Source organism: Nicotiana tabacum, chromosome 9 (assembly GCF_000715075.1).
Source record: "Nicotiana tabacum cultivar K326 chromosome 9, ASM71507v2, whole genome shotgun sequence".
Taxonomy (NCBI): domain Eukaryota; kingdom Viridiplantae; phylum Streptophyta; class Magnoliopsida; order Solanales; family Solanaceae; genus Nicotiana; species Nicotiana tabacum.
The window spans coordinates 123,168,065-123,240,153 of NC_134088.1; the positions used below are offsets into that span (position 1 = coordinate 123,168,065).

The window sequence follows — 72,089 nt, forward strand, 5'->3', positions numbered from 1 at the left end:
CACTTCCTAGCTTGAGTCAACCGTATTCATTTTAATAGGAGATGCACTCCCTAATATGAGTCATTATTCCAAGGAGATGCAATTCCTAGTTCGAGTCCTTCAATCTCACAGCCATTCCAATGATACCCATGGGACACGCACCTCCTAAGTCCAAGTTATATCAATTTTATACCTAAGATAAGAACATCCTTTTCGGAGCCTTTAGTTTCATTTTTGCATCTTTCAAATAAAATAAGCTGATCTGCAACTTTACCCAATAACTCGCAAAAATTTCTCAGTGCCAAACTGGGGCAGAAAATTTTGTTCGTTTTGTTTGTCTTTGATGGCTTTGCAGGCCCTGTCGTAGAGCACATGTTGTGATGATTAGAGCTTGTAGTTTCAGTTTCTCGTCAGAAGAAAGAAATCTTTCGATCACAAGATAGTTGGAGTTAATTTTGATAATGTGTCACCGACCCAGCATCTCAAGATTCATCTTCTCAATTTCGAATCAGGAAGGCGAGTGACCGAGAATAAGCCATAATCGTTTCTTCAAAGAGTATCAAGATCCAGTCTAAGGCCAACACAAGTGAGCGGGTCAAGAATCAAGATTTGACTTCACAAGACACATAGATTAGGAATTTTGTAACTCTTAGTTTGCAGACATATATAGTTCTCTTCTCTTTTCCTTTTGATGTAAGCAGCAAGTAACATTAACAACAATAACAACAGCAGTAACAACAGTCTTAAATCTAGTGTCCGGAAGTCCCAGCTACCAAAATTTTCCAGAATTACACTGTCACGACCCCAAATTCCCTCCGTAGGATGTCGTGATGACACCTAGTCTCTAAGACTAGGTAAGCCTATTAATGCGAAATAATAATAAATATCTGAAATAAATAAACTACAATTCAAACAATTTCAACTCCCAAAACCCGGTAGAAATAAGTCACAAGCTTCTAAGAATTTATTCTCAATGTATCTATATGTCAAGGTCTAAATAAAATATAAGGAAGCAACATAAAATGATAGAAGGGGACTCCGGAGTCTGCGGACGCTTGCAGATATACCTCGAAGTCTCCGTGCGCAGGTAACTCGCTGACGTCTAGGCTGGTAAAAATGTACCTGGATCTGCACAAAAAGATGTGCAGAAGCGTAGTATGAGTATACCACAGCGGTACCCAGTAAGTGCCAAGCCTAACCTCGGTAGAGTAGTGACGAGGTCAGGTGAGGCCCTATTGGAATATAATAATGGCATGGTAAAATATTTATCAATGTAGTAAAATAAAATGACATTGGAAATGAATCAAATAGTATGTCACATTTAATGACACCAAATAATTGCAAATAATATCTCGTGGAATCAAAACAGAATTTCCTTCAACTTTATGAAAATCACAACAATTAATCGAAAGCAACTATGGCCATAAATCAATATCAACAAGGTCACTACCGAGGTACCGCCTCGTAGTCCCAAGTTATAAATAATTTCACAATATCTCATTTTCTGATATCACCGCGGGAGCCTTCACAATTTATTTAAACAAAATATTTTTTTCCGAAATAGCATCCCGCGTTTTAACCACCCTTATCACATCGCATGACTTCTAGTAGTCACCCCTACTAGCCACGCGTATCAAGCCACCATTATCTCACTGCATGCGTTTCAACACCCAGACCTTATACCACCGCATGCGTATCAATATCATAATTTGCACCTCAAGTGCTCAAATAATTTAACTTGCCAAAATAATTCAACAACAGTATTTTTCACAATAAAGAGCTCACGGCTCATGCCAAAATAAATCATCAATAATATTTTTCTACAATAAAGAGCTCACGGCTCATGTCAAAATAATTCAACAATAATATTTTTCCACAATAAAAAGCTCACGGCTCATGTCAAAATAATTCAACAATAATATTTTTCCACAATAAAGAGCTCACTGCTCCATCACAATGAGTACGAAAATCTTACAAAAATATTCAGGAGTAAATAATTCAGGAAAATAATATTTCGAAATCTTTAATATGTTGCTTCAATATCAAGTTTAAAAATATCAAATACTTCATATTAATAATATTTAATTTAAAGAAAATCAACCTTCAAATAATACACAGTATAAAAGAAACCAAGTTTCAATTAAACAAAAAAAATAATTAGCAGGAAAAGGTCAAGCAAATTTAAAAAATATAAACATTAAATCAATAATGAAGAATATAATAAAATAAAATAATTTAATTAATGCGCAACAATGATCTACACAATTTAAAATATAATCTTTCACATTTAGCCTGTGTACACACTCGTCACCTCGTGTACACGACTTTTCACACATTACAATTATCAATCCTAGGAAAGTATTATGCTTTTTCCTTGATTTTCCGACTCCGATCGACTTGTATCTAGTCATAATTAATTTGATACAGTCAACAAAAATTATAGTAATCAATTTCATAAGAAAATATTACATTTTCATTAAAATCCGAAATTAGCTCAAAATTTGCCCGTGGGACCCACATCTCGGAATCCGGCGAAACTTATAAAATCCGACAACGCATTCAATTAGGAGTCCACCCATACCAATTTTACCAAAATCCGATAACAACTCGACCTCCAAATCTTAAATTTTCGTTTTTGGAAGATTTTGCAAAAATCTTGATTTTTCTTCCATAAATTCACGGATTCATGATGTAAATGAGTATGGAATCATGAAATATAATCAATATAGGATAAGGAACACTTACCCCAATATTTTCCCGTGAAAATCGCCCAAAAATTGCCCAAGAACCGTGCTCCAAAAATCCAAAATGAAATAAATGAAATGACCATTTTTACTCCTTAAGTTTCTGCCAATCCGTCACTAAAAGTCCATTTTTCGTCACTAAAAGTCCACCAGAAACTGCTCTACCAGCCTTCCTTCAATCGATCATAACTTTATGTACAAATGTTCAAATGATAAATGGTGTAACTTTCTGGAAACTACAATCAAACGATTACAATTTTCATGTTTTGAACATTTTTCAATTCCTTATGAATTTCGAGATATAAGCTTCCAAAGTCAGCTCCACACATTAGAAATTTCTGTCTGGCAAAATTGCTCTACCAGCCTTCATTCAATCTATCATAACTTTCTATACAAATGTCCCAATGATGAATGGTTTAACTTTCTGGAAACTAGAATCAAAGGGCTACAACTTTTATGTTTTGAAAGTTTTCTGATTCCTTATATATTACGCGATATAAGCTTCCAAATTTGGCTCCACGCACCAGAAATTTCTGCAACAGAAATTTCCAGCAGCCTTCTTTGTCCGAAATCCATTCCGTTTACCTTCCGAAATCCACCCGAGACCCTCGGGACCCTAACCAATTATACCAACATATCCCAAAATATAATATGAACTTAGTAAAGGCTTCAAACCACATCAAACAACATCAAAACGACGAATCGCACCTCACATCAAAATCTATGAACTTTGAACTTTCAAATTCTATATCTTGTGCCGAAACACATCAAATCAATTCGGAATGACTTAAAATTTTGCACGCAAGTCATAAATGATATAACAGACCTATTCCAATTTCCAGAATCGGATTCCGACCTCAATATCAAAAAGTCAACCCCCCGGTCAAACTTTCCAAAAATTTAACTTTTAGCATTTCAAGCCTAATTCCACTACGGTCTTCCAAATAAAATTTCGATCATGCTCCTAAGTCCAAAATTACCATACAGAGCTGTTGGAATCATCAAAATTTTATTCTAGGGTCGTTTGCACATAATTTGACATCCGGTCACTATTTGAACTTAAACTTTTAATTTTTCATCAAAATTTTATATCTCGGGTTAGGGACCTCGGAATTTAATTCCGGGCATACGTCTAAGTCCCAAATCACGATACGGACCTACCAAAACTATAAAAATACTGATCCGGGTCCGTTTGCCTAAAATGTTGACCAAAGTCAACTCAGTTGAGTTTTAAAGCTCTAATTCACATTTTAATTCATTTTTCACCTGAAAACTTTCCGGAAAATGTTACGGACTGCGCACGCAAGTTGAGGAATGATAAATAGTGCTTTTTGAGGTCTTAGAATACAAAATTAATTATTAAATTTAAAGATGACATTTTGGGTCATCACATACACTAACTTGATTCCTCTAAACAAGGATATGTAGGCAACCTCGGAAGCAAGGTTCGGTCACCAGTTTTCAAAAAATGCTTTCATTGGAGTGATATGTGAGTAAAAATTAGCCATGGCATTCACTTTTCTTTGCACGAAAAGTGTTTATGTTCTCGAGCAAAGAGTGACAGCTGTGAATATCTAATTTTTGTACTATTTTAACACCTCCTAAAGTCATTAGTGTTTTGTTACTTTAATTATTTTTCTCAATTTTTGTGTCTTTGATTGTATATTTCCTATCATAAAAATAACAAAAAATAGTTCTTTCTTTATTTGTGCATTTTAGGAATTAACTAACTATTTCAATTGGTGAATTATTCTAGTTAATTGATCATTTGAATAAGTTAATTAATTTATTTATTTGTGTAAATTTAGTTTAATAAGTAGGATTAAGGATGAAATTGAGCCAAATTTGAAAGAGAAAGTGGCCAAAAGTGCAAGATAAGATCATAAACTATCATGACTAAGCGAATAGCTATTTCAAAACTAATGAATAACTAATTATCAGTGATTAATAACTATGAACGACTAAGCTAACATAGATTAAATACAACTAATAATAAAAATACAAATAATATAAATAATAATAATAAATAAATAAAATGATAAATTATGCTAGACATAAACTAAATACAATACAATTAGAGAAAATAGACAAAGGAAATGAGAATAGGGATATAACAAACGAGGGCGTTCGGGGTGGTCGCCGGAATTTGGCCGGATTTTTAGTTGCCGAATTTTCGGGATGGAATTGACATCAATAGGTAGTTCTTGATGAGCTCTATCCGTTGATGTAGGTATTGTGGGGTGGTAGTGGCCGGAACTTCAAGGTTTTGGGCAAAAAAGTGGAGGCTAAAGTTTCATAGATCTAAAATTCAAGGAGTTTGAGGGGGTTTTGAAGGATTTGGTTTGGAGATATGGAAAGAGGAGGTTGTGAAGATTACATGGTGTGAATTTGGGGGTGTTTGGAGGTTGGCCGGCGCCGGTGAGCGATTTCCGACGGCGGTGGCGGCGGCAGAGAGAGAGAGAGAGAGAGAGAGAGAGAGAGAGAGAGAGAGAGAGAGAGAGAGAGAGAGAGAGAGAGAGAGAGAGAGAGAGAGAGAAGAGAGAAAGAGTTATGGGGGAAATGAGGAAAGTTTTCAGATTTTTGAGGCTTTAAATACCTCTTGAGAGATCAAATATGGACCATTAGATCAAGGGGTGATCAATGGGTGAGATTTGATCTTGGGTCACTTAATGAAACGACATAGTTATGAGGCAAAACTACGTCGTTTCAGACCCTTTCCATGGCAGCAATTTCAAGTGCTTAGTGAATTTGTTTTTATTGGATTTGAGTATTTGAATTTCGTGTTGATAAAAGCTGAAATTAAAGAAGGAATAGTACAAGTTTGGTTGTTTTTACTGTGCAAAGACTTTGGAGTACAAAACTCAAAAGTCATTGTGTGGTGACAAATACAATACTTTTTGACAGCTTTTGAACAGTGTTTAGCACACAAAGTCAGACTTTTGGTGAACCAAAATTTGTCCAAAAAAATCTGACTTTATTTGCCTATTTAAAGGGCTGCTCTTCTCCTATAAAAAGGGGCACACACTCTATCTTACAAAGATACATTTTGGAGATTTGCTTAAAGACATATATTTGAGAAAACTCAGCAGCTTAATAGAGCTTTGCGAGTATTATTTGAGTGCAAAAACTTTGAGAAAAATAGAAAGAACCCTTAGGCAATTTGTGAAGTTGATAGCTACCAGTTTCAAGCATCTTTGTGAAATTTTTTAGGTTGTCTTAACACTTGAGTTGTTGTTGTTTCTACTGTATTTGCTACAGAATTTTTTAATGTTGCATTGCTGTATTTTATTATTCTACAAACCAGGTAACTTTCAAATTCTTATATTGCAGATTCTTGATGATAATAAGAAGGATTTGATCCCGGTTTGGTTGATGAAACATGTTAGATCTGATTTTGTTTCAAGATGAATGTTATATTAGTGTTATCATCATGTAAATCTATTAAAAATTAGTTAAATTATCATTTTTTTTCTTTATATATGTGATTGAAATTGCAGTCTGTTAAGTTTACTTAATTTAAGGAAAAGATAAAGACCCCACTTTTAACCATGTTTGTTTAGTTTGGGATCTTTTCTGTGAGTTATCTTCATGGTTCATGTATAATTATGTAAGAAATACTTCTAGCTTCAAATGTGTAGATTAGTAGAAATATTATGTTAGTCCTTTAAAAATAGTTGGTTAAGAAGATAAAAGATAATAATTAGCATGTAAGTTTCTTTTATGAAAAATAATTTTAGTTTGGACATCAATGTAAGAAGTAATTTGGGCTTAGAAGAATACTTGTTATTTTGTATTGTCTTGGTCATCGAGGCTCTTAAGCAACATGGGCCAAATAAGCTAAAATCTGTAGGCCCAATGGCAATAGAAAGTAAGATGGGCATTTTCTTTAAGATCAGTAAATTGTCTTTTGTTAAATAAAATAAGTGGCCCAATACCATAAAAGTTTAACATAAGCTTACCCGGGTTTAATGTCTTGCATTAGTTAGAAATTATTTTTAATAATAATATTATTTTTTTCTGGTCGAACAAGTAATAAATAAAAAAGAAGCGCTTTATAATTAATTTAGACGCTAGGCAATTAGTAGGCGTGCTTTAACTTCATGGAATCGCTTGCGTAACGTAATGTTTAACATTCAATAATTTAATTCAATAATATTATACCATACTCGTTAGTTTTAGTTAATTTTTAATTTAATAAATCCATTGCTAAACTCGCGGATTCGTTTGCATAGCGAGATAGTTAACTTTTAATAAATTTCAAAATTATTTTCTTCGAATGTTGTAATTTTCTCCAAAAGTAATAACGTACTAATAATCCTCGTCATGACGGCGGATTCGCTTGCGTAGCGCGGTTATGACAAAAATCACTAAGATTCATCTCGGTCACACATTCGTTTGCGTGGTTCGGTTAGGACAATTTTATTCAGATCTTTTCTTTAATAATTTTAATAATTAAAAGTGGATAGGTAAAATATGAAAGTCCAAATAAAACATAGTTTATCCAAAATAAATTCAAGGCAAGTTTAAGTCAATAAAGCGACCGTGCTAGAACTACGGGACTCGAGGAATTCCTTACACCTTCTCCCCGGTTAACAGAATTTCTTACTCGGACTTTATTTTCGCAGACCAATTAATAATAGAGTCAAACCTTCCTTTGATTAGGGATTCAAATAAAAGGTGACTTGGAACACCGAAAAATCAATTCCAAGTGGCGACTCTGTAAATAAAATAATCCCTATTCAAATTTGTCACTTCAATTGGAAATACTCTTTAACCCACAATTCATAAAATAACATACATTATCTTTTTGGGGTAGAAAAAGGGTGTGACAAAATTCACGGGGGAAATTAGAAAAATGGCATGCTTCCAATCCCCTTTCTAACTTTTTTTTTTTTTTGATATTCCCATCTTTTTCTGAGTCTTTTCAAGGATATCCGATAAAATTTTTATATACAATGATCGTATAAATATTTTTTAAAAGTATTTTAATTTGTTATAACAAGTAACTTAACTATCTATTTCCTAAATTAGTAGTTCTATTTACTATATGAATAATTACCACTAATAATCTTTAAAACAATCTCATAGTGAAATAAATCTTTGAAATCCCATTTAAATTTTCTCATTTGTCATTTTATTGTTCAAATAAAATACTTTTCTTTCCCAAAAAAAAAAAAAAAACGGTGGGCGAGGGGGATGTTGTCTATAGGAAGAGTACAATATCGAATATATAATTGATTGGCCCTATACATTCCATTTGAACAAACAACCAAAATGTGAATTAAATTACTATGTTTCTATACCCTTTTGTTTTTTCCCTCTCCTATCATTGACACTCTTCTTTTTCTTTTTCATGCTCCAACACTAGCTGTTTGTCCATATCTAGTTTAGAGTACAAGAAATAATACTGTCTCTTTGTGGGTCACAAACCAACAATGTAGTTTTTTTTTTTTTTTTTTTTTGGTTTTCGACCTGATATTCGGTACCCCATTAAAGGAGAAAGCGCTAGCTCTCTTTCAGGAATTTTTTTTTATTCTTAGAACTCGTCGAAGCCTCTAACTAAGGGTAGAGAGATTTTACCATCCACAACCGTCGGGGGTAGCTATGTAATTTATTGTTCCTCAACTTGTTTTCCAGGTGCCTTAACAAATGAAGTTTATTAGGGGGATATGGTACTGGTAAAGTTATAATATGTAGATTGAACAAAAATTTAGACTATATATATGATAATGTAAGGTAGGATAAAGTTATAGAGTTGGAGTTTTGTGCGCTGAAAGTGTCTTAAATTTTGAGGCCATTAACCTACAAATCATGTAATTTTTTCATAGCAAGTTTGATATGATAACTTAAAAGTATAGTATTAATATCTTTGCTAGTCGGTTGTTGTACTGCTAGTGAAAAATATAATCTTTTCTACTATCAATATACTTAAATATAAGCCAACTCCATAGTCTATACTTCTATACTGCAAATGCGCGAGCACTTGCAATTTTGGTAGAAATGACAACATGTACCCACTATAAAGGACTGCTACTATTTATAAATTAGCCAATACGTCCTGAATTTCAGTCTTTCAGTTTAAATTTTTGGGACAAAAATATCCTGAACTTAATATTTTTAATTTAAAATTTCAGGATAAAATAAGTACTGGCTAATTTCTAAATAGCATCCCTGAAAATGACTATTTACTATTATCAAACATAGTTGAGCCTATTGGCCAATGGGCCCAATTAGCTAGGCAGAGCTTGTGGCTAGCAGCCCATGATAGGTTGGTGACATCAAATTCTGAGGCCCAAATTCCAGCTGCTTTTTGCCCATAAATTGAAGAATTAACCCAAATAAGCGCCACCCTATCACTTAAACTAAAAATAGCCGGTGAATATATAATATATACATAATTTATGAATTGCATGTGTGTAATTGTGTATAATCAATGTATAATCTATGTATATGGCTAGAAAAAGGAAATAATTAATATGACCGGCTATTTGTATAAAGATCCTCATAAATTCTGCATTTGCAGCCGTACCCTATATTTGTGCCACCTTTTAACATGTGCCCTATTTTTAAAAATTATTGATTTGGTAGCCAACTGACAAAAAATCCGTAATAATATGACAATTACACCCCTGACAAAAGATATAAAACCTGCTTCACGTATTAATCACGTGAGATCTCCTCCTCTCCTCTCACCTTGAGGCTAAAACTTCATGCTAATGTAGCATGAAGCTGTTTCATGTTGAAGCTAAAACTTCATGCTAATATAGCATGAAGTTGTTTCATAGTTAAGCTAAAACTTCATGCTAATGCATGCTGAAGTTATTTATCCTGCAGTCTACAGTTTTGTCACGAGTTTTATCTGAAACTTCAGTCTAAACATGCTGAAGTTATTTAGTTCATTTTGCTAAAATTTCAAACTAAACATGCTTAAGTTTTTCAGTTCATTTGCTAAAACTTCAAACTAAACATGCTTAAGTTATTTAGTTCATTTGCTAAAACTTCAGACTAAACATGCTTAAGTTTTTATCTTGCAGTATGTAATTTTCTAATGAGTTTTTGCTAATGTATGCTGAAGTTATTTAGTTCATTTGCTAAAATTTCAGATTAAACATGCTGAAGTTATTTAGTTCATTTGCTAAAATTTCAGACTAAACATGCTTAAGTTTTTAGTTCATTTGCTAAAATTTCAGACTAAACATGCTTAAGTTATTTAGTTCATTTGCTAAAATTTTAGACTAAACATGCTTAAATTTTTGTCTTGCAGTATGTAGTTTTCTAATGAGTTTTTGCTAATGCATGCTGAATTTATTTAGTTCATTTGCTAAAATTTCATACCAAAACATACTGAAATTTTGTCATGCAGTCTACAGTTTTGTCATGAGTTTTATCCGAAACATCAGTCTAAACAAGCTGAAGTTTTTTAGTTCATTTGCTAAAACTTCAGACTAAACATGCTTAAGTTTTTGTCTTGCAGTATGTAATTTTCCAATTAGTTTTTTCTAATGCATGCTGAAGTTATTTAGTTCATTTGCTAAAATTTAATACCAAAACATGCTGAAGTTTTATCCTGCAGTCTACAGTTTTGTCAATAATCTTTTATTAAAGAAGGGCAAAATCGTCTTTTTAAAATACTTTTAACAAAAAAAATGAGTACGGATGCAAACAGAAAAAATAAAACGGGTATAAGTTAAAAAGGGGCGACCAAATAGGGCGCCCCATGCAATTGTTACTAAATTCTTCCCAAATCCTCCTTTATGGCTAGCCTCCTCTTTAAATGTTTTTTAAAAAATAACCTTTTTAGGTTTTTTTACACGCTTGATCCTTTTGAACTATTATTTTAAAAAATAGCATCATTTATTGTTTATTTCATAAAGAGCACTTTTTTTTTCATTATTAGCATATTATAAAAATTAAGCTCAATATTTAATAAGTTAATTGACTCACTAATTACATGAAGTACATTTTTTGTCCATCTCCATTCTCCCTTTCCAATATTCATCTTCTTCACTCCATTTTTGAAAATCTGATGCATATGTGAATGCTACCTAAATTCAAGATGTATTGATTTATATGTCTTTTATACTTTTTATATCAAGTATCGCTTTAATTCAAAATGTATTTTTATGTATATAATTGTTGTATATTTATTTGTGAAGTGCCATCTTATTTTAAGATGTATTTTTAATATATATTTCAAATATATTTTATATGTCAAGTGCCATTTTAATTCAGGATGTATTTTTTATGTATATTTGTATGCCATCTTAATTAAATTTAAGATATATTTTTTTATGTATATTTCACATATCTAAGTGTCATCTTAATTGAAGATGTATTTTTATGTATATTTTTTATATATTTTATATGTGTTAATTCAATGTATATTTTTTATATATACTTTTTGTATATATTAACATATATTATTATCGAAGTAAGATCTTTATGTTAAGAAAGGAAGAAAGAAGGAAGAGAAAAACTTAAAAAAGATAATTAAAAAGAAAATGAATGGAATAAATTTAGAAAATATATTGGCTTCGGCATAAAACAAAATTAAGAAGATGAAAAAGAAGAAGGAAAGCTAAATAAAGAGAAGAAAAAAAAAGGTATGATTTTTGTACAAAAAATTATTGACTTTCCATTCAAATTGCTTATATTTAGGGATTAATAATTAATATTCCTATTTTAATGGAACTGTGTGCTACAAATATAAATATTCTCCTGTCACAACTGTAATATTGTGTTTCATGCTAAGAATTTATTATATTTCTTTTAAACTGTGACAATTATGTAAATTTTCCTTTTTTTTAAAGATAATTCTCTCTCTCGTGTATCCATGAGGTATTTTAAAATTCCAATTTGTTTGGAACTGAATCATAATAATATATGGTAGTGATAGTTGTATTTTTTAAACAAATATCTTGCGCCTAAACTCTGTGATTCTCTGGTATGATCTAATATCTTGTTGATTTATTTATGCTTATGACTATGTTTCGTATCTCACAATTATAAGGTCAAATATTATATGTTATAATTTTTAATAATGCAACTACAGGCAAAAGAAAAGGGTTAAAAAATGCAAATCGATATAACAAATATGGTGAATAAATGAACTTATTTTAATTTATTAAGGTACGCACAAAAACTGTTAAATTTGCATTCATATATACACTTTCTTTACTTGTCTCTTTTTGCTGGTTTTCCTATGTACAAAGAAAAATTATATGTTCATCAAAATTTAAATGGCAGAAGTCGAATTTAGTGTCAAATTGATTTTTCATTTATTGATTTGATGTGTTTAGTCAGAGACTAACTAACTTGTGTAACTTATAATTAAGAACGAGTCCAAAGTACTAGTCTGACCCTTTTTTATTGTAAATAGTTAGTCAGTAGTCAGAAGTAAATGAATACTTTTGCACATAAGCAAAAATGTGTAAAATACTAGTATTACCTTTAGGGGTCGTTTGGTTGGAAAGATGTCATCCCGGGATTAATTATTTCGGGATTAGTTATTCCACCTTTTTATGAGGATTAAAAAAACACTACAATTCCAGAATAATTAATTTCGGGATTAATTATACCGCAATTTTTTATCAACCAAACGTGGGATAAACTCTTATTAAATTTAGTCCCGCGATTAATTATTCTTTATCCCTAGTACCAAACAAGCCCTTAATATGACGCATTTTTATACTTAAAAGTTGTTTAAGTTTTGCATTCTTGTTTCTCTTTTCAATGACACTAGTTTGAGATAGTTACTCACATTAGATTCGTGTTTCTGTTATTTAAGTTTAGATGTTAAATTGTTTATTATGATATAATCTCTCTTCATTGAATATTTACTTTATGCATGTGCTATTTTCATCTTCAAGAATAATTACTATTAAGGGTAAAATGATTTAAAAAAATTGTTTTGAACTCTTAACATGACAAATAATTTAAGACAACTATTTTGAGAAATCATGACAGATAATTTGAGATGAAAAATAATTGATAACGAGAAAAGAATGTTGAAAATGTTATAAAATATAGCTCAGAGTAACAATATAGAACAAGAAAAAACAAGCTAAGAGATATAGAGAGAAAGAGAGGAGAGATTCTTATTTCTTCTTCAACTGTGTCATATTTTCTATCTATTACAAGGCCTTTATATAGGCATGAAAAGTGAAGAATCACTATTATTAAAATAATGAGTGGAATGATCACTGTTGAGAGAAATGGCCACTATTGAGTGGAATGGTCACTACATAAATATGTCATTGAATATGTCATTAAGAATTTGAGAGAAAGATCACAGGAGAGGTTATGGAGATAATGAAAAAGAGTAGTGAGCATTACTTCTTTAGTGGTTATGGACATCCACCATAATTCATAGATAATGTGTCTCGTTAAAACCTTGCTAAGAAAAAACCTTATGGGAAAAAAATCCCACTGAAGGAAAAAGAGTACACATATCATGTAATACGCATTGCTTGCTGCCTCATTAAAAATATTGCCATGAAAACCTAGTGGGATAAAACCGTAGCTAAAGAAAAAAGAGTATAACGCGTATTTTCCTCCCCCTAATAAAAATATTAACTTATTTCACCGAGATGATGTGTTCTGATCCTGTAAACCAACTTCTCAAATGTTGAAGTTGATCATGCTTCGTTGAATGGAATCACCAAATTATCAAACGAACAAATATATTGAAAATCTATTTCACTGTTCGGTGAAGGTTGTGTCTGATAAAGAACTTTGATGAAATATATGATTTATTTTGACTCCTTCAATATGTCCTTATTTCAGTTGAGATAAGCAAACATCATCGTCTTCACTATTATTGGAGTATTCTCTTCAAAGAAAAGTCATACATCGGTTATGTATTGAATGACTTGATTTATCAGTTGCTAGTATATTGACATGACTTGAATAAGTATCAATAATTGATTGCCTTGTGAAATAATAATATGGCAGTACCCTCACATACAAATAGATTGTTTGAAGAATGAACTTCAGAAAATGCCTACATTTGCATGACCAACAAAACTTTGGCAATATTTGTTAGAATAAACAAATCTATATCAAGGATTTCTTTCGCAATATAATCCCAATAGTTTTCCAATATCTTCATATAGGAATAAAACTATATCTGTAACGACTCGGCCGGTCGTTTCGAGAGATGTAGCCCCGTTCCCCTTTTCTACTCATTTTTGTGCTTCACTGTCCGGAGAGAATTTAGAGTGAATTGAGACACTTAGTCTCTTAATTAAAATCTTAAGTTGGAAAAGTCAAGTGGACGTCGACTTGTGTGTAAACGACCTCGGATTGGAATTTTGATGGTTCCGTTAGCTCCGTTGGGTAATTCTGGACTTAGGAGCGTGTATGGATTGTGATTTGGAGGTCGGGAGTAGAATTAAGCTTGAAATGGCGAAAGTTGGAATTCTGAAAAGTTGACCAAGAGTGAACTTTTTGATATCGGGGTCGGATTGGATTTTCGCAAGTTGGAGTAGGTTCGTGGTGTCATTTATGATTTATGTGCAAAATTTGAGGTCAATCGGACGTGATTCAATAAGTTTCAACATCGTTTATAAAATTTAGAAATTTCAAAGTTCATTAGGCTTGAATCCGTGTGCAATTCGTGTTTTTGATATTGGTTGAGGTGATTTGAGAGTTCGACTAAGTTCGTATTGGGTTATAAGACTTGTTGGTATGTTTGGTTGAGGTCCCGAGAGCCTCGAATTGATTTCGGGTGGTTAACGGACTTGGAGTTTGATTTGAGAAGCAGCTGAAGTTTTGTTGCTACTAGTGTAATCGCACCTGCGGAGTGGGAACCGCAGGTGCGAGTCCGCAAAAGCGGGACAAGAGCCGCAGAAGCGGCCAAGGGAGAGGTAGCAGAGATCGTAGGTGCGAAGATTTTTCCCGCACCTGCGTGGTCGCAGAAGCGGGCAGAAGGGTGCAGATGCGGCTGGTTCCACAGGTGTGATGGCATTTTCCGCACCTGCGATGTACGCAGATGCGGTCCCGCGCTAGCAGAAGCGGATGTAGTTGGTTAAGTGTACTCCGCAGAAGTTGAGATTTAACTATAAAAGCGGTTCCACATGTGTGAAAGGCCTGGGCAGAATGTTTAAAAACGAGAGTTCGCGATTTTGGCTTCATTTCAACATTTTTAACTCGGTCTTAGGCGGTTTTGGAGAGGATTTTCGAATGGATTCTTGAGGTAAGCTTCTTGTACTCGTTTTTGTTCAATAATCTTGTTTCTTCACTGATTTTACACCTAGTTGGTGAGTTTTTGAGGTAAAATTTGGGGGTTTAAGGTTAGGGACTTGGAGAGTTAATTTTGGGGAATTGAATAGCCATTGGATGTCGTATTTTGATAAATTTGGTATGGTTAGACTCGTGAGTGAATGTGCTTTCGGGTTTTATGATTTTTGTCGGATTTCTAGACGCGGGACCGGGGGCCGGGTTTGGACCAATTTTGGATTTTGGCTTAAAATTCGTATTTTTCTTATGGAATTAATTCCTTTAGCCGTGTTGATTGTATTGTATTGCTTGTGGCTAGATTCGAGATGTTTGGAGGCCGATTCGCGAGGCAAGGGCATTTTGGAGTAGAGTTCTAACTTGGATTGAGATAAGAAACAGTTTTAAATCTGGTCCTAAGGGTTTGAAACCTCAAATTTTGTTTTTATATGATTGCTTGATGGTGACACACATGCTAGGTGACGGGCGTGTGGGCGTGCACCGTGGGAATTGTGACTTGGTCCATTCCGTAGAATTGCAAAGTTGAATATCTTGTCGTTAGCTATATGCTCTCCCTGTGTTATAGAAATTTGACTGCAAATCATGTTAGGAGTCGTGCTTAGGCTATGTGATTACACTGTTGGGACCCGCAGAGATCGTGTACTGTTTGAATTAATTGCTAATTATTGTTTTGTACTCAGTCATGGTTCACTTGTGTATCATATATCAGTCTCTTCTTGTTTCTTGCTGATACATTACACTATCTTTGTTTGGACTGATTTTATTTATGATTTCTGAGAGCCCGAGAAGCTAGAGAGGTTGGTGACTGAGTTAGGGCATGAGTGCCGAGCTATGAGCTATATGTATATATGGATCGGGTTACACGCTGCAACGAGCCTTAGGGCTATATATATGGATCGAGTTGCACGCCGCAACGAGCCTTAGGGCTGTATATATGGATCGGGTTGCACGCCGCAACGAGCCTTATGACATATATATTGCATGCCGCAACGAGCCTCAGGGTTGTATATACATACGGATCGGGTTGCATGCCGCAACGAGCCTTATGGCTATTTATATGGGATCGGGCTGCACGCCGCAGCGATATAGCGCTTGGACTGAAGGAGCCCCTCCACAGTTTGTACATCCCCAGTGAGCGCAGGTACCTATTGTGTGTGAGTGTTGAGAATTGAGAGTCGAGTGATTGAGCTATTGAGAAAGATTGAGTGGCTGTTGCCCTGAGAGGTTGTACTTGCTTTCATTTGTTGTTGCACTTAGCTGCTATACGTCATTGTTTTGAAACTCCTGGAAGATATTGTATCCGGTTTTACTTGAACTTGGTAATGTATAAACTAATTTGACTTAAATTGCTGGATTTGAAAGCATGTCTACTTTCTTGCTGAGATTACAGAAAACGAACTATAATTGTGTAGCTCGTCACTATCTTTCAGTTCCTTATTTATTATTGTTACTTACTGAGTTGGTTGTACTCACGCTATACCCTGCACTTCGTGTGCAGATTCAGATGTTCCCGGTCATAGCGGGTGTTGATATTTGAGCAGCTGATCCCGGAGACTATCGAGGTAGCTGCATGACGTTCGTAAGCCTTGACTCTCCTTTATTATCTTTATTTGCATTTCAGTTCTTATTCCTTAGACATTGTAGTAGACCGTTCCTGGTATAGATGATCATGTACTCGGTGATACCCCGATTTTGGGAAAGATTTGTACTACGTTGTGGATTTATTTCTGTTTTTTTTTTCAAAAAAAGTTTTTCTTAAAAATTAATTGCTTCCGTATAATTTTCAAAGCTTTTATTTGGTTGAACTGGTTGAATAGTTGGCTTGCCTAGTTCAACGATAGGCGCCATCATGACAGTTGATTTTGGGTCTTGACAATATCTTGCTAGCATATTGTTATACTCATAGTTCTAGCAAGATACATTAGTGCACCAATTGCACTAGACACAAAAACAAATCATGTGCGCCATGATCGCTCTAATTCACATAAGAATTTGCTAATCTTTATTTAATAAATTTCTTGGGAACCTTAATATGCTTCAGAACAATTTAAATCCTTCAACGTTTTCCATTATACGCATATCAAGTTTTTCATGTGTTGCCAGATTAAAATTTGAAATGACTACATCCACCACAAGAGAACATGTCTCTATATAATCAATATCAGGATATTTACAAATCTTCTTATGAACAAGTTGTCTTTATGTCTATCGACTTGACTTTTTTTTTCCGCACAAGAACACAATTTTACCTCCACTGGCATTATATTTTCAGGTGTTAGGACTATCCGTCCGACTTCACATTTTTCAGGCTAAGTCAATTTTCATTGCGTATTTTTTATTTGGCCAATCATTTATCTGTCCAAATTTCATGATAGATTTGAGCTCAAGATACTCGTGAATATTAATAATATTGAGCGCTACATTATATTAACAACATCGTCGACGATCATTTTCCATCGGTTCCATCATCACTCAATAAAGACATAACTTACCGAGATCTCAATAGTTTCAGGTACCTGAGCCTCTCCCATGAGGTCTTATAAAGTGTTATGTCGTGGTGCTCTTATAGAGCACTTGCCTCCTTAGTATGACCATCTTTATCATTTGCTTCTCTCTTTTTTCAAGGAGTTTTATCTTTGGAACCGATTGGTTTGTTACGCTTCTTGCGTGCTATAGACTCTGTCCCTCATGGACTTTATTCTATTTGGAGCATTAGGAGCTGAAATATGATATTTAGCTTTGGGTCCGCAAATGCGTCTGACAATAATTTGCAAATGAATTATCACTTGAACTTCAAGCTCATATTTTCTTGTACGAGGATCTATATGTATTAATAATAATTCATTCCACGTATTACTTTCTCAGCTGCCAATGTTGGGATCACCAATAAATTTTCCAACCTTCTTTGGAAACCCATCTTTGTGCATTGTGGTGGCATAATTAAATCACATAGTACATTCATATTTCTAGATGAAAATTAGTTGGTTCCTGACCCTGAACCGATTGTGATAGGGAGAAATTTTCATAATTTGGCTAGATGCGTACAAGTGCTGGTGTATATTAAATAATACATCTCATACCAAATTTCATTTTTGGGAGTTTTGTTCTCATAACCAATGATTTAGCTATAATTGGAGACATACAATTTTTATATGACTTGTCGGGATAATTGATTCGGGTCCGGTGAGGTCTTAGAATAAATGGGAACACTTAGTTCCAAAGTTTAAAACTTAAGTTGAAAAGGTTGGCTGGATGTCGACCTATATGTAAATGACTTGGGAATAAAGTTTTGATGATTCCAATAGCTCCGTATGGTGATTTTGAACTTAGGAGCGTGCCCGAAAAATTAATTAGAAGCCCGTAGTTAAATTAGGCTTGAAATGGCTAAAATAGAAATTTAAGTTTGGAAGTTTGACCGGGGAGTTGACTTTTTGATATCAGAGTCGGAATCCAGTTTTAAAAATTTTCATAGCTCCATTATGTCATTTATGACTTGTGTGCAAAATTTGAGGTTAATCGGAATTGAATTGATAGGTTTCGATATCGAATGTAGAAGTTAAAATTCGTTAGTTTTCATTAGGCTTGAATTTGGGTATGATTCACGTTTTTAGCATTTTTTGATGTGATTTGAAGGATCAACTAACTTCGTATGATGTTTTAGGACTTGTTGGTGTATTTTGTTAAGGTTCCGAGGGTCTTGGGTGAGTTTCGGATGGTTAATGGATCAAATTCGAACTTAAAAGAAATCTGAAAATTTTTGTCTTTTAGTGTGATCGCACCTGCAAGAGTCTAGGCCGCAGGTGCGGCAGGTGGAGCGCAGGTGTGGAGTTTGGAGGAAAGAAGCAGAGGTTGCGAGTGCGAGGTCGGGTCAGCACCTGCGAGGTCGCAGATGCGGCGTTGGGGGCGCAGAAGCGAAGGGACCGCATGTGCGATGGTGAGTTCCGCAGAAGCGAGAAATTGAGCAGCAGGTGCGAAGGCACTGGGCAGTATACAAAACAGAGGAGTTCCGATATTTTTATCATTTTTGACATTTCAAGCACGGTTTTGGGCAATTTTTCAGAGAGAATTCACGAGAAATCTTGAGATAAGTCACTTGTGATCATTGTTAGTCAATAATATTGGATTATCATTGAGTATTTCGATTAGATTACATGTTTTTGAGGTGAAATTAGAGGATTTGGGCCTAGGGATTTCAAAATAAAATTTAAAGATTTGAGGGTCGAATTAATGTTGAAATTTGGTAAAATTGGTATGGTTAGACTCATGATTGAATGAGATTTCGGATTTTATAACTTTTGTCGGGTTCCGAGACGTAGGCCCCACATGCGATATTTGGGTGAAATTTTGAATTTTGATGAAAAATTTATATTTTTATATGGAATTAATTCCTATAATTTATTTTGACTAAATCGAATTATTTATGACTAGATTCGAGGCGTTTGGAGGCCGATTCGCGAGGAAAAGGCATTGCAGAGTAAAGAATTGCAGGGCTTGAGGTAAGTAACACTTCTAAACTTGGTTCTGAGGGTATGAATCCCCGAATTTGGTGTTATATAAATTATTTGGAGGTGACGCACACGATAGGTGACTAGTGTGTGGACGTGCACCATAAAAATTGTGACTTGAATAAATCCCGTGAAGTTGTAAAATTAAAAAATCATGTTATTACCCGAATATTCTCCACGTGTTAGGAAATCGAGCTGAGACTCGTATTAAAGATCATGATTAGGCTACGTGCCGATATTTTTGGGACCCACAGGGTCGTGTTGCTATAGAATTTAATTGTTTTAAAATTTATATTTCATACTCAGTCATGTTCATCCATTGTGAGAATATTTATGGGATCGGAGTTGCCCGCCTGCAGCAGGCCATATTGGCTTTATATTATTATTATATGAAACGGGGCTGCCCGCCTGTAGCATGCCTTATAGGTTTTATCATTATATGGATCGGGGTTGCCCGCCGGCAGCAAGCCATATCAGCTTTATATCACGCTTGGACTGAAAGAGCCCCTCCGGAGTCTGCACCCCCCACAATGAGCGTAGATGATTTATATTCGGGATGGACTTCCGAGGGCATGGACTTGCCTTATTTATATATGTTTGGGATGGATTTCCTAGGGCATGGACTTGCCTTATTGATTTATAATTGTGATGAATTTTTTCCGGACATGGATCTTGTCCTAGTCATTTATATTTAGGGATAAATTTACCCCTGGGTTGGATTGGCCTTATACGGTACCGAGTCACTGACTGACAATTGGTGTATATATATATATGGGATGGATCTTCCCTGGGATGGTTTGGCCATATACAGTACTGAGTTTAACTGTTGAACTTGAAAGCATGCCTATATTTCTGTACTGTTATTTCTATACTGGAATGTACCTGCTGAGCTCGTCACTACTTTCAACCCAAAGGTTAGTCTTGTTACTTATTGAGTTGGTGGTACTCATACTACACTCTGCACCTCGTGTGCAGATCCAGGTGCTTTTGGACACGGCGACTGCTAGATTTCAGAGTGTTATCAATTGAAGACTATCAAGGTAGCTGCCTGGCGTCCGCTGACCTTGACTCTCTTTCTTTCAATTATTGTACCGTTCTATAATTTTGGACAGTATTTTTATCAGTCAGACCTTGTATTCATTTAGATGCTCGTGTACTCAGTGACACCGGTTTTGGGAGTGTTTTGTATCTGAAATTGTGAGGTTTTCTATGGAATTCAAATATTATATTTTCAAACTTAAGAGATTCTTGTGATTTATTGAGGTTATCGGCTTGTCTCGTATTGAGTTAGGCGCCATCACGACAAGTGAGATTTCTGGGTCGTGACAACATCTCATACCAAATTTTATTTTGGGAGTTTTATTCTCATAACCAATGGTTTAGCTATAATTGAAGGCATATAATTTCTGCTAAACCAACTTGAATTTAAACCAGCATTATCAAGATAAATCACCATAATTTATATTCTTGAACTGTGCTCTAATAATTTGAGCAAGCAACCTTGCAAAAGTCAAATTGCAAGTTGATAACAAATGCACATGTGATCATACAATAGATGCATATATTAAAATTATATAATAGTAAACGACACACATGGCAGGTGACTGGGCCCATATATTTATCATCTTTTATTCATTCCAGAAATCAAGGGATTCAATCCCAACCTTAACTAGTATATCATGAGAATAAGCAACACAAGAGAATTCTTGAAGAATCATCTATTTCTTCAATATACATGAATTCTTAATTAATTTGCGCATCATAATTGAACCGGGATGGCCAACCGATCATGCCAACTAATATTTGTTTTAGTAAACATCTAGTTTACTTGGCATATGATTCCATTAACATGCTTATACTTGTGTAGTACAAATAGAAGAAAAATCGGGTGACCTTTTATATTTACTCAATATGATTAAAGTAATATGAAGATAATAAATCTTTCTTTCATTTATAGTCTCAATATGCCAACTACTTTGACTAACATAGTTGAAACTCAAAAAGTTTCTTTTGAGACTTATTACAATATCAATATCATGAACAATTTCATTCATCCGGGTAGTAATAGACTAGCTCTTTCATAGCTTTTAATTAATTTTGTACTGCAAGATCTTTTGTCACACCATCCATATGTTGAATGTCTCCTTCACAGATAAAATCATATCATAATGATTGTCACGGTCAAAATCATCATAAGCAAAATCATTTATTACTTTAATTTTGCCTTAAATAACCTTTTATAAGACATGGCAAAATATTTTCGGCATACCACATGTACGCGACCAATACCATATTCATGTAACCACACAGTAATGTTCATTATTTGTCTTTCTCTCAAACCTGCCGTAGGGGTTGTAGTATTTATTCAACCATGCATACGAATATTCTTATGCATAATTTGCATCAGATATATATTTTCACACATTCACTTTCAAGAATGAGTCTGCATTTACAATACTTATCACAAGTCACATTTTCAAGGTACGGACTATAATCATCTAAACGTGCCTCATATTAACAAATCACATTGATACATATTTTCTTCATCTTTGAAGGATTATTTTGAGAACCCTTATTGTTCTTCTTTTACAATTACCATTATGATGACTATTATTATTTTGGTCTTTACACGCCCACGTTCATTCGTCAACCACTTGTCTTTATATAGACTTATTATGCATTGCTGTCACACCTCTTTTTTTCGAAGAATAGTAAAAGTTTTTCGATTAAAGTAACATTGTTCGAAATAAAATTATTTATTTAATCAGAGTCGCCACTGGGGATAATTATTATGGTATCCCAAGTCACCGGTTTATTTTAAAAATCTCAAATCGAGGAAATTGACTCTATTTATGGTTCGCGAACACAGAAGACCGGGTAAGGAATTCTGTTAACCCGCGAGAAGGTGTAAGGCACTCCCGAGTTCCGTAGTTTTAGCACAATCGCTTAACAATTAATACTTGGCCTAATTATCTGATTTATTACCTGTTTTAAACATATTGTGCATTTTACCGTTGACCGCTTTTAACTGAATTTTAATCGCTTTTAGTATTTATGGAGTTATTTCTTGAACAAGTTATGATATCGTACACTTGTCGTTTGGGTACACATTGCAAACCGCGCCACGTGAAATGCACCCGCGATTTACAATGTGTTTATTATTATTATTATTTGAAATTATGGTCAAGTCGCGTGAAACGCATACTTGAATTGGGGTTTACGTATCATGACTATACCACGGGAACCGTACCCACATTCACGATAATTTAGTATGAATCACGCCTAAAGCACACTACGATATTCATGAATTATTTTATTCCTGTTAGATTTGAGGTTATTGTGAGGCATGAGAATTATGAAATTATGGTAGAGGAAATGAAGTAAATTATTTATGAAAAGGTGGGCTAGCTTATTAAGAAGAAAGATGGCCAGCTATGTCATTTATGAGTTTGGGCCTGGCATGACTAAGTCCTTTGGCCCAAAACCTGCTAAAAGAAGTTGGTTCAATACTCTACTCTAAACCCAATTGACTGAATGATCTAATTACTTTTTATAATACTAAACCCCAAATCTTTGGCTTAAAGTCCAAATTGTACATCACAGATTTCATCATAGTTCCCTTTAAACTGCTAACAAATAGAAAATGATTTAAATCAATTTGTGCAAGTTCCGAAAAGAAAAAGAAAGAAGAACGAAAAATTAATGAATAAATTAAAAAAAAAAACTCAAACATTCAGTACATATTCACAAGGACAGTTCCGCTCATATCCTTGTGGCAAAAGAAAAATATGATTTCAATTTTCACAAACTTAAACACATCCAAAAGTTAATCATTAAATGAACTAAATAATCAAACTCATATAGCATGACAAAAGAAATTTAATTCACTTTTCACATATTACATAAATCAAAGTCATTTATTCATATACTTAAGAATCGATTTGAGAATACAGTAAAAAACCAAACCTTAACTTCTGAGAAGAAAATCGGATCAAAACAAAAGAAGACCGACTAACCGGAGTTGTGAGCGAGAACCTCGAACGACTTTGAACTTGTCGGAAAAACTCAAATCTCGACGGTGAAGAAGATCAAACTGCTGCGCATACTTGAACGGTTTTGGGGCTGTCTTTGAGGTATTGTTTTACTGCATTTTTGGGTGTTTGGGAGACTGTTTATATGGATTTTTGCAGTTGTTTATGAGGGAGATGAAGCTAGTTTTTTGGGTGGCAGAAGGTCGCGAGAAAGACGGGTTTACAGTTGTAACACCCCGAAAAATTTCAAAGTATTTAAGTGTAAGGCCTGGTAAAATTTACAAAGAAAATAATGCTTCATGGTGCCGGACTAGGCTTACGTGTTTGAACAATGTACCGAAAAGTAAAGGAAATTTTTTGGCGGAAAAGTGCATTTCTGCGGTCCATTATGCGACCGCAGAATCACTTTGCGGACCGCATAATGGCCGCAGAGTGAGGTAGTTAATTGGGTCAGTTGGAAGCAATTATACGGTCGACTATGCGACCGCATAACTGTTATGCGGTGCATTATGCGACCGCATAACAGTTATACGGACCGCATAGTGACCGCATACACAGACAGTTCTTTTGGCTATTTTGTAATCAATTATGCGATCGCATACCTTGTTCCGGAGCTCCATTTTTGGGTTTTTAAAACCCGACCCTATTTCGTTAAATACACTTTTTGGGCTATTTTTGAGACAAAATTTGATATTTTAGAGTGAGAGAGAGTGCCCTAGAGTGAGAAGGTGTTCTTCAATAATTTTTCTTCAATTCTTGCTCAAGTTTTGGAAGATTAAGAAGGGAAGCTCACTAAGTCTTCATCCTAAAGGTAAGATTCTACACCCTAAACCCTAATTTCAAAATCTTCTAAAAATGGGTAACTAGAAAGATAATATTTGGGCATAAGAGTTGTTTATTTTACATGCATGTGTTATCAAAGGGTGTAGAAAGATTGTTGAACTAAAAATGATAAAGATTAGGTTGTGGGATGATGGAATCCTTCATAAAAAGGACATTAAAACCGTATACACACCTAGTGTTTGATAACATGCTCAAGTGAGCTAAAACCATGATCATCTTCCTAATTTTGATTCAATTTGTTATATTTCTACAATAGATTGAATTTGCTAAGAATTCCGGAATATTTTAGAGTTTAAGGAAGCTCAATTGAGGTATGTTGGCTAAACTCTTCCAATTGAGGTATTGTACGTACACCTCCACCTGCATACATCGGGTGAGGCGGCGGGGCCACTTTGTGTGAAGATGGTTATAGATGATCTCATCTTAAATCCTATAAATGTTGTTGATAGCTTTTAATAAGATTGCTATGGTTGAGATGGTTATCTATATTATTCTATTGCCGCACTGGTTCATCATAATTATCTTATATTTCTAAATTCTTAAATTGGTGTTTAGTTTTCATACTAGTACTATTCGACGGTACTAACGTCCCTTTTGCCGGGGGCGCTGCATCTTTAAATGGATGCAGGTGGTTACACAGCAAGAGATATTAATCAGTGACAGCAGTACACCTTCTTCTCAGCTGACTTGGTGAGCCCCACTTCATCCCTGGGTCATGTATCTTTTGTTCTTTATGTATTATGGTTGAGGTATAGCCAGGGCCTTATTGCCGACATTATCATTGTACTCTTCTTCATCTATAGAGGCTTCGTAGACATAGTGTGGGTTGTGTATTGGTGCTGGAAAAGACAAACTATGCTATGTTGTGGTTATATTACTTGTCCATTTGAGACTTTAAAAATGGTGAAACTTATGGTAAGAAATTGGGAATTACAAACATGACCATTTTATCGTTTAATTAAGGAAAATATATGTTCTCTTTATTCATGAATGAGTTTGGGTAGAAGGAATCTAACAGGCTTGCTCGGTCGGGTTCACTCGGTTGACACGCTCCTCGATTTTGGAGCGTGACAACAGTGGCCTTAAATAGCTCTTGCTGCTGCATTTTCTTTCTTCCCAGCTGATGTGCAGCTCTTTTTTTTGGGCTCCTAGAGCTCTAGGTTTTCTATCTTTTTCTTTAGGTATCCTCTATTGTGTACTATATATAGGGAATATTTGTACAATGTCTATACAGAGGGTGAGGAGTGAAGGCGTGAGCTTGCTTTGGCTAGGGGATAAGGACGGGGGAATCCGTTAGGGAATTTTTGTGAGAGAATCAAAATGTGAATATTGGGGATAAGATGAAAGGAATGTGGAGAAATATTTTTCCAAAACTGAAATGGCCTACCATGAGAATTTTGGATAAAAAAGAATCAAACTTTGTTATGAAACTTTGTCATTTTGTGATGAGGTGGCATAATCTCATTTGCTCACCCTTTTATTTTTGGTTGATTTTTTTTCTTGAAAAATAAAATAATAATAAAAAAATCTACTCCTACTTATAAATCAAAAATAGCAAGGTAAAATTACTATATATTCAATATTTAATGATTAAAACCTCTCGCTTAAAATTAAACTGAACTTGACAAAAATATATATTTTGGAAATTTTTCTTTCTTTGTAACTGAAAATAACATTAATATCTGAGAGCATGACTATTTTTGTTGATTTTTAATTTTCTTAAGTAAAACCTATAAAAGGTAAAACAAAAGTTAAAATATGTAAATTAAACTTAAAACGATTTACATATTAAAAAGCGGTAAAAACTTTAAATATGAAAAAAAATTAGGTGCTCACAACTGCTTCCACATTCTTTTCATTGAACGGAGCAAATCAAGTGGGATGAGCTTCATGATTCTTTCATCAAAAGCATATTATTTTGCATCAATCATCATTATTATCATAAATTGGTGCATTGGGACTCAAACCCAATGTCTTTCCCTCATAATGGTATGTTAGGCCAAAATATGATTGGACTCAAACCCAACTCTTATAATCAAGGTGCAACAGGACCCAAACCCGATATCTTACCCTCATGATGCGCGGGGAAATGAACCCACCGTCTTATTCTTATATAACGTTTATCACAAATTGTCTCGTTCACTTCAGGAATTGGAACATAATTTTACATAACCATAAATTCAAACTTTAGTAAGTTCAACATAGTAAACAATATCGTAATAAATAAGTGAATTAAAAATGATAAGAAATATTATCAATGAAAGTTTTGATCCAATACATTTTTGTGTACTAATATACTATATGTAAACTTATCAAAATCAAATGTTATCTTCATTCGTGGCCCGTGACTGGAAGATTTTTTTTTTATTATTCTTCTTCACAAGCAATGAAAATATTAATCTAGATGAATAACATAATTAAAAGAGATATATATGTCAAAATAAGAAAGTATGTAACATATATTGTATTGAAGCCAGGAAGACAAGTAATCTTAAATATTAGAACGGGTAAGAAAATTTTCTAATCGTTTTAAACAATTCAGAAAGTAAGTTTCAATAAACACTAATCATCACACTAAATGTTACGTCAAACTCAAATGGCAAAATACTTGGTAATTGGACTTAATTCTTACTGGTTAACGTGTCTCAATAGCTATTAAGCTCAATATTAACAATATCATTTATGAACTACTAGAACTAACTATTGTATCAAACATTTCCTTTGCAAATAATTAAACATTCTGGAACGTATGCTTCGTGAAGGTTAAAAACAAAACATGTAGGCAATATATAAAATTTTATTGGTCAGAGAGTTTAATAATTATATATATATATATATATATATATATATATACACATATACATATATATATATATATATATACATATACATATATATATATATATATATATATATATAGATGGGGTCACTTTTTGTTTGATAAATTAAAACCATTAAGGCATCAACCAAATATTATGATTGGATTCTGCTTTATATACGAAACAAATGATCATTCTGCTTTGTATGGTTATATAGAAGTGATTATAATCACAAATAAAACTTAAAGCAAATTTCACATAAAAATGCATAACTTTAAAAACAAGTACCTTTTTCCGAAGAGAAAAACACAAACTTAAAAAGAGTTAGCAAACCAAAAAGGGGATAAAGTAATATTGGAACATATCATCTGATTTGCTTCAATGAGCAGCACCATCAAACAGTTCAATCTCAAGGAGAAAATCAAATTCAATTTGAAGGCAACAATAGGGGTTGACTCGTGTTGATAACGTGTTATAACATATAGTTCAAAGTAACAATATAGAACTAGGAAAAACAAGCTAAGAGATATAGAGAAAAAAAGAGGAGAGATTCTTATTTCTTCTTCAATTGTGTCATATTTCCTGTCCATTACAAGACATTTATATAAGCATAAAAAGTGAAGAATCACTATTGTTAAAATAGTGAGTGGAATGACCATTATTTAGTGGAATGACCACTAGTGAGAGAAATGACCACTATTGAGTGGAATAGTCACTACATAAATATGTCATTGAATATTTTATTAAGCATTTGAGAGGAAGATCATGTAGTGGTTATAGAGATAATGGAGAAGAATAATGAGCATTACTCCTTTGATGGTTATGGACATCCACCATAATTTAAGATTTTATCCCAGAAGATATTTATTTAATAGGATGATCTCCCTGAATGATAAGTGGGGAAGGGAGTTGAGAATTTGACTAGGAATTGGAACACATCATGAGTAGTCACTTTTAAACTTTACAAATCATAAGGCAATATAAAAAAAGGAATGACAGTCAAATTCCTTTATAACAATTATTATTTATAATAATACTTTATTATAATGATTAAATTTTTTATAAAATATTTTTTTATTTTATGTTATAATATATATTTTATATAATAATACTTTATTATAATATTCAAAAAATATCGAAATAATTTATACGGTTATAAATAGATTTGATTGTATTATTTAAGCGTGAAAGAGTTCTAAAGTCCCACGCAACAAACATATGGCTCCTATTACTGCTCCACTCAATACTAGTTTTATCTAACAGAAAAGAAAAATCATAACAATTCTCTCTTTTTCAGCCTTATAAAGCTTAAATTCTATCAAATTTTCATAAGATTATCTCTAACAACTTTTTTATACAACATCTCTTAACAACTTCAATAGTGTTAATTTCCTTCTTTTTCACTTACTCTGTCCGTCTAGTTATTTAGTGTATTTTTTGTTACTGTCATTTATACCATAATACAAATACAAATTAAACTGATATCTTAAATTCCATACCAGTCAAATACGAGGCATAAAATGTATTAAAATTTTGGCACCTCTTTCCAAGTCAACTATACACAAAAATCGCCAAGTTTAGGTGCCTTCTCTTATGTATTTGGCCATTTGTAATTCTATTCGTGATACTCTAAAGTCAAATCTAATGAATATATGAAATGTGTCTTTACATAAAATATTATCACTTAGCGTGGTTAATTATTACACTTTCTTAGCTCACTTTATACTTAACTATAGTAAACTATATGGTTTGCTATAAACACCAATATTTATATCCCTATAAACCCATGTGTTTATTGTTTACCTACAAAAATCAATGTGAACATTTGATTTTTAGTAAAAGTGAAACCATTTGCTAAAACTCAAGTTTGTTACTATTAACTTTTGTCTTCTTGTTTTAATTGCTAAAATAGTACTCTTTCCGGTTCACAATAAGTAATATTTTTTTTTTTTTGATCCAAAATAAGTGATTTTTCAGATTTTAAGAATGAATAAATTAATTTTTTCCTACAATTGCCATTGGAATAAATAGTATTGGAGTATGTATTAGAGTGTTTATGTGAAGAGATATTAAAGGTTAATATAATTAATTTTATTGTTAATTCATGTTAAAAAGTGAATTTCTTAATCGGTGTTAAAACAACTAAAAAAAAAATCAGTTATTGTGGAGCAGAACTGAGTATAGTAAGCTTTATTTAACAGATAAGATTCTTGATTATGGGGTTAAGCACTTTTCTAGTACTTGACTTTTGGTTGCTTTCTCTAGTATTTAATAACTTTGAAAGTTCAGTTTGAAGTCCTTTTTTCAAGATTTGTTGTTTAGTCATTTTTATCACCGGGTTCTCATTTTCTTGTTTTATTTAATTCCTGCACTATTCTGTTGTTTTTTGCTTTTATTAGCTACCAAAAGTATTTGTTAGCAGATAAATTTGCATAAATAAAAGAAACCATTCTTGATTTCACAAGACTCTGGTATTTGGTTAGCTCAATTGTCAGCATTCTTTATTGAATTAAGTTAGTGGGGTTGGTTTTTCTCTCTTCTATTCAAGAAAGATTGAGTCTTTCTTGGAAAATTTTACCTTTTTTTTTAGTGGGGTTTAATTTTTTCCATTTCTTTAGAATTCTTGGTAAGGGATCATTGATCAATATGAAATCTTTAGTGTTCTTCAAGTTGTTTAGAGTGCTGATTTTGTCTCTGTTATTTGTATGTGTTTTGAGTAAGGAGTGTACTAACACTTTTACTCAACTGTCATCACACACTTTTAGATATGATTTATTGTCCTCAAATAATGAAACCTTGAAAAAAGAGATTTTTAGTCATTACCATTTGACTCCTACTGATGATTCAGCTTGGTCTAATTTACTTCCTAGGAAGATTTTAAGGGAGGAGGAAGAATTTAATTGGATCATGATGTATAGAAAGATAAAGAATTCTGGTGAATTGAAAGAAATTGATGGTTTATTGAATGAGGTTTCACTCCATGATGTGAGATTAGAGCCTAATTCAATGTATGGAATTGCTCAACAAACTAATTTGGAGTATTTGTTGATGTTAGATGTTGATAGATTGGTTTGGAGTTTTAGGAAAACAGCTGGTTTTGAGACTGTTGGTGAACCATATGGAGGTTGGGAGGCTCCAAATGGAGAGCTTCGCGGTCATTTTGTCGGTTAGTTCTGTTTTATATCTTTTAGCATTTGACTTATTTTTATTAGTTGTAATAGATGATGTGAATTCCGCCTTTATGAGATTGTTCACATTGCCTATCCCAAGCCCGGATAAAGGAGCGAGAGTTGCAGTAGGTTGACAGTCAGCATAAAACTAGTCAATTTATTATGAAATCCTCAAAATACTAAATGTATCATTGGGACGTGCTCGCTTAGGCAAACTCTACATTTTATATAATATTGGTCTGCGTTGATCATAAATGGAATGACATGATCAGTCATGATTCATATATCCGACCCCAACTTGCTTGAGATTGAGGCATAGTAGTAGTAGTAGTGGTTGTTGTGTTGTAATTGATGATGTGCATATTTACGTATGGGATTTTGTTTGTTCGCAGTACTTCTGATTTTCGTGTTGAATTGGAAGAAGAGTCGAAATATCTTTTCATTACAGTAATTGAGATGGCCTCTTAGGACAGAATTTTCCAAACAATTTGATTTTACTGTCTACTGTTTAAAGCTGCATATCTGTGCTGTTGTATGCATTAAATACTTCATGAATATGAATTGTTATTGTGGCCGCTTTTTGTTGATCTCCTGAATGTATAATCTGTTACAATCTTTGTTACATGATTCAAGAATCAAACTCAATAGGTACCTGATGTTACTTTGAGAAACAACTATTTGTAATATTTCAGAATATGTTCCTTTTTGATCATTTTTATACAAACTCGTATCATTTTGCTTCATCAAGTTTATTTCTTATATGTTATATCCATGGTATATTATATTTTAACTGATATTCTTTTTGTAACTTTTAGGTCATTACCTTAGTGCCATGGCACAGATGTGGGCTAGCACCCACAACGACAGTCTTGAAGAGAAAATGTCAGCAGTTGTTTCTGCACTATCTGCTTGCCAAGAAAACATGGGTACAGGGTACCTTTCTGCCTTTCCATCTGAGCTATTTGACCGCTTTGAAGCTATAGAACCAGTTTGGGCACCATATTATACGATTCACAAGGTGGATGTGCTTCCGGATTCGATTCTTGTTACTTATCGACATATTTTTTGCTCTTGAATAAATGGTTTTACTCAAATTGGACTTTTGACAGATATTGGCAGGTCTTTTGGATCAGTATACTTTAGCGGGCAATGCTCAAGCTTTGAGAATGACTACATGGATGGTTGATTACTTCTACAATCGGGTGCAAACTGTGATTTCGAAGTACACCATTGAAAGGCACTGGGATTCATTAAATGAAGAAACTGGCGGCATGAATGATGTTCTTTATAGGCTGTACAGAGTAACGGTGTGTATATTTTGCCCAGTACACAGTCTAACCTTTCCTATCATAATAGTTTCAGTTCACTAATTTATTGTCAAATGTCAACAGATAAATCAAATACCTATTGAGTGCAGTGAACTTTGATAAAAATTGTAGATTTCGCCATTTAGGGGCTTGAATCTGCATTTTCTGCCTTTGCATTGTTATTTCATGATTCCGACCAACCTTCAACAACAACAACAACAACAAACAACCCAGTGTATTCCCACAAGTAGGGTCTGGGGAGGGTAGTTAGTACGCAACCTTACCCCTACCTTATGCAGGTAAAGACGTTGTTTCCGATAGACCCTCGGCTCATTCCGACCAACCTTCATTGTTATATATTGTGCTTTAGTAAATCAGGTAAAATTGCATAATTTCATATAAGCTATTTTTTGGCAAAATGCAGCTTTTCCGAGCAGATATGCATATATTCTCGTTGTGTATCATCTGTCTTGTCTCTTACAACTATTGTTTTTGCATAATCCTGTTTTTTATCCTCCTATAAATGCTATTTCAGGGAGACTCAAAGCACTTATTGTTGGCTCACCTTTTTGACAAACCGTGCTTTTTAGGGCGCTTAGCTGTCAAGGTACAAATCCTTGTTCTCTCCAAATTTTCATTCATTGTGACAGACTAAATATCGACTAGTATCTATTCTCATTACTTTCTATAATTCAACTAATTGCTGTCTTGAATTTAACTGGAACATCTCATTTGCCCAAGATATTAGTATGAATCAAATTCCTTATTGGGAAAGTCATTTGACTTGTCTTTTCTTGGACAGACTTCCATTTTTCTTTAGATTTTGTGTAGAAGTTCAAATCAGTCTTGCTATTAGAAAATGACCTTTTTGGATCTCTTACGTGTAAAAGACAAATCTCTTACGTGTAAATGTAAATCTCCCATGTGTAAAAAAAAAGAGGTAGGGTCATAAAACTAAAACAAGTTTGTAAAGAGCCACAAAACCAATTGACCCGTGCTTTTGTATGTTGATAGCTGAGTATCAAACGTAAAGGTAGTATCGCCATAGTTGCTTATGTAACTAAATATGGCTTTTAATCATATAATGTCTGTTTTCCTTTGGGTTTAGGCTGATTATCTATGATCCATGATTACTACCAGTTGGATGTGTGACCAACATTAACTTTATTGCTTGATGTCTTTTTTGTTTTTCTTTCTTCAGGCCGATGATATATCAGGTTTTCATGCAAATACGCACATCCCAATTGTAATTGGATCTCAACTGCGTTATGAGATTACTGGTGATCCACTTTACAAGGTAAACTATTTTGCTTTTGGAAGTCTATCTTCTCAGGGATAAGCTGTTTCTGCAGTTCCAGAATTTCCAGTTTTCCCTTTCAGTACTAGAATTGCAGATGTCATGTCTCTTTTGCCTGCTACAAAATCTAACAGATATAGGCTTTTTTCTTTTCTTTTTCTTTTGTTATTCTTGTTAGAGAATAAATTACGCAAAAAGGTGTGACGTAGGGCATTGAGAACATATCACGATGTGAGTATATTTAATGACATCAATCCTGATTAAGATAGTTTCTCACAACATTTCATTGTGTTTGTAAATCCTTAATAGGAAATCGGGATGGTTTTCATGGATATTGTCAATTCTTCCCACAGCTATGCAACTGGAGGGACATCAGTCAATGAATTTTGGTAAATACAGTCTAATTAATCTAATTTTTGATAAATCAGTTCTATTATTTGTCAATTAAGCATATTATGCACAAAGTTAATGTATAATGTGCTCCTTTCTTTTTCTCACTTCATTTAAAGTTCTTTATTTCTCTCCTTCTCTTCTATACCAACCTGAGCAGGTCCGATCCGAAGCGGTTGGCGAGCACACTAAATACGGAGAATGAGGAATCCTGTACTACCTATAATATGCTGAAGGTGTGCTCATGAAGTTGTTTCATTTTCGCTCCTAGGGAAGAGAGGTTATAGTGCCTTATGTGTTTATTCATGCATAAATGCTAAACGTTTGTAGGTTTCGCGCCACCTGTTCAGATGGACCAAAGAAATGGCATATGCTGATTATTACGAGCGAGCATTAACAAATGGTGTGCTCAGCATCCAAAGGGGAAGAGATCCTGGAGTGATGATATACATGCTTCCACTTCATCGTGGTGGTTCTAAGGCTCGGAGCTACCATGGATGGGGATCTCCGTTTAATGACTTTTGGTGCTGCTATGGAACAGGTGTTAGAATCAATATCCACTCCAATTTTCCATCCTTCTTCTCTGGCAAAGAACACGTCTTCTTTAAGTTCTCAGAAACATCTCAAATTCCTTGTTAAAACTTCCTCTGGTTCTCATTATCTCTTACAATGTGGCAGTGCAAATTCTTTTTACGCCTGCTACTTCACATGCTAATATCAAATTTCTGACATTCCAATTTTACCTCGGAGATCCATAGCTTTTTTCTAAGGACGGATCTATAACTAATAAAACCAGAAAATGAATTTAATTTGTAGTTTTCCTTTTTGTCCTGTGTAGGAATTGAATCATTCTCCAAGTTGGGAGATTCTATATATTTTGAAGAGAAAGGGAATTCTCCAGGCCTTTATATTATCCAGTATATATCTAGCTCACTTGATTGGAAGTCCGGGCAAGTTCTGGTGAGTCAGAGTGTAGAGCCTGTTGTTTCGTGGGATAATCGCCTTCGAGTGACAATTACAGTCTCCTCAAAGGGGGTACGCATTCTAATTTATTTTGTCCCTTTGATATCTTTCCATTCGTTGAGAACTTTATTTGGCAATAGTACCTCAAATTGCGTCTCTCATTTCGTTGGGAACTTCATTACTATTCCATAGGATGCACTAGGTACAATGTTGTGTTTTCTGCAAAGTTCCCATTAACCCTTTACCTTTGTTGAAAATACTGCTATTGGAACATAAACTATTACATTCTTTCGATATTGTTTCATTCAGAGTGCATCATCTACATTGAATCTGAGAATACCAAGTTGGACAGATTCAACTAGTGCAAAAGCATCTCTGAACGGAGAGGATTTGTCTCTACCCCCACCAGGTCGGAATTTTATCACGTCAATTTTTCACCTAGATAATGCCCTTTCTATAATTTTCTGACTTTTTGACGCAGGTAACTTCCTAACGATAACCCGGAGTTGGGGCTCAGGTGACATAATCACCCTCGAGCTGCCCATGAGTCTTGGGACAGAAGCCATTAAAGGTAGTAAAATTAAGACGTTTCTTTGTCTTATCGATGATATATGTTCTATTCATAAAAGCTAAGGGATCATATAGTTTAGCTGCTGATGAATTCTTGTATATGGTGCTTCAGATGACCGGCCAGAATATGCATCGATACAAGCAATTCTTTATGGTCCATACCTTCTTGCTGGCCATTCTAGCGGTGATTGGGACGTCGAAACAAAGTCAGCCACTCCACTTTCAGATTTGATAACTCCAGTTCCAGCTGACTATAATTCTCATTTAATATCTCTCACACAAGAATCTGATAACGCAACATTCGCTCTAACAAGCACAAATCACTCGGTTCAAATGGATATGTACCCTGAAGCCGGAACAGATTCTGCTCTCAGTGCTACCTTCAGACTCATCTCAAATGATAAAGTATCTGTCAAGCTTTCCGAACCACAAGATTTTTTCGGGAAACTAGTCATGTTAGAGCCCTTTGATTTTCCCGGAATGTTCATAACTCATAAAGACCAAAGTCTGGCGATCACTGAGTCCTCAGATGGCGATGGTTCTTTGTTCCGTTTGGTTGCTGGATTGGATGAGAAGGATGGGACAGTTTCGTTAGAATCTGATGCACAAAATGGTTGCTACATCTATAGTGGTGTGGACTACAAAGACATTTCAAGTGTCAAACTAAACTGCAATTCAGAGTCCTTAAGTGATGAATTCAAACAGGCAGCAAGTTTTAAGTTGGGAAATGGGATTACTCAGTATCATCCTATTAGTTTTGTGGCAAAAGGGGCTATGAGAAACTTTGTTTTAGCACCATTACTTAGCTTTAGAGATGAGTCTTATACTGTGTATTTCAACATTCAATCATAGTGGTTGTAAAGGGAGGCTAAGAGTTGGTTCATATAACAATAACACTAACAGCTTGTTTGGATGGTTGTTATATATTGTATTGTATCGTATTGTTATTTTAAATATAATGTTTGTTTTTATTGTTACTTAAATTTTATTTTATCGTATCGTTAAATCTATCGTTACATAGCGACGAAAAGTGCCCCTTTATGGAACGACAGATTTGGTATGATGGTGTCGTTTTCTTACTTTTTTCTCTCATCTTACTCTTCCTTATAATTAAATAATCATATTTTATTCTTTACCCTACTTTTTTATATAATAATTCTACTTTGTATCCTATTTTTTCTTAGTAATGTTGCAAGTTTATTCTTCATATTATTGGTGAGTGACATCATAAAACGACGACAAATGATACAATCTATCAAAACGTTGTATTCATCAAACATACAATACAATGCAGTACAATATAATATGACATATTGTGAAATGACATGTAACAGCAATCCAAATAAGTTGTAAGTTGTCCTTTGGTTTGTTGTTTTAACATATACAATCCCATCATAAAATTTCGCATAAGTTATACAATGTTTGGTAGATCATACAAGAAAAAATAATCACCGCTTAACTTAATACAAGGATTGGTTGGTCTTATTAGAATCTGCATTACTAATATCCATGTAAGTTATGCATGAATTTATATATATTATTTATGCATGGTAGAATATGAAATAAGAATAAATATATTAGCATACATGAATAATAATAACTAAAAGCAAAAAATAAAATAAAAAAAGAATATTTAAATTAAGCAATTTTCGTATAACAATCTTCACCTCATAATAACATTTTAATGCATCTCAATTATTCCATTGGATATTGTATTTTCCCATTAACAATCTTCACCTCATAACAATATTTTAGTGCATCTGAATTATTCCATCGTATATCTGCATTTTTCCACCAGTACAAATATCATGTAACTCAAACCGATTATTGTTTAGTTAGATGAGAAAGAATCATTAAGACTTATTGCCTCTATTGGATCTTGAACTTTCATCGACATTTACACCACATCATTGAGTAAAATTTATTTTTTCTTTTCTTGTTTGATTATAAGGGTTTGTTAATTCACATAATTCCATCAATTTCTGTAATTATATCAGTTTTATTGATCACGAGTAATGCTCTTTTGATATGATCAGTCCTCAGATCAAATACTTAACACTCGAGCAAGAGAATTAGTAGGCATTTGGCCATAAGTTTTGGATTGTTCAAATATGTGTTTGTTTATAGAATTAATCTAGTTTTTTGGGGAGATCTTAACAACCAAAACTTCAAATCTAGCTTAAGACCTCTTTTTGGGCCAAATCACGATCATTTGAGACTATTTAGCTAGAAAAAAAGGAATAAGTCAAAGCTTGCCCCAAAATTCATGTCCAAACACATTTTCAATTTCAAATCAAACTTCACCCAAATTAGGTATTTCAAAATATATTTGGGAATCTACGTCGAAACTGGTCCCTAAGGTTTTGCATTATTTCACATATAAAGCAATCAAAAAGTCACCCCACCCTCCACCCCCCTCCCCCTCCCCCCCAAAAAAAAAACCTTAACTAGATCCAAAAATGATTAAAAAAATAAATAAAACGAATCTAACAAGAAGAAAAAAAGGAGAAATATATTTGGGGGAAACTGTCAAGCTGTAACTTCCTCTATAGTCTACCTACGCTACTCCCATTTCTCTAATTCTTCAACTATTTACCTTCAAACCCTTTTTCTCTTAATTTTCTTCCATTACCCTCACAATGCTTCTCTAATTAGCAAAAATAAAGATTTTGGCTTTGGAATTCACATTCTTTACCTGATCTTGTTGAAGTGCACAGTATCCACCAAATACCAATTACACCCTTTTGAGTTTCTTCTGATTCTGTGGTAATAATCTTTAAACTTGAAGTTAATTGTAAATTCTTGAAGTAATTCATGTTTTTTAACTTCTACGTACTTTGCATTTTTGTTTGTTTGTTTAATTTAATTAATGTAGTAATAATCCGTAAGCTTAAATTCCAAAATTTTGAGTATATGTCTGGTTTAGCGGGCGGTTGTGGATTATTAGAAGCAAAATGTGGTGAAGTAGGAATGCAATAAGAATGATTTGAAGTTTTAGCATTAAAACTTGAAGTTAAAGAAAATTAGGGGACTAATTTGACATAAGCTCAACTGGTTTCTAACTATGCTAAACATATGGTTTGAATTAAAATTGATAGTACAATGTTTGATTGGGGTGCAAAGAGGAAGGGTAGGAGGGCTGGCAGTAAAAGAGAAGGACTCGGGGATTGATAAGGAAGTAAAAGAGGAGGAGAAATAGAAGCAGACAAGTAAATTAATGAATTTTGTGTTCTTTCGCATCCCCCTCTCCCCTTGGTGAAACCAAAGAGATGTGGAATCTGTTCCTAAATGCATTTATGGTGGTGCTACTAGATTTAGGTTTGACTTCGGATTACTTCAGAAAAAGTATATCCACATCTCACCACATTCAAAAATACTGTTTTCATCCTATCAAAATATGTTAAAATTGTATGTACTGTTTACATTAAAAAAAATAAAGTAAAAGAAAAAAGCATAGTAATGGTGCTTGATGACGCTCTTCTACTAGTAAATCAAGGGTGAGAAACAAGTATTTCTAGCTAGATTGGTAGATCAATAGAGAAGTCTAGCCACAATCATTATTGGTTTTTCTAGGTTCTTTTCTATTCCTCGATAAGCAGACTGTTGGAGCAGGAGGGGCGATATCTGCTTTCGGTTGATAGAAATTGCTTAACTTTTATCCCTCCTGTCCGAAGTCGTCATAAAAATTACAGTAGAGAAAGTTGTTTTCTTTTTCCCGAGAGAGTAGCATTGGAGAAATCTCAGTGGAGAAGGCTTAAATCATATGACTCTGAGGTCGTCTGACTCCTTATTAATGATCTTTGGATCGACCTGCTCATCCTCAGAATTCGAAAGAAAAATGAGACAAAATTAACACTGAATGAATTGACCTTGTTTCAGTGACATATCTTATCAGATTGAATAAGATTTGGTTTATATAAATTTGAGTAGGCTAGGCCTGATAATAGTGTCTGTTCTATTCTCGATTACGGCTGCTATCTAAATGGTGCCGTCCAAACACCATGAGGTGAAAAGTCAAATAATGTGAATCCAAATCCTAAATAAAAGTTGGACCACTGCTTTCTGGTGCATTTCCTACTTCTCACATGCTATTTCAGTATGTTCGCTATTATTAGTTAAGTGGTTAAATATTTTCTCCTTTCTATCTAACATTATGAAGGCTCTAAATCACCCTCTCTGTTTCTTTGATCACTTCAACAGAATTTCAGGATTAGTGCATTCTTTGGACGTCTTTATCAAAGGACCACCTATGCAGTGATCCGGTGTGAGGTTTTCATTTAGAAACTTGAAAGTAATGGGAAGCAGTAAATTTCCAAAGCGTTTCTTAATTGTATTTTTGACCTTCATCTGCACCTCAGTCTGCTACATAGAACGTGTGGGATTTTCCATTGCGTATACTGCTGCTGCTGATGCTGTAGGAATAAACCAGACTAGCAAAGGTGTAATTCTTTCAACCTTTTATTATGGTTATGCCTGTTCACAAGTACCTGGCGGCTGGGTAGCGCAAAAAATTGGGGGACGGCGTGTCCTCCTTCTTTCATTTGTGTTGTGGTCTCTAACCTGTGCTTTTGTACCCCTCGACCCAACTCGACCAATGATCCTAGTAATAGCCCGCTTGCTTGTTGGAGTGGCTCAAGGTTTCATTTTTCCGTCTATTCACACTGTCCTTGCACAGTGGGTACCACCACATGAAAGATCGCGATCTGTTTCTTTTACAACTTCTGGGATGTACTTAGGTGCAGCTATGGGTATGCTTATGCTTCCTAGCCTGGTAAAATTTAGGGGTCCGCAATCTGTATTTCTTGCTGAAGCGTTTTTAGGCGCAATTTGGTCTCTAATCTGGTTCACTTATGCAACCGATCCCCCTCGTTCTGATCATCGAAAAGCAACTGCTTCCGGCTTTGGAGAATCCTTACTTCCCATCAGAGGGAGTTCAAAGATGAAGGCAGAGAATGGAGTACATTCCACTAAAATCCCTGGAATCCCATGGAAGCGCATCCTCTTTAGCTTACCGGTTTGGGCTATTGTCGTTAACAATTTTACCTTTCATTATGCTCTTTATGTGCTCATGAACTGGCTTCCGACATACTTTGAATTGGGTCTCCAGCTCAGCCTTCAAGAAATGGGTTCTTCTAAAATGATGCCATACTTTAACATGTTTATATTTTCAAATATTGGTGGGGTGATTGCGGATCACCTTGTCACCAAGAAAATCCTGTCTATTACTAAAACCAGAAAAGTTTTGAACACAGTGGGTTTCATGGTTGCTTCTGTTGCATTGATGGCGCTTCCATTGTTCAGAACATCTGGCGGCGCTTTGTTTTGTTCCTCTGTGGCCCTTGGTTTCTTGGCATTAGGAAGAGCTGGGTTTGCAGTTAACCACATGGACATTGCTCCAAGATATGCTGGAATTGTTATGGGAGTTTCAAATACAGCTGGTACATTAGCTGGAATTGTTGGGGTTGACCTCACTGGTCGACTACTAGAAGCTGCTAAAGCCGCTGAATTGGATCTTACTAGTCCAGATAGCTGGAGAGTCGTATTTCTCATCCCAGGGTTGCTTTGCATAGTTAGTTCTTTTGTTTTCCTAGTGTTGTCCACCGGGGAAAGAATTTTTGACTAAAGTGTTTGTGAATATACAGTGGTTTATCTGTAAGTATATTTTTGGAGAAGCATTTCTAGGAAGAATATAGCATAGTTTAGGCTCTACAGTTCAAATTGGAAAGTTCCTGGAAATGGCTACTGGTCATTGGGGCCATTAATACATTCTTCAATCTGAATTCTTTCTATCCTGCTCATTACTGAAGAAAGATATTTATACAAAGATCAAAAGGTTCTATCAGCAATTGCGACTTAATTGACAGTTCTTCTAGGACAGATATATTGCTTCTTGGTCCAGCTGTTTCCGTTAAATATACTGGTTGCTTTTTGGAGCTTTAACAAGCTTAGGTTTTGATTATCTATACTTTGAACTGTCAACCAAGGTGTTCCATGGTGGTAGCAGACGTTTCCTCAGAAAACAAAGGTGTTTAATCTGAACATAAGCATATAGGAAATAAATGGTAGAAAATATTTCATGAGCATGGTTCCATAACTTGATAGTCAGCTATAAATGTTCTTTTTGTTAACTCTTGTATCTTAGTTATGTATCAGTGCTTGATGAGCTGAGCTTCTTCTGAGACAAAAAGCTAGAATTCTTTACTCACTATAATTCAAATTATGCTTCTCAAACTATAGTTTCTTTCACCAAAATCAGAAATATGTTTCATTCTTAGTTTAACAGTTATGTTTTGCTAGTTCAGTTTCAAGTTTTACAGATTATTATGGAGCACCGTCAAGATGTAATGTACTGTCTGAGGCGCAAGTGCACATCCCAAGTGTTCAATTTCAATCTGGTACTCTTGTTTTTCCTTTTACTTAATGACGATCTATCTGGTATTCTGTATCTGCTGCATTTGGTTCTGGAAACAATGATAGCAACCACCATGTGTGGATATTGTTACATGTGCATCTAGTTGTGTCTAGTTCATCTTTTAACTGATTAGGTATGGTAGCTTAACTAAGGTTCAATTCCTTATTCGAAAGTCTTTTCTAATTTTGAAGCTACTGCAGTCTCTTTTCGTTGTTCTAAGAGATCTCGTGATGATTTCATTTTCTGTAATCTTTGGAAAAAGAAGACGCTCGAAACCCCACTTCTGCTAGGCTTGAAAGCTCATAAAGTTGTGCTGACTGTGGTGAACAGCATTCAATGTTCATTTCATTGTGCCAATAGATCTACTAATTAGCTGTACTAAGATTGGTTTGGTGTTACTGACGGGCAAATCGTTTTTCTTATTGAAATATACATTCTCTGTGTTCCACCATGTTTAGAGAATATATGATGATTTCATTAGTGAGGGGAAGCCTTGGAGCAACGGTAAAGCTGTCTTCGTATGACCTATAGGTCACGGGTTCGCGCCGTGGAATCAGTCTCCACTGAAGATTGGCTGCCTACATCACACCCCCTTTCGGCCCTTACCCGGACCCTGCGTGAATGCATGATGCTTTGTGCACTGAACTACCCTTTTATGCTGATTTCATTAGTGTGCATATTTTTCCACACCCGCAGCGTGGATGCCTTTAACCGCTGGATTAAAAGAATCGATAATATTCAGCTTCCAAGGTGTGTTGTTAAAGTTAAGTTATCTGCATTAGTGAAATATTCATCCAGATCACGGGAGGACTTGAACTGGCTAAATTATACGAGTCTTGAATGGCATAGGAAGGAGAGAGAAGAAGCTTAAGACAGGTCAGAGTATACTTTCTTTTGTTACTTTGCGATGTATTTAGATGCTATATGTTCCTTGTACACCAAAGAACATGAGGGAGGTAAGGTTGTTTTGTTCTCCTCCTTCATAGTCATTTGGGCTACTAATGCACTGGTCGTGGTTTGCTAACTACACCAAGGGTGAATTATACTGAAGAAAATGCTAAAGATGTAGATTTTTCTCACTAATAGTGTTGATGTTTGTCGGATTATAGTCGAGTCTAGCGTGCGGAGGGGCACCTTTGGTTGGCGAAAGGTTGGCGAAAAGAAAAGAAAAGAAAAGAAAAGGGTTGATGCATGTGCATTTATGTGAAAGAATTTAAGATGTTGGTACTATGAAATGAAATACATAGCTGAAACATTCTTCTTATCTTTTGGGAAAGTGAAGCTAAAGTCTTTAATTGAGCAAGTCTTCTTAGTTCAGTTTTGACTTGTTACAGTGTATCAACAGTTAAAGAGTTCACAAGATCAAGTAATGGAGACTTTATTGAAGTAGTTGTTGGGGTGTGGGGAAGGGGGAAACTGCATGGCAATTTAAGCTATAGAAGCCAAAAAAGGAAAGAATGTAATGAAAGTTTAGGGGTGGGTGGAACAAGGTTGGCAGCAGGGGCGGAGCTAGAGTGTTGGGAGCGGGTTCGGCCGAACCCAATAACTTTGATTCGAACTCTGTATTTGTCTTAAAAAATTCATTAAATATATATAAATTATTAATTTAAAACCCAATAACTTAAAATGATTAGAATCCCGAACCCATAAACTTGAAATTCTGGTTCCGCCTCTAGTTGGCAGTGCAAGGGCTATCAAGTGTGAGGCTGGAACCGATGGAGGACGGATGGCACCAAGTATAGCCTAATAGTCAATAAAGTGGCATAAAAATCATAACATATCAGGATTCAAGTTTCAATACGGAAAATGTTAGGTGGTGGGATGAAAATCATAACGGATCAGGACTCGAGCTTCGATAGATATAGAAAATATTAGGTGGTTTCTTTTCATCTGCCTATCTGATACCTGTACTGGCGGGCAAATACCAGCAGAATAGTCAAGATGCGGGCAAATTGACCCTGGTATATGAAAAAAATCTAATGAAGGAGGGGTTGATCAATTTTTTGGAAAGGGATTTATATATGCAAGAACTAGTTTGATCAGTCAACCTAAGTGCAACGCGCATTCGTATAAAAATGCTTTACCTTTGGAAACTAAAGTATAAATTTATTCTTTCTTGATTTTCTTTTCCACTCATTCAACCACACGTCGTACCAAATCTTGGTTTCTATGATTTTAGTGAAATTGCAATTTCATAGCCCTAAAATATCAAAAAATGAGAAATAGTCATGGCGAAACAATGATTATTGTTCATTAGCTTTTTTCGATGGGCCCATAATATTTTAGGTGATTTTGGAACTCGTCACTCGAATTCATGAAGATGGTGTGGATATTAACACGAAAAATTAGAAATCGTCCCGAACTCCTATTTTATGGTCTTAATACGCCAAAAAACGAGAAACAATTATGGCGAATCAAAAACTATTGTTCATTACGTCATTTCTGATGGGCCTTTAAATTTAGACGATTTTGAGCCTGTCGCCTGAATTCATGAAGATGATGTGGACATTAGCACACAAAAATTGGAAATCGTCATGAATTCTAGTTTTATAACCCTAAAACGCCATGAGGAACAATCATGATGAAGCAATGATTATTATTCATTAGATTATTTCTGATGAGCGCACAAAATTTTAGGCGATTCGAAGCCTATCTGTAACGACCCGGGCAGTCGTTTTAAAAGTTGTAGCCATGTTTCCCTATTTACTGCTCATTATGTACTTTATAACTGATATATGACTTGTCGGAGTATTTGGTTCAGGTCCGGAGAGATTTTAGAATGAATTGGAACACTTAGTTAGTTCAAATAGTGATCGGATATCGACTTATGTGTAAACGACCCCAGAATAGAATTTTGATGATTCCACAACAGCTCCATATGGTGATTTTGGACTTAGGAGCGTGATCTGAATTTTATTTGGAAGTTCGTAGTGAAATTAGGCTTGAAATGTCTAAAATAGGAATTTAAGTTTGGAAGTTTGACCGGGGAGATGACTTTTTGATATCGGGGTCAAAATCCAGTTCCGAAAATTTTTATAACTCCGTTATGTCATTTATGATTTGTGTGCAAAATTTGAGGTCAATCGAAGTTGATTTGATAGGTTTCGGTATTGAATGTAGAAGTTGAAATTTTTTAAGTTTCATTAAGCTTGAATTGAGGTATGATTCGTGGTTTTAGCATCGTTTTATGTGATTTGAGGTTTCAAATAAGTTTGTATGATGTTTTAGGACTTGTTGGTATATTTGGTTGAAGTCCCGAGGGCCTCGGGTGAGTTTCATATGGTTAACGGATCAAAAGTTAGACTAAAACAGCTGCTGCAATTTTCTTCTGCTGGAAATTCGGGGGGGGGCATAAATCGAGCCAGGATCGAAGCCCAAAAATCGAGGCCCAAAAATCGAGCCCAGGATCGAGGGCCATGATCAAAGGCTGAGGATCGAGGCCGAGGATCGAAGGCCCAGGATCGAGGCAAAGGATCGAAGGCCTAGGATCGAAGGCCCAGGATCGAGGCCGAGGATCGAAGGTCGAAGATCGAGGGTCGAGGGCCGAGGGAAGCCTGGACAGAACTGTAAGTTAAAAAGTAGGGGACTTCGTATCAGAGAGCGTCAATATGATGACCCCCATCTGCTTGTCCTTAAGGACACAGTTTAGCACGGTGATGCCAAGGAAGTCACTATTGGAGATGACAGTGTATTACCGATGCAGGGCAGACTTTGTGTGCGTAATGTAGATGGTTTGCGTGAGTTGATTCTCCAAGAGGCTCACAGTTCGCGGTACTCCACTCATCCGGGTGCTACAAAGATGTATAAGAATTTGAGATAGTACTATTGGTAGAGGCGGATGAAGAAAGATATAGTGGAATATGTAGCTCACTGCCTTAATTGCCAGCATGTGAAGTATGAGCATCAACGACCTGGTGGATTGCTTCAGAAGTTAGAGATTCCAGAATGGAAATGGGAGCGGATCACTATGGATTTCGTTGTTGGGCTTCCACGGATTCAGCGAAAGTTTGATGCTATTTGGGTGATTGTGGATAGGCTGACCAAGTCAGCTCATTTCATTCCTATGATGACTACCTATTCTTCCGAGCAGTTGGCTCAAATTTATATCCGCGAGATTGTCACACTTCATGGCGTACCGGTATCCATCATCTCTGACCGGGGTATGCAATTCACATCACGATTCTGGAGGGCTGTACAACAGGAGTTAGGTACTCGGGTTGAGTTGAGCACAATATTTCACCCTCAGACGGATGGAGAGTCCGAGCGCACTATACAGATACTGGAGGATATGCTCCTCGCTTGTGTGATAGATTTTGGGGGGACTTGGGATCAGTTCTTGCCACTTGCGGAGTTTGCTTACAACAACAGCTACCAATCGAGTATTCAGATTGCTCCGTATGAGGCCTTGTATGGTAGGCGGTGCCGGTCTCCAGTGGGTTGGTTCGAACCGGGCGAGGCTAGGCTATTGGGTACAAATTTGGTTCAGGATGCCTTGGAAAAGGTTAAATTGATTCAGGATCGACTTTATACAGCCCAATCTAGACAGAAGAGTTATGCGGATCGGAAGGTTCGTGATGTTGCATTTATGGTTGGTGAGCGGGTCTTGCTCCGGGTTTCGCCTATGAAGGGTGTGATGAGGTTCGGGAAGAAGGGCAAGTTGAGCCCTAGGTATATTGGGCCTTTTGAGATTCTTGAGAGAGTTGGAGAGATGGCTTACAGACTTGCAATACCACCTAGTCTCTCTGCAGTTCATCCGGTATTCCATGTTTCTATGCTCTGGAAGTATCACGGCGATCCGTCTCATGTGTTAGACTTTAGTTTAGTTCAGTTGGACAAGGATCTATCTTATGTTGAGGAACCAGTGGTTGTTTTGGACAGGCAGGTTCGAAAGCTGAGGTCAAACAATATTGCTTCCGTGAAGGTGTAGTGGAGAGGCCAGCCAGAAGGAGAAGCTACTTGGGAGACTGAGCGGGAGATGTAGAAAAAATGTTCACACCTATTTGAGACTCCAGGTATAATTCTAAACCCGTTCGAGGATGAACGTTTGTTTAAGAGGTGGAGGATGTAACGACCCGACCAGACGTTTTAAAAGTTGTAGCCATGTTTCCCTATTTACTGCTCATTCTATACTTTATAACTGATATATGACTTGCCGAAGTATTTAGTTCAGGTCCGGAGAGATTTTAGAATGAATTTGAACACTTAGTTTCAAAGTTTAAAGCTTAAATTCAAATAGTGACTGGATGTCGACTTATGTATAAACGACCCCGAAATAGAATTTTGATGATTCCAACAGCTCCGTATGGTGATTTTGGACTTAGGAGCGTGATCAAAATTTTATTTGGAAGTCCGTAGTGAAATTAAGCTTGAAATGACTAAAATAGGAATTTAATTTAGAAGTTTGACCGGGGAGTTGACTTTTTGATATCGGGATCGGAATCCAGTTTCGAAAATTTTAATAGCTCTGTTATGCCATTTATGACTTGTGTGCAAAATTTGAGGTCAATCGGACTTGATTTGATAGGTTTCGGCATCGAATGTAGAAGTTGAAAATTCTTAAGTTTCATTAAGCTTGAATTGGGGTGCGATTCGTGGTTTTAGCATCGTTTTATGTGATTTGAGGTTTCAAATAAGTTTGTATGATGTTTTAGGACTTGTTGGTATATTTGGTTGAGGTCCCGAGGGCCGCGGGTGAGTTTCGGATGGTTAACGGATCAAAAGTTGGACTAAAACAGCTGCTGCAATTTTCTTCTGCTGGAAATTCGGGGGGGGGGGTGGGGGGGAGGATTGAAGGCCGAGGATCGAAGGCCGATGATCGAGGCTGAGGATTGAAGGCCGAGGATCGAGGGCCGAGGGCAGCCTGGACAGAACTGTAAGTTATAAAGCAAGGGACTTCGTCTCATTTTCCATTTTTGACAAATTGGAGCTTGGGGAGAGGCGATTTTTGGGAGATTTTCAGAGAAAACATCGGGGTAAGTGTTCTTAACTCAATTATGGTTAGATTACCCGAATCCATCATTTGTTTTCACGATTTAATTAGTGTTTTGAGATTATAATTTGGAAAAATATAGAAATCTCATATAAATTAATTTTTGAGATTTCGGTGTCGATTCGGAGTCGGATTTGAGGGAAACTGGTATGGTTGGACTCGTAATTGAATGGATGATTTGTGAGTTCGTCGGATTCCGAGACGTGGGCCCCACAGACGATTTTTGAGTTAATTTCGAATTTTATTGAAAAATATAGTATTTTCTTATGAAATTAATTCCTATAATTTTTGTTGACTGTATCGAATTATTTTGGCTAGATTTGAGTCATTTAGACTTGGATAATCGAGGAAAAGGCCTACTAGTGGATTAAATTGGAGCAAGTCGAGGTAAGTGACTTGTCTAACCTTGTGTGGGGAAAATATTTCCCTAGGATTGGTATTGATGTGATAATTGTAATGTGTTGAAAGTCGTGTATACGAGGTGATGAGTATGTACACGGGCTAAATGTGAAAAACTCTGATTTTTAAATTGTGTAGATCACTGTCACACATTAATTAAATTATTTTATCTTGTTATATTCTTCGTAATTGATCTGATTTATATACTTTAAATTTGCTTGACCTTCTCCTGCTAATTATTTTTACCTGTTTAGCTGAAACTTGGTTTCTTATATTCTGTGCATTATTTGAAGGTGAAATTTCTTAAATTTAAATATTATTAAAAATGAAGTATTTTACATTTAAAAATTTGATATATATACAAGGTGTTAAATTTTGGAAATATTATTTTTTCTGAATATTTTGTGAGATTTTCGTACTCATTGTGATGGAGCCGTGAGCTCTTTATTGTGGAAAAATATTATTGTTGAGTTATTTTGGCATGAGCCGTGAGCTCTTTATTGTGAAAAAAATATTATTGTTGATTTATTTTGGCAAGTTGAATTATTTGGGCACTTGAGATGCAAATTGTGATATATTATGATATTGATACGCATGCGGTAGTATAAGGTCTGGGTGTTGAAACGCATGCGGTGAGATAAGGGTGGTTTGATACGTGTGGCTAGTAGGTGAACTACTAGAAGTCATGCGGTGTGATAAGAGTGACTAAAACGCGTGATGCTATTTCGAAAAAAAATAATTTCTTTAAAATTAAATGTGAAGGCTCCCGCGGTGATATAAGAAATATTGTGAATTTATTTATGATTTGGGACTACGAGGCGGTAACTCGGGAGTGCCTTTGTTGATATTTATTATGGCCGCAGTTGCCTTTGATTATTGTTGTGATTTTCTTAAAGTCGAAAAGAATTCTGTTTTGTTTCCGCGAGGGAATTTGGGGTCGTGACACTATCGCCCCAATTCTTGAAGATTGCGGGGACATTAGCACACGAAAAATTTAAAACTGTCCTGATTCTAGTTTGATGACCCTATAAAGCTAAAAAGCGAGGAGCAGTCATGACGAAGAAATGACTATTGTTCATTAGGTCATTTCTGATGCGCCTAAATTTTTTTAGGTGATTCGGAGCCCCTCGTTCAAATTCATGAAGATGCCGTGGACATTAGCACACGCAAAATCGAAAAATCGTGCTGAATTCTTGTTTTATGGCTCTGAAATGCCAAAAACCAAGGAAAGGTCATGGTGAAGCTTTGACTATTTTTCATTAGGTCGTTTCTGATGGACCCACAAAATTTTAGGCCATTCGAAGCCCGTCACCTGAATTCGTGAAGATGGCGTGGACTAATGCACACGAAAAATCAAAAATCATCCTGAATTCCTGTTTTATGGCCCTAAAACACTAGAAAATGAGAAACAGTCGTGGCAAAACAATGACTATTATTCATAAGTCATTTTAGATGTGCCCATAAAAATTTAGGAGATTCAAAGCATGTCGCCCGAATTCATGAAAATGATATGGACATTACCACACGAATAATTAAAAATCGTTCTGAATTCCTGTTTTATGGCCCTAAACCGCTATAAAATAAGGAACGGTTATGGAAAAGCAATGACTATTGTTCATTGGGACGTTTCTTTTGGGCCCACATTTTTTTTGGCGATACGGAGCATGTTGCCCGAATTCATGATGATGACGTGGAGATTAGCACACGAAAAATTGGAAATCGTTATGAGTTTCTGTTTTACGGCCCTAAAACACCATAAAACGAAGAACGGTCATGGTGAAGCTATGCTTATTATTCATTAGGTCATTTTTGATAGGACCACAAAATTTTAAGTGATTCAGAACCTTCGCCCGAATTCATGAAGATGGTGTGGACATTATCACTCGAAAAATTAAAAATCATCTTAAATTTATGTTTTATGACCCTAAAACGCTAAAAAAAAAAAAAGAGAAAAGGTCATGGTGAAGTTATGGGTATTGTTCATTAGATCATTTTTTATGGCCCCAAAAATATTTAGGCGATTCAGAACCTGTCAGACGAATTCATGAATATGGCGTGGACATTAGCACATGAAAAATCAGAAATCATAATGAATTTCAATTTTATGGCCCTAAAACGCCAAAAACGAGGATCATTCATGGTAAAATAATGGTTATTGTTCATTAGGTCCTTTCTGATAAGCCCATAAAATTTTAGGTGATTCGGATCCCGTCGCCCTAATTCATGAAGATGGCGTGGACATTATTAGCACACGAAAAATCAAAAATCTTCCTAAATTCCTGTTTTATGACCCTAAAATACCAAAATACGAAAAACGATCATGGCGAAACATGACTATTGTTCTTTAGGTTGTTTATGATGGACCCACAAAATTTTAGATGATTCGGAGCTCGTCGCCTGAATTCATGGAGATGTCGTAGACATAACAATTATCATTGTTTCGCCATGTCTGTTCCTCATTTTTTGTGTTTTAGAGACATAAAACTGAAATTCTACGTGATTCTCAGATTTTCGTATGATATAGCCCGCGCCATCTTCATTCATCAGGGTGACCGGACCCGAATCGCCTAAAATTTTGTCGCCCAATAAAAAATAACCTAATGAACAATAGTCATTGCTTCGTCGTGACCGTTCCTCCTTTTGGGCGTTTTAGGGTCATAAAACTGGAAATCCGCATGATTCTCAGATTTTCGTGTGCTATAGCCCATGCCATCTACATTCATCAAGGCAACCCGAATCGCCTAAAATTTTGTCGGCCCATAAAAAACGAACTAAGGAACAAAAGATATCGCTTCGCCATGATCGTTCCTCATTTTTTGGCATTTTAGGTCCATAAAACTGGAATTCCGCCAATTCTCAGATTTTCGTGTACTATAGCCCACGCCCATCTGCATGCAGCCGTGCGACCTGAATCATCCGGCCGATGACGTGGATTATATCATACGAAAATCTGGGAATATCCTGGATTCCTGTTTTATGGCCCTAAAAAGTCAAAAAACGAGGAATAGTCATGGCAAAGTATGACTATTATTCATTTGGTTGTTTTTTTACGGGCGCACAAAATTTTAGGAGATTCGGGGCCGATCGGCCAAATTCATGCATTTGACGTGGACTATAGAACACGAAAATCTGGGAATCGTCTTGAATTCCTATTTTATGGCCCTAAAACACCAAAAAATGAGAATCGGTCATGACAATGATTATTGTTCATTATGTCGTTTTGGGTAGGCCTACAAAATTTTAAGAGATTTGGGATTGGTCGCCCGAATTCATACATATGGCGTGGAATATAGCATACAAAAATCTGGGAATCGTCTTAAATTCCAGTTTTATGGCCCTAAAAAGCCAAAAATGAGGAACGATCATGGCGAAGCGATGACTATTGTTCATTTGGTCATTTCTGATAGGCCCATAAAATTTTAAGCGATTCGAAGTCCGTTGCTCGAATTCATGAAGATGTGGTGGACATTAACAAACGAAAAATTATAAAATTATCCTGAATTCCTATTTTATGGGCCCTAAAGTCACAAAAAACGAGGAACGGTCGTGACAAAGCAATGACTATTGTTCATTAGATCGTTTCTGATGGGTCCATAAAATTTTAGGTAATTCAGAGTCCGACACCCAAATTTATAAAATATAAACTTTATTAAAAAAAATTATGATTATTCGTCTATAAAAAAAAGGATGGGCTGAAACTTTAGGCGATTTTTTGCGTAGTCTACCTATTGTTTTCTCAATACTCACTTTTTCGTCTCTTTTTTCTTAGAAAAAATGATATTTTTCTCTAGGGAGGACATATTATTTTCTATAGAAAGTTTTTTTTTTTTTTTTTGTGAAAGAAAAGAAAGATGCAACACGAAAACTTCGGAGTCACCCTGAGATGATTCTAACTCAAACATTTCCTTACAACGATATTATAATGCAGCCTTATGTTGTCTCATTGAGCAGACGTGAAATCCATATCTATATCTATCTATATCTATTTATACTATATTAAAAGCACGAAGGCCCTTAGCGAAATATCGTTCGCTTTTTTTACTCTTTAAAAATAGATTTCACACTAGATAAAATAGTAATTTGATTATTTCTCTAATATTAGAAATATGTTTAGTCATTTAATAGTTTTCTAATATTTAGGAATTCAATATAATTAGATTTTATGTATTAAATATTTTCCTAATTTGAACTGTATAATATAACAAATTAGTAAAATAAAAATAATAACAATGAAAAATCACAATATTTTGTGACGTGTTTCAAAAAAGTCGTTTACTACTTTTACGCTTTGGGAGTCCTTTTGTTTGTCATGCCTTCAACAATACATTCTTTTACAAAAATAGGTAATTTAGGTAAAAGTTTTGAGTACTTTCAGTTCCTTTTAAGTTTAGGAGTTTTCTTTTATTTGTTATATGTTATAAAAACTTTGAGTGCTTTGACCTCTTTTTAGGTTTAGGAAAAAAGAAAAATCGATCAATTCCTTGTAAGTAAAATATTACTAATTCTTTACAATTATGTTAGGTACAAAATTTATTAATTATTTTGGTTAACTTTTCGAGCACTTCCACCTTGGCTTAGGTTTAGGAATTTTTTATTTTTTATGGTAAAAATTTTGAGCACTTTTATCTCAAATTTAGGAGTATGCATTTATGCATGGAACCTAATATTTAGGACTTAAAATTTATTAAAATTCTACTTCATTAAATTCTTTATTAATTATATTATGTAACATGACTATAATTTCTTACATATTTTTTTTCACAATTCTTTTCTTTTTGGTTAGTTAAGAGACATAACAACATTGTGAATAAATATTAGAGGCATCCAATATGATTTTGAAACCCTTGTTCTTAGTATTTGTTAACATAAATTTCCTGTAGGTATCCAATATGTTGTCTAGCCCTTCCTTGTTTTTATGATTTTTTAAAAAATATTCCTTCAAATTTGAGAGTTTTGTCTTTCTTCATTAAACTTTTGAGATTTTAGTTTGTATAAATTTAACATTTAAGCTTAACTTTATTTTTAACAAATTCAAGCTTAGATTTTACAACTTATAAAAACAGATCTTGTGGGAAGAAAATTAAATTTAGGCCAAGAATTGAAATTGTTCAAGCATTACTATCAGTAGCGAAGCCAAAAATTTCATCCAGGGTGTTCAAATTTGAAAGAAGTAAAAAAATTCTCTGATAAAGGGTATTCAATATATGTTATATACCACTACAATCTAATATTTTACCTATATATACTGTGTAATGTTTCGATGAAGGGTGGTCAATTGACCACCCTTGGAACAACGTAGTTTCGCCCCGGATTACTATTCATGAAGATAACTGAAGTTTCCCTTCTTCGTCAACATAAGAATTCTCTCCCGCTCTGTTCTTGATAAATCACACATTCATAAATTTATGCTAAATAAAATTATAATATGAAATATTGTATATTTTTGCCTAATAAAGGAGTTTGAAAGCAATTAAAACTTAATGATCTATTGGATAAATTTTGTCCTTTCATTATTGCATTAAGATTATAAACTATAATTTATTTTCATATCATATTTGTAGGCTCAAAACCAATGGTTATGGTAAATTAGTTTAGAGTGCAGATTTGTCTTTTAAGTACGTTTTTGTAGTATTTGCATTAGGCATGAAGGTTCCGTTCGATAATTCTTAAGAAAATTTGAATCATTCGTTTTCTCTTTATTATGATCTTACCACTTGCGATCAGTTGCAGTGCATTAATTTTAGTGTAGTACCTAATAAAGTCGAACTACATTTTATGCTCCTAGCTAAAATCTGTTTCAACTATTCAAACTAATGTTTGAAGTTAACTATTGATTTATATTTTCTTCTCGAATTTTTGCTACTACTCTTTCCGTTATATGTCTATACGTAGTTTCACTATATATATAGCTCATTGAAATTATATGTTCTTCATTTATATTTTTTTTCTGTAAATTTACTCTTTTGAGATTTTTTTGTTCCTTTTACAACCTTAAATTATTAATTATATTTAAATACGTTGATTAGCTTTAAAAAAAATTCATAGTTTCTTTTATTAAATATTTTACTTGGTAAGTTATTATTATTGTAAATTAATATGCATCTAAATGATTAAATAACAAAGAGTCATCATTTTTCTTTCAGTATTAAATAAATAATTTAAATTTTTTAGGATCGACAACATCGTTTATTGATGTTTGGCATATTTCGATATGTGTTGATGTTACTTTACCCATGTTTTAACCACTTCTTGATGTTATTTGATCTTTAAAATTCCCAACATGGTTTAATTATTGGTTTTATGACTAATTAAGTTATGTGTGACGATTTAAGGTGTTTGGAGCGCAAAATATGAAGAAAAGGTGGTCTAGCCAGAGGAAGAAGGGTTGGATACGTCGCATCCAACCTAGAAAAACATCATCTTTCGTGCACCCTTAGCAGTGAAGTCGGCCCATAGCGTCCGCCATAGCATCCGAGACTGGGAAGTAGAAGAGAAGGGTGGATGCGTCGCATCCACCCTCGCATGCAAAACTGGGAAGTAGAAGAGAAGGTGGATGCGTCGCGTCCACCCTCACATGCAAAGTTAAGAAATGGAGGACGAGGTGGATGCGTCGCATCCACCTTAGCATCAACCCCTGAAGCCGATTTGGACTAGGGTTAGGAGAACTCTAGCCCACGACTTTTGGACGCAATATATAAGCTTAAAAACGCTTTTTTTTAGGGGGGGGAGATCAGAAGAAGGGGGAGAAGCTATAACCAAGTTCTAAAACCACGGAATTTGTCTTGAGTTCTTATTCTCTCTTTCTTTGATTGATTCTTATGCACTCTTATGAAATTTTGGATGATTGCCTGAATATGAGTGGCTAAGAACCCTAATATTCTAGGGTCATGGGTATACATGAATGTTGATGTTTGAAGTTTAATTTGACGACGTTGAGTTTATCATATTGGGTTATTTATTTAATTTTGTTTTTAATTATTTTGCTGAGTAGCTAACAGTGAAATACTATCTACGAATCTAGAGTTGAACTCGAAAGTGGGAACCCTAGATTGCATATAGAAGTAAATAGAGTAAGTTCTCAAACCCGGGCATCGGGGAACGGATTCGCAATTAGGATAGACATATACCTAATTGCCTTACTCGGTTGCAATACAGGAATTGTAAATGCGTTCTTGTTAAACTTAATTCCATAGACATATAGGTATTAAGTTAACTTGAATAGGCGAGTAAGAACTCGACAGATTCTTACGAGTGAAATTAACCCTGTGAATCAACAATTCAGATAAATCATTTAGTTATTTTAAACTAAGAATGCAACATGAATGTTAGATAACCCGTGACCCTGGAATATTATATCCTATTGATTGTTATTCAAAACTATTTAAGTGTTGTGTTTAATTCTTAGCAATTCATTATTTGATAGTCTTTAGGTAGTAATTTAGAAAATTATATATTTTGTTAGAAATATCTTGAATCAATAAGCTATTCGAGTTTGAATTAGTCAAAAGTTAATCATAAGTCTTCGTGGGAACGATACTTTATTCACTACTTTATTACTTGACGACCACGTATACTTGCATGAGTGTGTTTGGACCCGACAAGTTTTTGGCGCCGTTGCCGGGGACTTAGAAATTAGCTACGTGACTAAGTTAAGCTTTTATTAGATATTTTTTCAAGTTTTAATTTTCAGTTTGCCTTGTTTGTGTCAACGCAGGATCTTCTCTCGAATGCAGAGGAGTAGAAGTGCAAACAACCTCATTCCTCTTGATCCAGAAATCGAACGAACACTACATAGAGTGAGAAGGGAACTCGAAGCTAGAACGACAATAGAAAGAGAGTTGGACATCGCAGTTCAACCACAGCCAATAGAGATGGCAGGCAATGAAGAGCGTCCGGTGATTGAAGCCGCAAGGCCCAATCTTGCGAATATGACTCAGGCTATTGTGAAGCCTGATATCACTGGGCATTTTGAACTCAAACAGTACATGGTACAGCTGATTCAGTCCACAGGACAATATGTGGGTCTATCTCATGAGGACCCGCAGAGGCATATTCAGAACTTCTTGGAAATTACGGATACTTACAATTATCCGAACGTTTCCAAGGACTATGTCAGGCTGACACTATTTTCTTTTTCACTGTTGGGGGAAGCTAAGGAATGGTTGCAAAAGGAGCCCGCGAACTCTATCCACACTTGGGATGATCTAGCAAGGAAATTCCTGATCAAGTTTTTCCCAACTAAGAAGACAAAGTCGCTGAGGAGCCAAATTCTTGGGTTCCAACAACGGGATGGCGAGACACTTCGTCAAGCTTGGGAAAGATACAAGAAGCTACTCAGAGACTGCCCGCATCATTGTCAAACTGATGAGGTATTGGGTCACACTTTTGTTGATGGGTTAGATGAAGCATCAAAGATGAATCTTGACTCAGCTTGTGGGGGTAGTTGCATGGCAAGGCCGTATAGTGAAATACAATTCTTGCTAAATAACTTCACTGCTAATGACCATAATTGGCAAGGAGAGGGGGATTCAAGAAGGGGAATTAAACAGAAGGCAGCCGGGTTGATTGAGCTTGATGACTTTTCTGCCATGAGAGCCGATATAGCAAAATTGGCAAATCAGATGAATAGAATGACAACACAACAAATGCAACATGTACAGCAGATGTCTATTTGTTGCGAACTATGTGGAGACAGTCATATGATTGACATGTGCCCCACGAATCCTGAATCTATATACTATGTGGGGCAACAAAACAGAGGTTCTATTAATCAACATGCACAATATGGGAACACTTACAACCCAAACTGGAGGAATCATCCTAACTTCTCATGGGGCGGAAATCAACAGAATCAGAATCAGTATAGGCCTCAAGGAAATTTTACTCAACCTCAGAAGCCACCCCAACAAATGGAAGAAAGTATGAATGACTTGCTGAAAAAGTTGTTGCTAGACAATCAACAGCTCAAGACCGATTTCAGAAATCTTGAGAGGCAAATGGGGCAGTTAGCAGCAAACCAAAATACTAGACCTACAGGCTCACTTCCCAGTGATACAGAGAAGAACCCTCAAGTTAATGCAGTTACACTTAGAAACGGGAGGGAACTAGAGGAAGTGCCAAAGAAGATAAAGGAAAAACCTATACCTGAGGGGGAGCTGACACCTAAGGCAATACAAGAGTCAAAGGAAAATGATGCAAGTTCAGAGCGAATGGAGGTTACAAGGCCACCACCACTTTTCCCCCAAAGATTGCAGAAAAAGAATGACGATCGCATGTTCAACAAATTTCTCTCTATGTTGAGTCAGGTTCAATTAAATATTCCATTAGTGGATGTACTTCGTGAAATTCCAAAGTATGCTAAGTACATAAAAGACATAGTGGCTCACAAGAGGAAATTGACTGAGTTCGAGACGGTTGCACTTACTGAGGAGTGCACATCAAGGGTCCAAAACAAGCTTCCCCAAAAGCTTAAGGATCCTGGCAGCTTCACCATTCCAGTGCGAATCGGTAATATTGACGTGGGACGTGCTCTTTGTGATTTGGGTGTAAGCATAAATCTGATGCCTTTATCCTTGTTTAAGCAATTGGGTCTGGGAGCTCCGAGACCAACCACTGTGATGTTGCAATTAGCTGATAGGTCCATAGCCTACCCCGAAGGAGTGATTGAAGATGTGCTGCTGCAAATTGGAAAATTCATCTTCCCAGCTGACTTCATTATTCTAGACTTCGAGGCTGATGAACAAGTTCCAATCATATTGGGACGACCTCTCTTAGCTACTGGTGATGCAATAATTAAAGTGAGAGAAGGGAAAATGATCATGAGGGTGGACAACGAGGAAGCAGTCTTCAATGTCTACAAAGCAATCCAACTTCCCTGCCACTATGAGGAGCTCTCTATGATATCTGTTATGGAGGTGGATGAGAAACTTCTTGACACGAGTGTATTTCTAGACGATTATCTAGAAAAAGCAATCATGATGTTTGATAGCTTGGAGATGGATGATGAGGTTGAGGAGATGATTCATATCCTAGATGCATCATGTGCTTACATGCAAGGAATAATCCCGTTTGAGCCCCTGAATAGGCCAAGTGGCCCCCCACCAAAGCCGTCAATTGAAAAAGCTCCAAAATTGGAACTTAAACCCCTACCCCCTCACCTTCAATATGCTTATTTGGGAAGTTCTGACACTTTACCTATCATTATTTCTTCTCACTTGTCTAAATTACAGGAAGAAAAGCTATTAAGGGTGCTACGTGAGCACAAGCGAGTAATTGGGTGGACAATGTCTGACATTAAAGGCATTAGTCCAGCTTTCTGCATGCACAAAATCCTCATGGAGGACGGACACAAGCCAAGTGTAGAGCACCAACGCCGACTAAATCCAATCATGAAAGAAGTGGTAAGAAAAGAAGTGATTAAGTGGCTTGATGCAGGTATTGTATTTCCAATCTCTGATAGTAAATGGGTAAGCCCCGTTCAATGTGTGCCGAAGAAAGGGGGGATAACCGTAGTAGTTAATGAAAATAATGACTTAATTCCTACAAGAACTGTCACTGGATGGAGAATTTGCATAGATTATAGAAAACTGAACAATGCCACCCGGAAAGACCACTTTCCCCTTTCCTTTATTGACCAAATGCTTGATAGATTAGCTGGCCAGGAATACTACTGTTTCCTGGACGGTTATTCGGGGTATAATCAGATTGCTATAGCCCCAGAAGACCAAGAGAAAACTACATTTACATGTCCTTATGGCACGTATGCGTTCAAGAGAATGCCCTTCGGTCTTTGTAATGCACCTGCGACTTTTCAAAGGTGTATGATGGCTATTTTTACTGACATGGTTGAAAGATTTGTAGAAGTATTCATGGACGATTTTTCTATGTTTGGATGTTCTTTTGATAGTTGTTTGATGAACCTTGATAAAGTGCTAGCTAGGTGTGAAGAGACGAACTTGGTGCTAAACTGGGAAAAGTGCCATTTCATGGTACGTGAAGGTATAGTTTTGGGGCACAAGGTTTCAAAAGATGGTCTACAGGTGGATAAAGCAAAGGTGGAGACGATTGAAAAATTGCCCCCACCGACATCCATCAAAGGCATTCGCAGTTTCTTGGGTCATGCAGGTTTTTATCGTCGTTTCATTAAAGATTTTTCGAAAATTTCTTCTCCTTTGTGCAGGCTTCTAGAGAAAGATGTTACCTTCAAGTTTGATAATGCATGTCTGAAAGCATTTGAGGAGCTGAAGGGAAGATTGGTGACTGCACCAATTATCATTGGCCCCGATTGGGCACAACCATTTGAGTTGATGTGCGATGCAAGTGACATAGCAATCGGAGCGGTGTTGGGGCAAAGGAGGGATAAAGTCTTTCACTCCATTTATTATGCAAGCAAAACTATGAATCCAGCTCAGATGAATTATACAGTTACTGAAAAGGAGTTGCTTGCAGTGGTGTGGGCGTTTGACAAGTTCAGATCCTATCTAGTGGGAACCAAAGTCATCGTCTACACAGATCATTCAGCTATCAGATACTTATTTGAAAAGAAAGACGCCAAGCCGAGGCTGATTCGTTGGGTCCTCCTCTTGCAAGAATTTGACTTAGAGATCCGAGATCGAAAAGGGACAGAAAATCAAGTGGCCGATCATTTGTCCAGATTAGAAAGTCGGGACCATGTAGCTGAAGGAGGGTCAATCAAAGAAACATTTTCGGATGAGCAAATATTAGCAGTCACCTCAGGTGAAGCCCCATGGTATGCAGATTATGTGAATTTTATTGCAAGTGGGGTGACGCCACTAGAATGGACACCTGACAATAGAAGAAGATTCTTACATGATGTAAGGTTCTACATGTGGGATGAGCCATTCTTATATAGGCAGTGTGCAGATCAGTTGGTGAGAAGGTGTGTTCCTGAGGAAGAGATGAAGGCTATACTGCATGACTGCCATGCTTCGCCATATGGAGGTCATCACGGCGGGGATAGAACCGCCCAAAAAGTGCTACAATCAGGTTTTTATTGGCCAAAATTGTTTAAGGATGCGCATGCCTTCGTTAAAAATTGTGATAGATGCCAAAGAACCGGAACTATCACGAGGAAGCACGAGATGCCCTTGCAAAATATTCTGGCAGTAGAACTTTTTGATGTTTGGGGGATTGATTTCATGGGACCATTCCCATATTCTAACGGGCACAGATACATCTTGGTGGCGGTCGACTATGTCTCTAAGTGGGTGGAGGCCATTGCTCTTCCTACTAATGACGCAAAGGTAGTGGTAAGCTTTGTGAAGAAGCACATCTTCACACGTTTTGGGACTCCAAGAGTGTTGATAAGCGACGGGGGAACTCACTTTTGTAACAAATTGCTAAATAATATTCTTGCAAAATACGGAGTTAAGCACAAAGTTTCCACTGCCTATCATCCCCAAACGAGTGGTCAAGTAGAAGTTTCCAACAGAGAGGTAAAGCAGATTTTGGAAAAGACAGTAAGTATGAATAGAAAGGACTGGGCCGGGAAGCTGGATGACGCATTATGGGCATATCGCACTGCATACAAGACCCCAATAGGTACTTCTCCGTACAGGTTGGTTTATGGGAAGGCCTGCCATCTGCCCGTCGAGCTTGAACACAAAGCATATTGGGCGATTAAAAAGCTAAATATGGAGATGGACTTGGCCGGTGAGAAGAGATTGCTACAACTCAACGAGCTTGATGAGTTTCGATTGCATGCGTATGAAAATGCCAAATTGTATAAAGAGAAGACCAAAAAATGGCATGATAAGCATATCCAATATCGTGAGTTTGAACCAGGTCAAGAAATTCTATTGTTTAATTCAAGGCTAAAGCTTTTTCCAGGAAAGCTTAAATCTCGATGGTCGGGTCCGTTTGAAGTGGTTAGTGTGAAACCTCATGGTGCGATAGAATTGTGTGATAAGGGGTCCAAGGCGACATTCTTGGTAAATGGCCAAAGAGTAAAACACTATTGGGGTGGTGACATTGCACATCACAAGACCACGATGGATTTAGTGGAGGCATGAAGAACATGTTGCGTCGTGCCGCGACGTTAAATCAGGCGCTTCTTGGGAGGCCACCCAAGTTAGTTAGTTCATTGTTTTGTAGGAATTAGATCTTGTATGTATAAAAAAAAAAAAAAAAAAAAATTGTCCAGATATGAGAAAATGAGGCGGATGCGTCGCATCCCCCTCAGCATAAAAAAAATTGACGGGCCAATTGATCAAGGCAGTGAAGTCTGCCTATCGCGTCCAACAAATTTTGAAGGAAGAAGAGGGGATGCGTCGCGTCTAAGCTCGCACGCACAGGTAAGTACTATATATTTTAACACATCTTTAAAAAAAAAATAAAATGCGACGCATACAAATTCGTTAATCGAACTTGCGACGCATACAAACGCATACAAATCTCTTTAATTCAACTTGCGACGCATACAAACGCGACAGGTACGCATCATCTTCTTCGTTCTGTCTTTGGCTTCTCTCCTAATTCTTCTCTCTTCCCTCTCTCAATGGTAGCAACAAGTAGGTTTTGCAATTTTAAATATCACACATATAATTAAGAAAGGAACTGACAAAGCCTGGGGTTTAGGGCTGTCGTTCTGGGTAGTTGTAATGGTTGCGAGATGATAAACTATAATTCCCTTCATCTCGTCAAATTTTGGGAGGGTAGTCGCATTACCCAACTGATAGAATGAACTAGGCACACTTGTTGCATATCACATGTTCGACGAATTGTCCATGAGGAAAATTTAGGCGTCGGTGAAGTCTGAGTAACCGAGCAACATTGGTATATGCTTGAGAATAGGTGTGGGGTCGAGTGTGGTGCTATGTGAAATTGACCGTGGTTAGTGAGCGTTGCTAGGATAGACCTCATGTTGGGCATAACGATATCTATATAGCGCAATGCTTATTTGTAAAAAATTAAAGAGAGTTATCACATACTTGCTGAAAGCCATGAGCTATAATTCCATGAAGTATTGAATGGCATGACTTTACGAATAATTGGACGTGCAAGCTGTTGCAACTGCTTTAAAGCTGAACTTCGCTGTTTCATATGCTAATTGTTGATTTCTTTGCATTGCAGGTACTTAGATTCGTAAAATGACAGCAGTGAGTAAACCGTCCAAGCAACAAGACAAAGATGGTAACAAGCAACCGCCCAAAAAGCCTACCGGAAGGGCAGCAGGCGGCCCAAATCCACAGAAAAAAAGGAAGCGGACGGAGAAGGAAATGGAACTGCTGCCTAGGCAGTTAAGTGATGATTCAGAGCAAGAGGAAGAGGAAACATTAGTCAGGAGGACAGTGATGAGGCTCCACACAACAGGCCTACTGAGGTCGCTGTAACACCTGCTACAGAATCAGCTCCAGTTGTTGATGATAGGACAATGACAGCTCTCCCTATGCGTGAGGATGATGTTGAAAGGCCGGAGGGGGTCATGATGAATGCTATGGATGCAGATGCTCTTCCACAGACTGCGGATGAGCCCTCCACCTTGACTTGAGGGAGTTCTTCTCACCCTACTTTACCTTGTTTGTGTGCATTGGGGACAACGCACAGTCCTAAGTGTGGGGTGGGGGGCTATTCATATTTTGTTGTATGGATGAATGTACTAAAATATTCACTGGATTAATGGCATATAATAGCAGTAAATTCATCTATATGGAGTAACTCTCAGTTTATTCTTGAAGTTAAAAAAAAAAAAAAAAAAATTTAAAAAAGAAAAAAATCCAAAATATGTCTTTTAGCTTTCTTTAGGTAGTAATAATTCCCTGTGGTTTTTCTTTGTGCCTCGGTTCTTTTCCATGGGATGTAGTTTGAACCGGGTAGTTTTTTTTTCTTTTCGAGTAGATTAGGAATTTAGGAAATAAAAGGAGGAAGAATGATGAACCTAAGCGCCATTGACTTGTTTGATAGTAGCATATTCAGGCTTTGGCATATGTAGGGCCTCTCCTATGTTTTGAAATTGATCATGAAGCCTTCATGTATTGGATAGCATGTTTGTGATACCTATGTCTCGTTTACATGACTTATGTTCACTTTGCGCTTAATGTTTAATATCTCGTGGCTTCGTGAATACTTGCATTGTTTGAGAGTCGGAATGTGACTGTCCTTAATGAGTCATGTGCCATGTGTGGTGAGATGTTTTGTGTAGTCCATGTATTGTACTTGTGTCTAGAACTTGCCCGGTATGTGAGTTGAAGCGAAATTTTAGGTGATGCTCGGTTTGAAAAATGATTTTAGGCTTTCTTTGATCTTTTTGAGCTTAGTACTTCTCATAAATAAAATTTATCCCTAGTTAACCAATTTGAGCCTATTGACTTTTGTTTGGTACCCACATTACAAACCTATACCCTTTTTATTTGGAATTGACATTGTTTTGATCTTTTTACCTCTTAAAGCACTTTAATTATTAGATGAGCGCTAAAAGAAGTAAGAAGGAACTAAGTGTGGGGTGGCCTTTGAGTGAAACCAATGAAAGGAAGAAAGGTGCACTTGTTTTGTAAAATAATACACCACTAGCGGAAAAAAAAAAAAAGAAAAAAAAAGAAAAAAATAATAATAATAATAATTTGGAATAAATATAGATGAATAAATTGTTGTTTTGTTCTTGCTAGTGGGTATGAAGTAAAGTAATGCTTAAAGAAAGAGAAAATATTGTTGAGGGTGATATTATTTGTGAAATTGAAGTGGGGTTGAAGAATTTGCGCTTAAGTTATTTGATGATGTGTTAAAGTGCTTAGGAGGTTGAGTCACTATTCCTAAAATATATCCTACCCGTCCCTTAGCCCACATTACAACCATAAAAAAGTCCTAATTGATTTTAGATCGAGCGAGCTTACATTAGTAGAGATTTACATTAAGGGCAAGCTTATGGTACCAATTACATGCATGTGATTTCTTTTGTGAGAGTGAGCGATTTTCGTTGATATATGAGCATGAGATTCGAATGTGTGGATTGATTTGACTTTCTTTGTTTTTGTGAGGGCACATGGTTTCAAGAGGGATAGGTAACATTATTAGACTTCTCTAGGATGTTGGGTGTTCAAGCCACGAGTACATTGTGACAATGAGTCGGTTTTTGAGGCTAGGACTGTTATGAGCATGCTGACTTGTTTGAATATTTTTAAAGAAGGGCATAAGTAAAGGGAAGGGTATGTGATGCATAGCCTAGAGCCTAATTGTTGCAAATAACCACGGTCATAGGTGCAGTGTGCTTTGAATGATAAGAGCTTAATTATGTTTCGTCTACTATAGGATGGTTTGTTCGAGGACGAACAAAGGTTAAGTGTGGGGTAGTGATGTTTGGCATATTTCGATATGTGTTGATGTTACTTTACCCATGTTTTAACTACTTCTTGATGTTATTTGATCTTTAAAATTCCCAACATGGTTTAATTATTGGTTTTATGACTAATTAAGTTATGTGTGACGATTTAAGGTGTTTGGAGTGCAAAATATGAAGAAAAGGTGGTCTAGCCAGAGGAAGAAGGGTTGGATGCGTCGCATCCAACCTAGAAAAACATCATCTTTCGTGCACCCTTAGCAGTGAAGTCGGCCCATAGCGTCCGCCATAGCATCCGAGACTGGGAAGTAGAAGAGAAGGGTGGATGCGTCGCATCCACCCTCGCATGCAAAACTGGGAAGTAGAAGAGAAGGTGGATGCGTCGCGTCCACCCTCACATGCAAAGTTAAGAAATGGAGGACGAGGTGGATGCGTCGCATCCACCTTAGCATCAACCCCTGAAGCCGATTTGGACTAGGGTTAGGAGAACTCTAGCCCACGACTTTTGGACGCAATATATAAGCTTAAAAACGCTTTTTTTAGGGGGGAGAGGGGGGAGATCAGAAGAAGAGGGAGAAGCTATAACCAAGTTCTAAAACCACGGAATTCGTCTTGAGTTCTTATTCTCTCTTTCTTTGATTGATTCTTATGCACTCTTATGAAATTTTGGATGATTGCCTGAATATGAGTGGCTAAGAACCCTAATATTCTAGGGTCATGGGTATACATGAATGTTGATGTTTGAAGTTTAATTTGACGACGTTGAGTTTATCATATTGGGTTGTTTATTTAATTCTGTTTTTAATTATTTTGCTGAGTAGCTAACAGTAAAATACTATCTACGAATCTAGAGTTGAACTCGAAAGTGGGAACCCTAGATTGCATATAGAAGTAAATAGAGTAAGTTCTCAAACCCGGGCATCGGGGAACGGATTCGCAATTAGGATAGACATATACCTAATTGCCTTACTCGGTTGCAATACAGGAATTGTAAATGCGTTCTTGTTAAACTTAATTCCATAGACATATAGGTATTAAGTTAACTTGAATAGGCGAGTAAGAACTCGACAGATTCTTACGAGTGAAATTAACCCTATGAATCAACAATTCAGATAAATCATTTAGTTATTTTAAACTAAGAATGCAACATGAATGTTAGATAACCCGTGACCCTGGAATATTATATCCTATTGATTGTTATTCGAAACTATTTAAGTATTGTGTTTAATTCTTAGCAATTCATTATTTGATAGTCTTTAGGTAGTAATTTAGAAAATTATATATTTTGTTAGAAATATCTTGAATCAATAAGCTATTCGAGTTTGAATTAGTCAAAAGTTAATCATAAGTCTTCGTGGGAACGATACTTTATTCACTACTTTATTACTTGACGACCACGTATACTTGCGTGAGTGTGTTTGGACCCGACATTTATGAAAGAGAAATTGGGTTAGATTCAATAATATACTAAAATAGTATTATCTCATAAAATAAAATACCTATAATTAAAATAATATATAACTAATTTAACTAATTTGTTTATCGTTGCAAGCACTGAAAATATCCAATTGCTACGTCTATGTAATCACGTTTGTTTTTGTCACTGTTATTTTAATATTATTTTCTATTTTACATAATTAATTTTTTCTTGTATACAAATTTTACTTTAATGACATTATATACACGTGCAACACACGTATCTTAAGACTAGTTATATTAAAAGCACGAAAACTCTTAGCGAAATGTCATTCGCCTTTTTTATCCATTAGAAATCGAGTTCATATTGGACAAAATAGACATTTATTTAATTTTCTAATATTTTAAAATAGTCATTTAATTAATTTCCTAATATTTAGAAATATTTTCCTAAGATTTAGGACTTTAAAATTAACTAAAATTAACTGCTAAAATCTTTCCGTATTTGAACTATGTAAGAATTTTTAATATTTAGGAAGAAATTTTATCTCGAGTTTTAAAGAATTTCATGCATCATTAATCCTCACCGTTCCATTAATTCAACGTTTAATAGCCTTTTACCTTAAATATGTTGATCAATTATATGATGAAAGACTGAAACTACAAATTAGAGACATTAACTTTAGCTGATTAGCCAACTTTTGTAATGAGGGTTTTTTAATACTACAAGATTTTAGTGAGGTAAATGGTGGACAAATATAAAATGTCTATTTATCTACTTATATGTACTATTGCAAAAGCACGGAATTTCTACACACAATATTCATCTACCTTTTTATTTTAAAAAAATAAATTTCACATTACATAATATTTATTAGTTAATTTTTCTAATATTTATGACTTTTAAATTAGCTGAAATTTTGGCTATTAAATATTCTAATTCGAACTATGTAGAACTATTAGCAATTTAAATTAGGTAAGATTTTACTTATATATAAGTCCTTTCTTATTTATTTGACAAATCTTTGAAGAATCGTTGTTAAAAGTATTTTTGTAGTTTATTTTCATTATTAGGTCAAAAAATTTATAATAATTTTTATAAAATATTTTTACATAAGTCCTCATATCAGAATAAGGCATCTGAAAACTTATGAGTGACTTATTTCTTCATCTATTGATAGGTGTTGGATTTTTTAAGCTTATTTTAGCTTGAAAGAGGGTGAATGAGAAATGGAAGGAAAAATAAAAAATTTGATTTTCCCTCCTTGACAAAGGGACATTGTCCCATATTGGAGGAGGAAAAGACTTTTGATGTGTATATATACAATTACTTTTCTTCTATCTCTTAAAGAGTTAAGAAGAAAGCAAGCCTCGCGCCGTCGTCGCTCGCTCGTTTTCGGCTTCGATCAAATGATTGATTGATTAATTTTTTGGACCAAATTTATTTGTTAATATAAAATATTAATATAATATTATTTAATCAAAATTATCCGTTTTTGTAACGGAAAATTAATTTTCCTCCGCGTTTTGAATTTCCGTTTTATTTTGCATAAATAGTCATTTATGTTATGGCCGTTTTACGTAAACAGTCATGATAGACCTTCTGAAGAGTTGCATCTCTTCATTTAAACTCAATCTGTTGGCTATAAATAGAAGACCATTCCCTCAGATTTTCCTTACGAAAAATTTGTTAGTCCCGCCAATATTGCTGTATTTGTAAATAATAATTCTGGAAAATATAAGTTATCGTAATGAAACTGTAATTAATTCGAGCCCATTGAATTCACAGTGTTTCCTTAAGGAATTTAATCCCCTCCTAGTACCCAAGGTTATAGATTATTTCCTCCCAGGATAGAACGAATCACACACTGGTGTAGCGGTACTTCAAACCCCAGTGTTTCAGCGAACACAAAGTTCGGTAGCAAATCACACATACCGAAGCCGAAGCCGAGCCGAGCCGAGCGAGCGACGACGACGACGGCGCGAGGCTTGCTTTCTTCTTAACTCTTTAAGAGCTACAAGAAGAGCAATTATATATATGCCCACCAAAAATCTTTTCCTCTTCCAATATGGGACAATGTCTCATTGTCAAGAGGGGGAAACTTAAAATTTTACTCAAAAATTTTATTTTTCCCTCCATTTTCCATTCACCCTCATTTTAAGACTATTTCATGACAATGTCTCATTGTCAAGAGGGAAAAACTTAAAATTTTACTCAAAAATTTTATTTTTCCCTCCATTTCCCATTCACCCTAATTTTAAGACTATTTCATCTTAAATAACAAAAACCTCAACAAAATTTTAAATTCTCCTCTTCCTTTCTGCATTGTTTTAACTACAACAGTAAGTGTGATTTGCTGCCGCCATTTGTGTTTATCGAAACACTAGGGTTTGAAGTACCGCTATACCAGTGTGTAGTTCGTTCTATCCTGGGAGGAAATAATCCACAACCTCGGGTACTAGGAGGGGATTAAGATCCTTAAGGAAACACTGTGAATTCAGTGGGCTCGGATTAATTTCTACTTCTTCTATATTTCTGTCTATACGTTGTTTTCTTCTTCTGAAATATTTTACAAATACAATATAATAACAATAGGAACAATATTCATCATTTTCAGGAATTTTTTAACTTAATTATAATTTTATATAATTCAAATATTGTATCTGATATAATATTTACATACCTTTTTAAAAAATTACGTATTTATTAATATGGGAACACACGCAAAGCGCGTACACTAAGACTAGTATTATTAGAAAAATCCCACAAATTATTTACTAGATACTCATGTAACCAAAAAAGAAATATTCCACATCATTTAGGCCAATATGTTCTTAGATCTCCTGCCAAAACTATAGCTAAATTGTGAAAGCTACAAAAGTAATACTATAAGGTCTAGTGAAACAAGTCATTCCAAATTCCCAATAATTGAGAGAAAAGTGAAAGGAAGAAAAAAGAGAGCTAGAGAGGGTGGGTAAAGTAACTAACTGCAATACTAACTTTTTAAAAAGAAAGCTGTCATAATCAAGGATTGTCCTAGATAAATAGAAACTTTTTCACGCTTAATCAAAAATTTCGGGTTGAAAAAAATTCTGATATAAAATATTTCTTTCTTTAGTGGATCATATACCGCGTGAATTTGGATTAGTCAGGGTCTCGATGCGAATACCGAATATTGAAAAAGAAACCAAAAAATGAAAGGAGAAATCTTTCATATGAATATATGCCAAACTGTTCTCTTGAAATTGAATGAAGGCTATGGACTGTGGTCCACTAACGAGACAATCACATGTGTTGTCTTGAAAAGCATTCATCGTCGGCACCTTACCGCAGCAGCAGCAATTACATGTGTCCTACGGATTAATGAAGTGGATCTAACTGTTAATAAAATGGGATAAAAATCATGAATAACAAGTGTTTAAATCAAAACCGAGTCCAAAAAACGTGGTGATATGACAGCGGCGGAGCCACATTGAACTAAGGGGTATAAATCGATACCTCTTCACCGAAAAAATTATACTATATCACTAGATAAATTTTTTTATTTTATGTAGATTTACTGTATATTGACTTCCTTTGACTTTTCGTTATATCTAATTATTTATATTTTTACATACCTTGGTGAAAATTTTGGATCCGCTACTGATTACTTTTTATTTATATGTACTAGTGAGAGATAGTAAGTAATCCATGAAATAGTTGATGTCAACGCAAACTGATTCACACTAAATAGAGCACTAAAATCTGGGGTGGATTTATCTGGGACACGTGAATACGTGGTCTTTCCTCTAAACTAGGTATTTTATGTACATATTTTTTATAATATATCTAATAATATCTGTTGACACTCATGCTCAAACGAGGCTAAATGATGTATTTTGTTGAATGTTGAGTTGAGCAGTAGGGATTTATTCCCACTTAACACTTTCTTTTTTTTCTCCTTTTTTAGTAGTGTACTCATATTATTAAAATTCTAGATTCGCCACTGACAAAAATTAAGCGTTCAAATCACAAGAGAGAGAACATAGACGGTGATATATTTTTGTCTAAGTAAGCATTGATGCACATAATTACTCGGACCTGCTTGAACACAAGATGTTTCACGTATCGAACTACCTTTTTTTTTTATTTTAATTATAAACTCAAGAGCATGGAAATGACCTAAAATACCACCATTTATTGAAAAGAAAGAATTAATGGGAGGAACTGCCGATGCGTGAACACAATTAATGAGAGGAATTGAATTTGAAACCAACCTGTTAGAATTTATTGTTTCTATTTACGAAGAGATCACCACGTGATCTTCAAAGTGCGACATGTGATTTCTAAATTAAACTAAGCAATATAATTGGAGATAATGATTTAAAATGAAACAACCAAGCCACTTGGGTAAATTCTTCTCATTTGGTCTGTCCATCTTTACCTTATTCTGGATATATATAATCTTTGTGTCGTTTTAAAACGGACTATAAGAGGTTAGCAATTCTTTTTTTTCTTCCTTTTTCTAAACTTCAAGTGGATAGAATCTATGTTTTTGTTTTTTAAAAGAAATGAAAAATCATAACTAAAATACTCCATCCGTTCCCTTTTACTTGACACGTTTTGACTTTTCACGCTTCTTAAAAAATAATAAATGAAATGCATAATTTACCATGATATTCATATTAATTGATGCATATTTTATTGGATTTGATAAAATAATTTGAAATGCGTAATAAATATTGTGGGTATAACAAGAAAAAAAAATTGTCTTCTCTTGATATGCGTAAAGTGACAAGTAAAAATAAAAATCTATTTTTAATATACATGTCAAATAAAAGTGAACGGAGGGAGTAATAATTTATGGCTAGCATATGTAGTCGAGTTCATGTTACTAAATCGTTCGTACCTAAATTTAGGAGTTCACAATTGATGGGACAATCCAAAGATTTAAAACCAAATATTTTGATTGATATTAGTCAAAATGTAAAGAATATTTTCTAAAGAAAACACTAAGGTTGGTTAGGAGGATTTTTCACATCCAAATTAAATCGATGTCGGTAGGGATTCAACTTCCTCTTTTCCCCATAAAGTTTTTCACTCCATATTTGTACGTTCATTTTCTAGTAGCTAGTTTCACTTATATATTATGGATCATTAATTGTAATTTTTATTTAGCTAATTATCTCCGTATAATTTATAAGTTACGGATTTGAACCGTGAAAGTATCCACTAATACTTATATTATGGTATGCCGTCTACATCACATCTCTTGGGGCGCGACTCTTCACCAAATCATGGGTGAATACTGCATTAATTTTTCATGTAAAAGTTCACTTTATTGACTTTTGAATAATAAATAGTACTCTTAAAATAAAATTTCCATATCCCAAAACACAATAATATATTTAAACTTACATACCTACCAAACACTCTTTTACTTTATACTGTTACACAACACAAGCATATTCACCATATATAAAGTGTTAAAAATCTCGAAAAACCAAAAAAATAAATTATTTTAAAATGTAACTAATACTAGAAATTACATTTAACGACAAGGTTTAAGGGGTTTCCCACAAAGACAATCATTATAAGTAAAACTCGAAGCTTCAAGGTGGTCGAACGGAGAACCTGCCGGAATCTGGCCGCAGAGGTGGTTGTGACTAACGTCAAGGTGACCGATAAATGTCGCCGACGAAATCGACTTCGGAATTTTCCCTCTTAATTTGTTGTACGATAAATCCATAACCATAAAATACGATCTTTCATCAAATGAATCAGGAATGTAACCTTCAATTGAATTCTTGCTCAAATTCAAAATATTGATACGAGAATTAATTAACGTTGGTGGTATAGTACCAGAAATATTGTTACCGTCAAGATTTAATGTTGCAAGAACGTGCATTTTGCCTAGAGATGGTGGTATTGTACCAGAGAGTTTATTTAAAGAAAGATCCAAATCGGAAAGTCTATAGATATAGGAAATAGAATATGGAATTTTTCCAATTAAACGGTTTCCACTAAGTAAAGCTCGACTTAACATCCTTAATTTTCCGAAATTTGTTGGTAGGGTTCCGAATATTCGGTTGTTACGGAGATCTAAATGCATTAAAGATGATAAATTGGTTAAGGAACGAGGGATCCTACCGGAAAGACAGTTATCAGCTACATTTAACACGGTGAGTCGACTCAATCGACCTATTTCGGAGGGGATTTCTCCGGTTAGCTTGTTTCCGATCAAGTCAATGATTCGGAGAAATGGTAAGGACGTAACACATGATGGAATAGGGCCAGTAATGCCCTTCCAATCGGCGATAGTAAGACTAGAAAGCCTTTCTAGCTTACATATCGCCGGAGAGATCGTTCCGGTCATGTAACCGGTTTTATGAGCTTTTTGGAAGAGAGGATCCTCTGATTCGCCTCGAAGGTTAATGTCAGCGACTCGGTGAGTTAACTGGTCACAACTCACCCCGTACCATCCGTGGCAACATTCGTAACCTTGCCACGTGTTGAAAATGCCCAAGGAGGACTCATTTAGGGCAGCTCGGAAAGCTAACAATGCTGCCCGATCAGACGGCGGGCAGCATTGTACGGCCGAGATTATGCCAAGAAGTAAGGTGGTGATGTATAAGAAGCTGCCCATCATGAGGGTTTTTGTTTCTCTCTCTAGAACTCAGTGAGTCAGTTTCTCTCTCTAGAACTCAGTTACACTCTTTTTCTTTTGAAGAGTACAACTTTGCATGT

The 72,089-nt window shown here is 35.4% G+C and overlaps 3 protein-coding genes across 3 annotated transcripts; 2 read left to right on the forward strand and 1 right to left on the reverse strand.

The window, feature by feature from the left end:
* The first annotated feature begins 29,098 nt into the window (after nucleotides 1–29,098).
* Nucleotides 29,099–35,838, forward strand: LOC107789151 (uncharacterized). Its single transcript, XM_016610929.2, has 12 exons — nucleotides 29,099–30,324; nucleotides 31,144–31,346; nucleotides 31,438–31,635; nucleotides 32,171–32,242; nucleotides 32,837–32,932; nucleotides 33,242–33,321; nucleotides 33,483–33,558; nucleotides 33,653–33,863; nucleotides 34,161–34,357; nucleotides 34,595–34,694; nucleotides 34,767–34,856; nucleotides 34,968–35,838. The coding sequence occupies exons 1-12, from the start codon at nucleotides 29,805–29,807 to the stop codon at nucleotides 35,705–35,707; spliced, it is 2,583 nt and encodes an 860-aa protein (XP_016466415.1). The 5' UTR covers nucleotides 29,099–29,804; the 3' UTR covers nucleotides 35,708–35,838.
* Nucleotides 35,839–37,362: 1,524 nt separating this feature from the next.
* LOC107789150 (putative anion transporter 5) lies at nucleotides 37,363–40,676 on the forward strand. The gene is made up of 2 exons (XM_016610928.2): nucleotides 37,363–37,621; nucleotides 39,056–40,676. The coding sequence occupies exon 2, from the start codon at nucleotides 39,150–39,152 to the stop codon at nucleotides 40,476–40,478; it is 1,329 nt and encodes a 442-aa protein (XP_016466414.2). The 5' UTR covers nucleotides 37,363–37,621; nucleotides 39,056–39,149; the 3' UTR covers nucleotides 40,479–40,676.
* Nucleotides 40,677–70,893: 30,217 nt separating this feature from the next.
* Nucleotides 70,894–71,991, reverse strand: LOC107789149 (DNA-damage-repair/toleration protein DRT100-like). The gene is given in 1 exon segment (NM_001325465.1): nucleotides 70,894–71,991. A coding segment is annotated over 1 exon segment (1,098 nt).
* Nucleotides 71,992–72,089: the final 98 nt, after the last annotated feature.

Coding starts and splice junctions, on each gene's coding strand:
- LOC107789151 (XM_016610929.2), top strand. CDS start 29,805: ATGAAATCTTTAGTGTTCTTCAAGTTGTTTAGAGTGCTGATTTTGTCT. Junction 33,559..33,652: donor CTACCTATAATATGCTGAAG/GTGTGCTCATGA, acceptor AAACGTTTGTAG/GTTTCGCGCCACCTGTTCAG. Junction 34,857..34,967: donor TGGGACAGAAGCCATTAAAG/GTAGTAAAATTA, acceptor ATGGTGCTTCAG/ATGACCGGCCAGAATATGCA.
- LOC107789150 (XM_016610928.2), top strand. CDS start 39,150: ATGGGAAGCAGTAAATTTCCAAAGCGTTTCTTAATTGTATTTTTGACC.